Source organism: Humulus lupulus, chromosome 1 (genome assembly GCF_963169125.1).
Source record: "Humulus lupulus chromosome 1, drHumLupu1.1, whole genome shotgun sequence".
Taxonomy (NCBI): domain Eukaryota; kingdom Viridiplantae; phylum Streptophyta; class Magnoliopsida; order Rosales; family Cannabaceae; genus Humulus; species Humulus lupulus.
This window is the reverse complement of record NC_084793.1, coordinates 114273079-114345167: the sequence shown is the minus strand read 5'-3', so window position 1 is coordinate 114345167 and position 72089 is coordinate 114273079. Positions and strand designations below refer to the sequence as shown.

Sequence of the window (72089 nt, the reverse complement as noted above, 5' to 3'; positions counted from 1 at the left end):
TAGTTTACAAATACCAGGTCAAATGATGGACTCGATTTAGTAAGGTCCATCCCAATTAGACCCGAGCACCCCTGCAAATGGGTCTCGTGTGGCCAAAAACACGCATCTGAGCACCAACTCTCCTAATCCAAATTACCCATCTCGAACCATCTTGTTGAAATATCTTGTAGCCCTCTGCTAGTATGAAACATTTCTTAGCCAAGCTTCATCTCATCTTTCTTTAATTAGGTCTAAACTTTCTTCAAGCTGGGATTGGTTCGAGGTCTGGTCGTACACCTCGAGCCTTATTGTTGGGATTTTGACCTCAATAGGCAACATAGCCTCGCAAACATAAGCCGGGGAGAAGGTGGTATATCATGTTGAGGTCCGTGCTGTCACTTCGTACGCCCATAGGACTTGTGGTAGTTCCTCTAGCCATATTCCTTTAGCTTCTTCTAGCCTTTTTTTGATAGAACTCGTTAGAGTTTTATTTACTGCTTCGACCTGGCCATTTTCCTGTTGATGGGCCACAGAGGAGAAGCTTTTAATTATTCTATTCTCTTCACAAAAATGTGTGAACAGGTCGCTGTCGAATTGGGTCCCGTTATCTAATACGATCTTTTTGGACATCCCGTACCTATAGATTATATTATTCACCACGAAATCCAGAGCTTTTTTTGAGGTGATAGTAGCTAGAGGTTCAGCTTCGGTCCACTTTGTGAAATAATCAACAACATCTACAACATATTTTACTCCTCATTTTCTGGTTTGCAAAGAACCTATCAGGTCGATTCCCCATACCGCGAATGGCCACGGAGAGCTCATCATGGTAAGCTCGGTGGGTGGAGCTCGCGGTATTGAAGCGAACCGTTGACATTTGTCACACTGCTTAACGTATTCGAACGAGTCTACTTTAACTGTAGGACCAAAGTATCCTTGCCTAAACAGACTATGCCCCCAGTGTGGTCTCCGCAAAATCCTTCTTGGATTTCTCCTAAAATCTTCCTTTCCTCGGGCGCAGTTACACATCTTAGTAATGGCATGGAATACCCTCTTTTGTACATCCTTCCTTCCAAGATGGTGTATCTTGGTATTTTGTACATAAGTTTCCTGGCCTTATTTTGATCTGCTGGGAGACTTCTGGTTTTGAGATAGTCAATTATGGGGGTCATCCAGGTAGGTTGTGAGTCAATCATGTTTACATCTTCTTCCTCGGGCTCAGTTATACATGGGACTGGTAAGAATTCAACCGGCACCACGTTGAGTGTGTCAGACTCTTTGTTCATGGTGAGCCTAGCTAGTGCATCTGCGTTTGAGTTTTGCTCCCGCAGAAATTGTTCTATGGCCTAGAATTCAAATTTCGTGAATGTCGCCTTAGCTTTCCCCAGACAGCCTGCCATTTTAATGCCATGAGCCTGATATTCACCTAGGACCTGGTTAATGACTAATTGGGAATCACTATAGCAGTGAATGGCCTTTTCCTTGAGTTCGAAAGCTATCCAAAGGACGATGCCTCCTTTTACTGGGTCTAGTCGGGGTAGTGGCCCTAGTGAGCATAAGAGAGAGGCCCCATACTTTATTTTTCCTCCTTGTTCAGATAGGAGGGTACAGGGTGCTTTCAGTGGCCGTCAGGGCGAGGGAGACAACAGGAAGAGTTTCCCAGTGTGTCCTCGGTGCAGACGATGACATCAAGGAAAGTGCAGGATTAGGGCTTGCTTTACTTGTGGGAACATCAGTCATTTGAGGAAAGACTGCCCACAACCCAGGAAGGAAGTGCCGAAACAAAGCGACAGTCTCACTCTTTCCAGAGTATTTACCTTAACCCATATTGAGGCTGAGGCTAGCCCCTCGGTCGTGACAGGTCATATTTCTAGTGCTAGTTCTTCTTTTATTGCATTGATTGACTCAAGGGCGACTCATTCATTTGTTTCTGGTAGAGTGATAGATCAACTGTATAGGCCTAGTGATTTGTATGCTAGGGGATTTTGGACCTTGTTGCCGACAGGGGAACTAGTAGTCTCTAGGAGATGGGTTAGAGCATTGCCAGTAAAGATAGAAAGTGGGGTGTTGTCTGTGGTTCTAATTGAGCTAGTAATGGATGACTTTGATATGATCCTAGGGATGGATTGGTTATCGAAGTATGTGGCAACGATTGACTGCAAGCGCATAATGGTGACATTTTAACTGAAAGGGGAGGTACCCTTTGTATTTGTGGGGACAGTGAGTGGACCACGAGTACCCATGATTTTGGCCTTGAAGGCCAGAGACCTGATGCAGGAGGGTTGCAAAGGATTCCTAGCAAACATTGCAGATACTACTAGATTTGTTTCGGTTGGACCGGAGGAGACCAGACTGGTATGTGAGTTTCCTGATTTGTTCCCCGCAGACTTGTCAGGGTTGTCGCCACACCGAGAGATTGAGATTGTCATAGAGTAGGCACCAAGGGTGGAGCCAGTATCTAATACACCTTATAGAATGGCTCCGATAGAGTTGAAGGAACTGAAGATTCAGTTGCAAGAGTTACTGGATTTGGGATTTATCAGACCAAGTTTTTTGCCATGGGGTGCTCCTGTGTTCTTCGTCAAGAAGAAGGATGGATCCTTAAGGATGTGTATTGACTACAGAGAGCTAAACAAGTTGACCATTAAGAACAAGTACCCACTACCTAGGATCGACGACTTGTTTAACAAACTATAGGGGAAGAAAGTTTTTTCTAAGATTGATCTTCGGTCAGACTACCCCCAGTTAAAGATTAAAGATGAGGACATACCAAAGACCCCTTTCCGCACGAGATATGGACACTATGAATTTTTTGTTATGTCCTTTGGATTAACCAATGCCCCAACAACCTTTATGGACTTGATGAATAGGGTCTTCAAGGATTATCTAGACAAGTTTTTTATTATATTCATTGATGACATACTGGTGTAATCACAGTCAGAGACATCACACAATCATCATCTATGCCTGGTATTACAGCAGTTGAGAGAGCATAGGTTATATGCTAAGTTTAGCAAGTGTGAGTTTTAGCTACCTCAAGTAACATTTCTGGGTCATATTGTCAGTAAGGAGGGGATTCTTGTTTACCCAAGTAAGATTGATGTGGTGAGGGATTGGCCAAGGCCGAGTACTGGACTAAAGGTTAGGAGCATTTTGGGATTGGTATGGTACTATCGGCGGTTCGTCGAGGGATTCTATTGAATAGCCACACCATTGGCCGAATTGATGTGTAAGAAGACTAAGTATGTATGGACAGACATGTGTGAGAACAATTTCAAGGAATCAAAGCGATGATTGATCATTGCTCCAGTACTGAGTCTGCCATCAGATAATGAGAAGTTTGTAGTCTATTGTGATGCTTCCAGACAAGGTTTGGGATGTGTTTTGATGCAAGCTAGAAAGGTAATAGCCTACGCGTCGAGACAGTTGAAGGAATACGAGCAGAGGTATCCCACACATGATTTGGAATTATCGGCGGTGGTATTTCCACTTAAGGTTTGGATACATTATCTATATGGTGAGAAGTTCGAAATATGCATCGACCATAAGAGTTTGAAGTACTTCTTTACTCAGAAGGATCTGAATATGCGCCAGAGACGTTTCCTGGAATTAGTAAAGGATTACGATTATGATATTCTATATCATTCTGGGAAGGCCAATGTGGTGGCCAATGCGTTGATTCGGAAGGGCCCAGGACAATTGTTCAGTTTGAGGCAGATATCAGATAAGTTAGTTGAAGAGATGACTAGAGCAGGTATAGAGTTGGTGGTTGGTCAATTAGCCAACATCACTCTTTAGTCTACGCTCCTTGAGAGGATCAAGGATGCACAGGGGGAGGATCCCTAGTTGATAGAGTACAAAGAGAGCGTCTTAGCCAGGGCGGATAAAGACTTCTCTATTTCAGAGATGGGATTACTGAAGTACAAAGGTCAGATTAGTGTTCTGATGGATTCCGGTATCCGACGAGAGATTTTAGATGAGTATCATACCATTCCTTATTCTTTACATCTGAGTATGATGAAGATGTACCAAGATTTGAGAACTTTGTATTGGTGGCCGGGAATAGAGAGGGATGTGTTGGGTTATGTGGCAATGAGTTTGACTTGTCAGTAAGTAAAGACTGAACATCAGAGGCTAGTGGGGTTGTTGTAGCCTCTAGGGATTCCAGAGTAGAAATGGGAGGATATCACCATGGACTTCATGGTTGGATTGCCGAAGACCTTGGGACAACATGATTCAGTGTGGGTGATTGTGGACAGGTACAACAAGTCCGCCCACTTTTTTCCTGTTAGGACAACTTCTACTGTGGAGCAGTATGGTGAATTGTATGTGAAGGAAATCGTGCGACTACATGGGGCTCCGAGGTCGATAGTATCCGACAGAGACCCCACCTTCACCTCCATGTTTTGGGAGAGCCTATAAAAGGCTATGGGCACACAGTTGCAGTTTAGTACCACTTATTATCCTTAGACAGATGGATAGTCTGAGTGGACAAATTAGATACTAGAGGATATGCTACGAGCCTGTGTGCTAGATTTTGGGGGATCTTGGAGTAAGTATCTCCCTTTGATTGAATTTTCGTACAATAACAGCTATCAGGCGACTATCGGAGTGGCTCTGTATGAGATGTTATATGGGAGGAAGTGCAGATCACCTATCCATTGGGATGAAACGAGTGAAAGGAGATGTAACGACCCAAATTTTCAAGACTCGATAATGCGGAAATATAAATGTTTTCATTTGACAAAATGTATCGAAAACCCGTATAATTTTTTTAAAAAAAAAGTCATATGGCCATACTTAACATTTAATTACAACATATTTTATAAAGAGTAGAGTAAGCCTAGTTTAGGAAAATTACGCAACATTTCCAAAAATAAAACGGCTTCCCAAGAGGTCGGTCCACATGTACATTTGCAAGGTAGACTCCAGCGCTCACTGCTCTACCTTGCCCTTGTTCTTACCTACAATAGGAAACAACTAAGTAAGCGAAAACGCTTAGTAAGTTCAACTTTAAAACAAAAGCATGCAGGGAATTAGGGTTCCGGATCCATCCGGACCCTACACAATCAATTTCAAGAATGCAAAGCTTCCTGGCAAACTTATGGTCATGCCTGATAACCAATGACAAATTATTTCATATAATCAGATAAATTCCTACACTCAGAAAATCCCAGAACAAGTAGATATATTATATCACAACTATATCTTATCAACAAATATATCCTTGCACTCAGAAAATCCCAGAGCAAGCAGATATAATATATCACAATATAATTCAAGACCGACGCTCGACAATTTCCAACAATTCGGGCGTAACACGCCCTCCAGCATAAATGCTAATCTGTAAGAGAGAACCGAGTCTCAACACTAAGATCTAGCCAATAAATATTCCCATTAAGGATAACAATAGTTTTATCTTGGGCATCACTACTTATCCAAGAGTGTAATCGAAGTTACATGGTTTTACATAGACTTCTATGTTAATTAGTGGTGCTGGTGAGCAGTTACCCCTAGGGTGTTAAGCCTCACTCAAACTTGGCAATCCCTAGTATCTCTAGGCACTCTCATTGAATGGCCAATATTCACAACTACTATCTGGGAATAACTTATCAGAGAACTTGCTCGGATTCTAACCTTTCATTGATTAAGTAAGCATGAGGGCCCCTAGGTCCCATTCATTTTGGCAACCCTAGGTTTAACCAGCAATCCTCACCTCTTGGCCACTCGTCGCGGTAATGAACTGGACATAATAAAATCAAGCAGTGTGACGGGGATCAGCTGTCTAGGATATGACAGATATCTACCATTCATATTTTCTAAATCAGCACTCACTAGACTAACGTCTCTATGCAACTTTATATGATAGTGTATATACGTGCATGTGTCCCTATACTAACATACAATACAATAGTCGTTTCATGTTGCAGCCACACAATATAAGTTGACTTACTTGGAGTCCTTAGCACTTAGCAGGTTTTCACCCTCCAACGTTCAGTCCAGTTACGCTAGCCAATGTTGTAGTTATCCATACAATATACTCGGATTAATTATGACACTCATAATTCATCATTATTATTTTGGGCAATTTGGTCATTTTAATAAAAATCATTCGTAAGGATTAATGATCCTTATTTGTTTTTAAACCCATTAAGGAAATTCATACAAAAATATTTGAGAATAAAACCTAAGTCTCGAGGAGAGCTATCTATGGTCTCGATGCCTAGGCTCTGGTATCACAATAGTATTTTCCCACATTCCGCTAAAAATCTTGTTCTTTAAACGCATCGCTATTAACCCATACTTTCAACAAGTCAGTTAAATATATGGAAGATTTTAGCCAGTATTATATCCATAAAATACTAATTAATTCTTTAATTATTTTTAAAGAAAATAAATTCTTAATTTTCCTTTTATTTTTCTTAAGGTTTTAATCGTTAAAAATTTCCCATCTTGACTAGTTAATCTTTCTGAAGTCAATTAATTAAGTTTACTTACTAGAAAAATAATTCACTCAATTATTTTATCAAAAGATAGGGTTTTAAAGACTCTTTTAATTTATTAACTTATTAATAAATAAATTCTTTTATTTTTTGAAAGAATAAAAATTCTTTAATAAAAAATAATTCCCACTAAACTCAAAGTGGTATTTCAGGTCAAAATATGTTTTCAAGACTTGCCAAGTTTTTATCTTCCAATAAGCAAAATTTTACTTTTTTCCTTAAGTTCCAAAATCTCATTTTTGCACTAAGGGTGAAAACCCTATTTTTCACATTTTTAACTACATATTTTGTTAGTTCATAACTTGAAATTTACTTACCGAATTGTTACCAAAATTTCTCAATTCAATTTTTTGTATGCCTTTTAGGTATTTGTAAATTCTTAGGTCAAAAGGAGCATTTTTTATTGGTGAAATTATTTTCCAACAATGAGGTAAAAATGACCTCATTTTCAAGTCCTTATTTTTTCCAAACTTTGGCACTTAATAACTTTCAAACCGTTCAGTATTTTCTTACCAAATTTTACAGTGGAATATTAGGTTATTCCAATAATATGTCCACCAAATTTTAGAAAAAAACTGGGTTCATTTTCCCTATACAGTGGCTGTCCAAACTTGGTCCCGAAATTAAGAATACGAAAAAACAGTTTTTTACCTAAACTTTGAAATAGCATAACTCACTCATTTTTAAACATTTTTAAGTGTTTCAAAAGCTCAATTTTATGTACTCAATCTCAAAAACATCACAGTACAATTAAATTTTAAAAAATCAATATACAGTGGATTCTTGACCCCTTGGAAGTCACAGCTCAAAACATGTATTTTGTTTTAGGGTTTCCTACAAAACCCTTGGGGGTTTTGGTCCCTATTTTCAAAAATCAATACACAAGCATCATAAAAATTATAAAACAACTACCATAACCTTATTAAATTACCAATAAGAAACTTTAAGCATTAACTATACAGAATAATGCTTAAAACTAAAAACCCTAAAACAAAAATCATAAAATGTAAACTTCTTACCTCTTTGGTGTTCTTACTTAAGGTGTGGATATTCCTACTAGATTTGGCTCCTTCAAAACATTTTAAAAACCCTAACCAACTCCCCCCAACAACATAGATAATTAGCTAGTTTAAAACTTTACAAAAGTCTAGTTTATTGAAACTTTACCTTAGAGAAAACCCTTCCTAGACCAAGGCTTAGCTTCCAAGTATCCTTAGTGTGTTCTTGAGGTTGAAGATGGAGAGAAAAGTTGAGAGAGTTTTCAAAAATATGATAGTGAAAGTGAGAGAGTGAGTGGTCAGTGAGAGATTGAAACCATACAATAACAACCATAAAAGTAAACTTTTGACCTCTTGTTATTCTTGCTTAAGGTTTTGATCTTTCTATTAGCTTTGGCTCCTTCAAAACCCTTTCAAAACCTCAACGAACTCCCCCAACAACATATATAATCAGCTATTGAATAATCTATGGTTAAAACTTTACAAGGGTCTAGTTTTTTGAAACTTTACCTTAGGGAAACCCTTTCTAGACCAAGACTTAACTTCCAAGCCTTCGTAGTGTTCTTGAGGTTGAAGATGGAGAGAAAACTTGATAAAGAGTTTTCAAATAAGATGAGAGTGATTGTGAGAGAGAGAGGGTCGGATTTATGGTTGGGGGGGGGGGGGGTAGAAGGGTTTAGACTACTCTAAAATATCCTAAAACACTTGAGTATTTTTACTATCCACTTACCCTTATCCCTAATATTTAAAATGGGATTTATAACTTAATTAATTTTTTTCACACCATTTAAATCCCCACATGGCCGACCACCTCTTCCTATACATGCATTTATATTATTTTTTTATTTTTTTTATAAAGGTGAATCAATATTTCCTAAGAAGAAAAATCTAAATTGACATTCTATAACTTTTTTCACTCTTATTAAGTTTTAAAAACAAAACTTAACACATAATAATTAAATTAAATGTCTCTCACATTTAATTTAATTAATCACACAATAAAATTTAACCTAAGGTCCATTCATGGAATAAAATTCCCTTTTTCGGTAAAATTAAGCATTTAACACAAAATGCCCTAAAATTTCCATTTTCTCTTAGGTTTAATATTTTTGAACAAACTTTAATTTTTATGAATGTATTTTATGCCCAAAATATATTTTCCATAGTTTTTCATTTTATTTTCTGAGATTTTTACCCGATCAGGGTTTTTGTGTCGGTCCAAGACCGAAAGTCTTTTCTTGTCTTTTAAATAAAAAATTCATAATTTGGCTAGCAATAAATCATAGAAATAAATTCCAAAAAAATATAATATTATTTAAAATAATATTCTTAACTCGGGGAAAACAATCCCGACCCGAGTCGTTTAAAGGTACCTGAAACGCAGGACGTTACAAGAGATATATAGATCCTGAGGTTGTTCAGAGGACCAATGAGGTGATTGAGAAGATTAGAGCTTGAATGGTCGACTCCCAGAGTCAACAGAAGAGCTACTCAGACTTGAGATGGAAGAGCGTAGAGTTTCAAGTCGGTGACCATGTATTTCTCACAGTTTCTCCCTTGAGAGGGGTGAAACGGTTTGGTGTACGGGGTAAGCTGAGCCCTAGGTTTGTTGTCCCCTTTGAGATCCTAGAATTGATTGGAGAGGCAACTTACAGATTGGTGATGCCTCCAGCTCTATCGGGGGTTCACAATGTGTTTCACGTATCCATGCTCCGAAAGTATGTATCAGATTCTACGCATGTGCTGAGTTATGAGAACTTGGAGCTAGATCAGGATTTATCGTATGAAGAGAAGCCAGTTCAGATTCTCGACCAAAAGGATAAAGTCTTGTGGAGCAAGACCATCACCTTAGTGAAAGTGCTGTGGAGGAACAACAAAGTGGAAGAGGCAACTTGGGAACTTGAGACAGATATGCGGGATCGGTATCCTGAGTTATTCAGGTAATTTCGAGGATGAAATTTCTATAAGGAGGGGGTAGTTGTAGTGTCTCAAATTTGCTAATAAGGCTGAGGGCCTTGATAAGCATGCCAAGAGGGAAATAATTGATTTAATTACGTTAATATATGAATTTTATAATTATGTGATTAGAAATGCATGTTTAGGTGAATTAAATATGTACGTGGGCCCCATTTGGCTATTAGGGGCATATTTGTATGAATTTTATAATTATGTGATTAGAAATGCATGTTTAGGTGAATTAAATATGTACGTGGGCCCCATTTGGCTATTAGCCCATTGAAGGCATAAATGCAATATTTGTGTATATTGTCATTGATACCACGAGTGAGTGGTGATATATTTGTGATGCACAATCCGAGACGGTCCTAGGGAGCAGTTTAGCTAGATAGTCACAACAGGGTCGAATACCCAGCTCTGGAGGAGCCTAGGGGTATTTTGGGAATGTTATATGTGTTCGGGAATCACCGAGTAATGGGTAGTAATTTAGTAATGATTTGGACATGTCAGGATTAAACGGGGATTTATAGGAATACTCGAGGAGTTAGCTGGATATGGAAAATGACGGAATTGCCCTTGGTAGCATTTGAAGATTTAGATAAGCTTAAGGGGTATTTTGGACTTTTGACTAGGGAGGGGTTTGATCACTTAGACAGCTGAGGTTCTAGGTTCATTTAGAAAGAAATAGAAGGAATCCCAGCTCTCTCTCTCTCTATCTCACAGCTCTATCCCCTTGTCATGGTGCTGGAGGAATTTGAAGAAACTTTGAGGGTTTAGGCTAAAGGATTGGTGGATTGGAAGCTTGAAAACTCAGGGAATCAGTTCAGGGACTGAATTAAGTGCAGAGGTAACCTCCTTAATTGAATCTTACTGTTGAATTTTGTTGGATTGTGTTAGAACCTTATGCTTGAATGAAAATGGATTATAAATTTAATTATGGTTGTTTGTTGGAATGTTTATGGATTTGTTGTGTTATTTAGGGTATGTGAATAAGAAATCCAATCTTAGTTTTGGGTTTAGTTGGTGTTTGGGGTGAGAATTTAAGGGTTAGGTTTGGAGAAAAATACTGAGAAAATGGTGATTTTCTGGCTTTGGAGGCTCGAGCCGCGACCCTATTCTTTAGGTGCTGCGGCCCATGTGTGTGTCGAAGAGGTTGGGAGCCTCTATCTACCTAGGCACGCCGCGACGCAAATTATAATGCGCTGCAGCTCGTGTCCCTTAGCAGAGAGGCATTTTTCCTCTAACTTGAGCATGTCCTGGGCCTTAAGGGGCTGGGCCACGACTCAAATGCAAAATAATGGTTGTTTGAAGGTGTTTAGATCGGGAACTCAAATGTTAAGGCTCAGGAAGGATTTTACTACCCGGATTGGTAGAATCCAAGGTCCCGAAGGCTAGATTAATATTCTGAAGTTATTTATTGCTTTAGAACATGATAGATTGTTATTATGAATGTGTTGTGACTAGGTTTTCAATGAGGTTGGGTTAGGGGACTATGCTCGGGATTGCATTCCTCAAATAGCTCGGGACACAGGTAAGAAAACTGCTATACCCGTAGAGTAGGGTGTGGCCCTATTTTTTGTATTGCGGGGCATAGCCCTATTGATTGTATTGCAGGGCGTGGCCCTAATGTTTATATTCAGTATGTGTTTAAATATTTGAAGATATTGTGCTATGTGAATAGGGAAGGCCGGGAACAACGAAGACCAGGAATGGCGAAGGCCGAGAACCCCAGGAAGCTGAATACAACAAGGGGCCAGGAATGGCGTTGAGCATGCTGAGTGGTGGCCGTTAGGGCGAGACCCTCCTAGGATGCTAGAGTCATCCTCTCAGTGAAGACCGCGAACCCAGGGCCTGGTAAAGCGCCTAGGACGGCATTGGCTGTTATGTGTTTAGGATGTTGTCTATTTTGCTATATATTGTGGATCGCTATGCATATGATATATATTTTGTAGTTGAATTTTCTTGCTGGGCTTCGGCTCACGGGTTCTCTATGGTGCAGGTAAGGGTAAAGGAAAGATCGACAAACCATGAGTACAGAGAGCGTGGAGCGACGGGTACATGTTCGGCCTACTTGGCTGCCACGACTAGGGTTATTTTGGGAAGATGTAATGTATTGGTAGATTTTTTTCCTAAGTTGACCTTAAATGTATTTTGAGATGTAAAGTATTTGCTAAACAGTATTTTGGGATCCCAAATGTATAACTCTTTACGTTTTCAATGAATGACCACATTTTTATACTTATTGTCTTCCAACAACTTTTATTATAGTTTATCTACACTTTTAACCTAAAACCTTGATTAGCGAGCTAATGACACATTTTTTTAACTCACTTAGTAATGACTCTAAGGAAGTAGGGCATTACATATAGTGTTGTCATTAACATCATTTAGTCAGACACTTTTCTTCTTTCAAATTCAACTTGGATCAAGTCCTACCCTCACGTCCTTGAGAACCATAGTGACATGAGTTGTCCCTCGTTTCTTGTAATTAGAAATTCTTGGAACTTTCCTCCTCTCATATAACAATTAGATCCTTTTACTAAAGAACCTTTTTAATCGATGATGCCCCTTTGGCATTCCAGTTTTAACTATGGATCTTTTCTTAGAGATTTCCAACTTGTTCTCTCCTTGGTTTACTACTTCAACTCTACAACACGTTGGAATTTCTGTTGCCGCAAAAACATTAAATATTACTTCCTCTTTCTGTATTTGCAGCTTTAACTCACCCTTTTGTACATCAATTAAAGCCCTACCAGTAGCCAAGAATGGCCTTCCAAGTATTATTGGAATATTTTCATCTTCCTCCACATCTAGAATAATAAAGTCGGCAGGAAAGATGAATCCACCTACTTTTACCAATACGTCCTCAATCACTCCACGAGGATGATTAACTGATCTACCTTCCATCTGCAAAGACATAGTAGTTGGCCGAACTTCTCCAAAATTCAACCTTCGAAAGATTGATAGAGGCATTAGATTCACACTAGCCCCTAAATCACATAAAGCCTTTGTTTCTACCAAACCCCCTACAGGACATGGGATATTTGAACTACCAGGATCTTTAAGCTTTGGAGGTAGTTTCTTGTGAAGTATTGCACTGCACTCCTCAGTAAGTGCCATTGTCTCATAATCCTCAGCTTCCTTTTTTTCGACAAAATTTCTTTCATAAGCTTCACATAACTTGGCATTTGTTTAAGTGCCTTAGCAAACGGGATATTAATGTGTAGTTTTTGAAAGATATCCAAAAAACTTGAGAATTGTTTGTCAAGATTTTCCTTTCAGAACCGTTGAGGATATGGAATCCTTGGTCTAGGCTCGATGTATTTTGGCTACTCTATCTTTGGAAGGTCTTCAGTAGCCTCCTCTTATGCTGGACTAGTAACATGTTGATCCCTTGTCTTCTTCCTCTTGTCATCCACTGTAGGTCCATCATACTTAGTCCGACTCCTCAAGGATATTGCATTACACTACTCTTTAGGATTTACCTCTGTGGAACTAGGCAAATTCCCTTGCTGTCTACTAGAAAACATTTTAGCCAATTGACCTATTTGTCTCTCCAAATTCTTGATAGATGCCCTAGTTTCAGTCATGAACTGGTTCAGTACGTTGGACTGTACTTCAGGTTGTGTTGGAGGATGTGGTGGTGGATGAGATGGGCGTGGGTTTGGATCATAATACGATCTAGAATGTAGTCCATAAGTCGATTGAGGGGTTTGTTGAGGTGAGTACTGTGGATATTGTGGTTGTAACCCTTGATTATATTTCCAAGACAAATTAGGATGATTTTTCCAAGCAGGAGTATAGGAATTGGAGTAAGTGTTGGGTGCAGGTCTTGAAAAGTTACAAATAACCTGTGCTTGTTCCAAAGGCATATTATTCACATCAGTTGAGCAACTAGCTATGCTCGGGCATTGTTCATAAGAATGTGGTCCCCCACAAATCTCACAGCTCACGACATGTTTTTTTTTTTTATGAATAAGAATCAATGTATTACTCAACAGCCAAAGATTACAACCAACCAATACAAAACCAACCAATCCAACCACAAATACAACTAATTTTTACTGAGCTTTGAGACCCAATCTCTATCTATGGTTTGATCCTCTTTAGGCATTACAAGAGTGATCCTAACCTGAAGCTCCCTAATTACTCTTTGTACAGTATTATCTACAAGCCATAACTTGTTGTTCCAGAACACATCATTTCGAACTCTCCAAAGGTGATAAACAAGAGCTGCAAGCGCAGCATACAAAAAGCTCTTCCAAAAAACACTCATCTTCTTAGCTTTATGAATCCAACAAATTAAATGCACCAGGTTTAAAGAGGCCGAATTCCAACTCAACCTCTGCTTAAGCTTCTTCAAACAGACACTACTATAATGACAGTGAAAAAAGAGATGACCAATGCTCTCAATACCATCACCACATAGCAGACAAGACTGATCCATTAGAGGCTGAAACTTATGCAACTGATCTCTAGTACGCAGCCTTTGCAACATAACCAGCAAAAGCACAAACCTATGCTTCGGAATGCTCAGCCTATCCCAAACAATTTTGCTCCAGCTAACAGCAAGAGGTTGCTCAAACAAAAGGTCATGGCCAGCTTTAATGCTATACCTCAAAGCTGCAAATTTAGACAGATCAACCTTAGCTTTGAAAGCATCTTTGACAACAACTAACCTCTTCCAATACCAGCTGCAATCCATAGGCGCCTGGTAATCCCACCAGTTTCTGTCCATCAAGTAGACACTATTAATCCATTTCACAAACAAGTTATCTTTTTTGGTGGCAATTGCCCAAACATACTTCCCCATTGCAGCCATATTCCAATCAATAACCTTCCTAAAGCCTAAACCCCCAGCTTTCTTGGGAAAACACACATGATGCCAAGCTACTAAACCCGAGCTATTACTGCCAGCCAGACCCTTCCAAAGAAAAGCTCTGCAAACAGCTTCAACATCCCTTAATAATCTTTTAGGAAGAATCATTATTTGAGCCCAATAAGAGTGAATAGTAATTAAAACAGAGTTGATTAAAGTAGCTCTTCCCATATAAGACAAGTTCCTTGTGCTCCAAACTTTGATCCTAGCAACCATTTTCTCAAGAATACCATTACACTCAGATGCTGAATTTTTTTTTGAGCAAACAGGGATGCCAAGATACCTGAAAGGAAGATAAGCTCGAGTAAATCCTGACATTTCCAGCACTCGGGACACCTCTGCCTCTTGCATGCCACTACAATAAACTGCCGATTTTTCTTCATTAGGCAGCATACCAGAAGTCAATGAAAAAAGTTTCAGGCCCTTCAATAACAAAAGGATGGAACGGAAATCTCCATGACAGAATAACAACAAATCATCTACAAAACACATATGATTCAATTTTAAAGAATCACATCTGTCATGGTATTTAAAACCATGCCGAGAACCCACCTCTCTCATTATTCTAGACAAATACTCCATGCCAAGCACAAATAGGAGCGGGGACATCGGATCACCTTGTCTCAAACCCCTCTTGGACTCAAAAAAACCATGCATTTCACCATTAAGTAATAAGGAAAATCTTGGGGTTTTGATACACACCATCATGAGATCAATGAACTTCCGAGGAAATTGAAAAGCAACAAGCATTTCTTCAATAAATCCCCATTCAATAGTGTCATAAGCTTTCCTCAAATCAATTTTAATCATACAACTCGGTTTGCAATTCTTCCTTCCATAATGCCTAACAATATCTTGACAGACCATAATATTATAAGCTATATATCTCCCATGGACAAAACCACCTTGGTTTTCAGCTATTAACTCAGGGAGAATTTGCCTTAACCGCGAGCAAATTATTTTGGTAGCTGCCTTGTAAATCACATTATAGCAAGATATAGGCCTGAAATCTTGGACACTATTCGGACATTTGATTTTAGGAATGAGTGTAATGGTTGTTGTATTTATCTCTTTAAGAAGCATGCCAGTGTTTAAAAAATTAATCACAGCAGCACCTACCTCATCTCCCACCAAATCCCAGTTATCCGGATAGAAAGAACTCCCAAACCCATCCGGACCAGGAGCCTTCCTCCCTGGTATGGCAAACATGGCATCTTTAACCTCTTGAATGGAGAAAGGTTTCTGAATAATTCGAAGATGCTCCTCTGAAAGTAATGGACCAGCAGCGACCACTGAATGAAAAACCTTCCTTCTGTTGCTCATTGAGGTCCCTAATAAGTGCTGATAATAGCTCATAAAAGCTTGTTGAATATCCCCTGGTTTATCCATCCAAATACCACTCTCAGTCCGGATTGAATTTATTCTATTACTGGCTCTCCGGGCTTTCAAAGAAGCATGGAAAATAGCTGTATTCTCGTCACCATTTTGAACCCAATCAATTTTAGCCTTTTGAGCTAGAAAAGAATTGTGAGCTTGTTGGTAATAAGAGTATCTGTCTCTGGCCGTTTGCTCTTGTTCCATTAAATCAGTATTCCTAGGATCCATATTCAGAGCTTCCTGAGTAGCTAGCATCACTTGTTTAGCTTGCAAAACAGCCTTGTGAATCTCATTAAATCTCTCCCTGTTAATAGTTCTAAACACACTCTTAAGCCTCTTCAATTTACCCACCAATTGATACATAGGAGTACCAGTGCTAGGAGTCTGCCAACTTTGCCGAACCTCTGTCTTATAATTCTGAGCTGTTTTCCACATGCTAAAGTATCTAAAAGGCTTCTTCCCAGTACTAACATCTTGATAGAACGAGATCAAAATTAACTAAAGATGAAAATCACTATTTAAAAGACCTAGGGTGTTAATTTCATCAACTTTTCATTATACTAATTTTATTAATCAATTCTAAATTTCTTTCCTTCTATTCTAATAGTAGGTTAACATAAATCGATTCCTATTCTTTTTCAAGATATAAGATCTTAACCTATATGCAGGTTTTCTACATCTTTGTGATAAACTTAAGCATATAGCAGGCATTAAGCATGGAAACCTAATTACTACACAAGTCATACAGGTACTTTCGCCCAATATGCAACCTATGTTTATATAATGATATCATATTCAATTCTCATCTTTCAAATTTTGAATCAAAATCATAAATCAAGCAAATATTGATAAAGTATTTACTAGCATTAAACACACACTATATAGATTAGAATAGAGAATAAAAATCAATAGAACATCATAATTAAATTAGATAGAAATCCAAGTGACTACATTAAACCCTAGATAAAGTTGTTTAGTTCATATCATTCATGACTAAATCAATAAAATAATAATTCATAAACACAAGAATCACAAACTTAAAGAAGAAAGAAAAATATAAAAAATGCAGAACACTAGTCTAAGAATCAAAATTGGTCTCTAAAAAACGTAATTAAAAACTGACCTAATTAAACCTAAAGTATGAACTTATAGTAAAAAAATTACAAAAGCTCTGTTTTTCATATGCGGGCCACGACTTGGCCTTCTCTGGGTCGCGACCCGTGTCTATTTTAGAAGCATTCTGAATCTGCATAGGCGTCGCGACTCAAGCATATCAAGTCGCGACTCGTTTCAAGGATTTCCCCTTACTTAGCCTCTGACTTTGCGTTGCGCTGCGACTTATAAGGTCAAGTCGCGGCACTTATTGCCTCCAGCAAGCATATGTTTCTGACTTGCCTAGAGTCGCGATTTATAAGCTCAAGTCGCGACTCTAATTCAATTTTTTCTTAAAGTAGTTCTTTCAACTCATCTCTTCATCAAAAACCAACTTTTAATCATCCTTAGAATCAATTTGAGTCCAACAACCACCAAGAGCATCATTTTTCCACCATTTTCCATTCTTTTTAAAATTTTCTCATGATTCACCGCACCAACCTAAAACAAAGACAAACAAAAGTGTAATCTTGCACAAAACACACATAAAGACTCAAGATTACCACAAAAACACATTCTAAAATGACATGAATTCTTTTATCAATTATTGGGCGCAGGCTTGACTATGTCATGAATTCTTTTATGGTTGAATGTCTGCTGTGTTTGATCCTATGCTGATATACTTGTTTGTACTGATTGTTTGGTAGAGAGATCGTTATCAGCCCGGAGGTTGTTATCGGCCCTGAGGTCATTACTGGCACTACATGCATAATGTAGGCCGTAGTGGCGGGGTCTTATCGGCCTGGAGGTTGTTATCGACACTACATGTATAATGTAGGTCGTTGTGGCAGGGCCAACCGTAGTGGTGGGACCATTATAGGGAAGCGATGTGCATCTATTCAGGATGAGTCATTATACTTGTTGAATTATCCACGTATATATGGTTATGATTTAGAAAGCATGTATTTGATAGGACTGCTTATCTGAATGCCTGTCTTATTTGGTTAAGTTTTCTTGTTGGGCCTTGGCTCATGGGTGCTTTAGGGTGCAGATAAGGGCAAAGAGTAAGTTGGACCAGCCATGAGTTGGAGGGCTTTAGAGGCGGTGTGTACATATGCAGCCTGCTCGATTGCCACGATTATAATTGCTTGGGAGGAAATAGGGTTGAACCCTGTTTTGCCACTTAGGACAACTAGTTTGTATTTTTTTTTCTTTTGTCTTTTATTAGTCTTTATACACTTTTTAGGATCCCATATATAAACTAAACACTTTTAATGGATAATGATTACTTCATTGACCAAATTTTTTAATACATAACCCTGGTTTAGTTTAATTATACATTTAAGTCCAAATGACTCACTTAGCGGAATAAGCACTATTTAAAATACATGGTGTAACAGTCTTGACTAACGAGGGCGTTACAATTTGGTATCAGAGCAGTCTAGGTTTAAGGGTTCCTGAAGATTGGCTAGGCATGTAAACTGGCTGCTAAAGATAAGCTAAACTCACGATTTGGTATCCACTAATGTGATTATGTGCTTAATTTATTTATTAAACATAGGTGCCTTATATGCATGTTAGAATAGAAAGCATGATATATATGTTGTTAGAGCAGGCCCTATTGATTGATGTGTGAATGCTATGGACATGTGTTTAAGCATTATTGTTGTATGTGGTTGTTGTGATGTTTGATTATCATGCCTGATAGGTTAAGTAATTGAATGCAAACATATTTGGAAGTTATGTATCCAAGGCAGTCAATTGGCTCAAACAGTGTTAATATCGAGGCTGTAGATGATAGTCAGAGTCAGAACCTTGCATCTGCCCTCTGGAATTGGCAATAGATGTTTACTGGCATGCAAGCAAGATTGCAAAGGCAAGAGGAAGAAATTGAGTGGCTGAGATAGCGGATTCCACCAGGGAACATTGCTCCGTTTGTTTTGCCAACAGTGGCACTATTTTTGGCTTAACCTGAGGGCGAGAACAGATGGGAACTATTGTATAAAGGATTCCAGAAACATTATCCTCCAGTTTTTTAGGTAGGCCTAGACCCGTTCAAAGCTGAACAGTCGTTGGGCATTACATGCTCTATCCTAGACTATATGGGAGTGGTAGGCGATGATAAAGTGGCTTGTGCCACGTACATGTTGTGAGAAGATGCCCGAACGTGGTGGGAAGTGGTATACCAAACCCGGAATGTTGTCACAATGGGTTGGGAAGAATTCAGACAATTGTTCAATGAGAGGTATTACTGTGACGTGGTTCGAATTTCGAAGACCAACAAGTTTATGAACTTGGTTTAGGGTAGTAAGACAGTGACAGAATATGTCAATGAATTTGATGGGTTCTCCAAATTTGCTTTTGATTTGCTACCAATAGATGTGGCCCAGAAGGAGCGATTCATTCGAGGATTGAACTCTAGGGTAGCCAAGAGCATTAGGATTGCTCCAGTACATGAGATTTCTACCTACGCTCAGGCGTTAGGGAGGGCCCTAGTTATCGAGGACGCATGGGATGAGATATGGAGTGAGAGTGTCACAGGGCAAGAATCTCAGACAATGGTACCCCCATTCGCGATATCTGGTAGGGGCAAAGGTCCTAGTAACCAGAAGAGAAAGACCTTTGATATTTCTACTAGTCCTGGTCCTAACAAGAGGGGTCATGGTACTCAGAGTGGCCGCCAGGCATCAACGTGGCCTGGAGAAGTTATCCAGTATGCGCAAGGTGCATGAGACTCCATCTGGGAGAATGCAGATTGAAGGCATGTTTTCTATGTGGAATAGTTGGGAACTTCAAGAAGGATTGCGCGAGATTGAAGAAGGAAGAACCAAGGAGTACAGATAGCTTGACTTTAGCTCGAGTTTCCGTCTCGACATAGTTAATGCCTATGTTGTTCCCTCAGTGGCGACAAGTTGGCTTTCTAGTTCTCGATCTTTTAGACTTTGATGATTGATTCTGGTACTACATGTCTCTTAGTAGAGGCATGGATATGTTGTGCATATTATGTGATTATTATGCTGTGAGGTTTGAGATTTAAGTGCCTGCTGGGGGAAATGGGTAATTTCCAGGAGATGGGTTAGAGTCCTACTAGTAGACTATTAGCAGAAAATTGATTGAGCCGGTTGCAGGAGACTTTGGTATGAATTTGAGTATAGCCTAGTTTGCCAAGAAAGGAACAACCATGGACTGAAAGAAAAGATGGTGACTTGTGAGTTTTAAAGGAAAAGACTTGTTCGCATTCACAAGATTTCCTAGCTATTATGGTGGGAACCATCAGGGTCATATCAGCTAGACCAAAGGGAAACTAGATTAGCCAGTGAGGTTTTAGATGGGTGTCTCGAGGATTTGCTAGGATTGCTGTCGCCTTTAGGGATTGAGTGTGCTATGAGACCAATGCAGGGATAGCACCGATATCCGAGACATCATCCAAAATGGCACCAGTTGAGTGGAAAGAGTTAAAGGTTCAACTGAAGGAGTTACTCGACTAAAGGATTGATTAGACGAATGAGTCTGCGAGAATGTGTACTATATATGGATAGCCGAATAAAGTAATGGTTAAAAATAGGTATCCATTGCTAATGTTGGATGAATCATTTGTCCAATTGCAAGGTAAGACATTACTCTTAAGACTTGACCCTTGATCTAGTTATCACCAGCTGACGATCAAGGAAACAGACATTTCAAGAATTACCTCTCGCACATAGGGGTTGAACATGAGATAAAGGAATTGGTGAGAACAGGGGAAGGACTGACAGTGAAATCCTTTATTACTCAAGGAAAACTAATGTGGAGCTGATACCTTGAGTTGGAAAGGTCCATGCCAGTTGTATGATTCACAACGGATTACAGAGTTAGTATGGGTGGATATAATTATGGACCATATGGATGGATCACCTTAGGTTTCTAGTAAGATGATTTGGTATGAGAAGTTGTGACTCGACATATTAAGTTAACACACTTTTGTTTGTGTGGGTGAGTTATCATAAGAATGAGTATATGTTAAAGGAGATCGTACGTCTTCGTGGGGTACCAGAGTCGATAATGTCAGATTGAAACCCTTTATTTATTTCCCTAAGTTCTCAAAAGGGGCATAGAGGGTGATGAGTATAATAGTGGGATTTTGAATTATTGGTCACCTTCAGAAAAATTGACAACCTGAGGGAACAACTCAGAATTTAAGCATTATACTTTGAGTATGTAAGTTTTAGGGACATTGACATAAGTATGGTCCCTTGATTGGACTATCACAGTGATGAATACAGATCGACAACGAGAGTGACTCTGGATAAGATATTGTGAGAAAGGTTACAAGAATTACCCATTCTAGGAAAATGAAATGAGAGACAGCAAGTATTTTGATTCTGAACCGGTCTAGAGGAGCAATAAAGGTGTTAAGGATTGTTAGAACAGAAGTATCTGCTTTATTGAAGACATAAAAGTTCACAAATTTAAATATGGGAACGTGGAGTTTTGGGATAGGAGACATTGTGCCTCTCTGAGTATTGTTTATTAAAAGATAAGATAATTTCGAAAGAAAGAGAAGATTTGACTCTAGGTTTGTTTGACTTTTGAGATCCTAACAAGAATTACGCCAGAGGCCTACCGATTAGCCTTACCCGAGCATGGTGGAGGTTCAAAGGATGTTGCAGGTGTCGATGCTAAGGAAAGATGTATTGAGCGCTATACTCGTTGGGTTAAGCGACCATGTAATTTCAGTGAGAAATATCATGTGAAGAAAAGCCAGTAAAGATTCTGAATGGAAAGGATAACGTCTTAAGGAATAAGACTGTCACCTTAGTAAGAACATTATAAAGAAATAACAAGGTAAAGAAATTGACTATGAAGTTAGAGTCAGATGCACATGATCACTATCCTGAGATGTTTGAATAAACTTCGAGGACGAAATTTTGAAAAGGAGGGGATAGTTATAACATCCCAAATTTACTAATAAGGCTTAATGCCTTGATTAGCGTACTAGGAGTGCATAAATGGATTAATATGTGAACTTAATTGAATATGTGTGTGACTATGTGAAATATATGAGTCGTATGATAATATGACTATTTATGCATGCTTATGCGCATCAAATGTGATTGTGGGTCTGTTTTGGTGAAAAAATGCATTTTCATAATTTTGACCCGTCAAGGGAATAAATATAAATTATATGTGCTTTGTGAGTGAGACCACATTTTTATGTGAATATATTTGAGATGTGTGGCACAAGATGATCCTAGTGAGACATTTGGTGGAAAATCCACATTGGGGATTATACCGGGCTCGGGGTGAGCCTAGGGGTATTTTAGTAATTTGTTGATTTACCGGAGATATTAGAGTATGAATTATTATTGGGGGAAAAATATTAGAGTTTGGAAGATTAGTGGGATTAATTGAGAATCTTAAGTGGAATTTGAGGTTTATTGGGAAATGTGACAAAAGACTAACTTGCCCTTAAAGGCGTAAGAGAACAAGGCTTAGGCAAAGGGGAATTTTGGTCTTTGTGCCAATATAGTGAATTAAGCACTAGGTTCCTTCAGATGTAGGAAAACCAAAAGAAGCACCTCCCACACACTCTCTCTTTCTCTCTCTCTCGGTTCTCACTTTCTCTCTAAGCAAAGTTGGGGTTTTGCGATTTTGGGAGTAGAATTCTTGAGGTTACGGTTTGGAGGCTTGGAGTTGGTGCTATGAATTCATTAACAATTAGCCTAGGGTCAGTCTTATCAGTTGAGGTAATGTCTTCCACCTTTTAAATTATGATTTTTTTTGAAGTTTTAGAGCGTGCTTGAGTTCTATAACTCAAGGGTTGAATTTTGGGCTTATGATTGAGTTTTGATGTGTTTTAAAAGTTGTTTACAATTTTTCTGAGCTGCTGATTCTGCTTCTGGGGTTTGTTTGGGTCAAATCTTTGTTTTGGAGAGAATTTGGGAGACTTGCGATTTTTGAAAATCGCTGTTTTTTTAGTTCATAGGGTCACACTGCGGCCCTGCTCTTTGGGCGTCATGGTCCTCATGAACTCAGAGACTAGGGTAGTTCCCTGAACTGCCATGGCATCGCGACGCTTGGTGGGCAGGGCCACGACCCATGTCCAAGAAAAATGAGGGTTGGGCTTTCTGACTTGAGAAGGCCTGTGACGCCTATGAGGGGTGCTGCGACTCGGATTGGAGATATTAGCAAAATATGGTTTTTTAGTATGGGAACTCAAACCTATAGGTTCGGGAAGGATTATACTACTCGATTTAGTAGAATTAGAGGTCTCAGAGGCTAGGAATCAATCTTGAAGCTTTTAACTGGTTTAGTTCTTGATGGTTATTCGCTATTGTATCGTGACTAGGGGTACCACAAGGATTGGGAAGGAAAGGATCGTGCTCTTTGTCGGCTTACCCTATCACAGAGGACTTTAGGTAAGAAAACTGTCTCATGAACCGAGTGTAGGGCTTAAGCCCTTGATTATTGTGCACGGACTTGACTCTGTCATGAATTCGTTGAAGGTTGAATGTCTCCTGTGTTTGAAACTATGCTGATATTTTTGTTTGTATTGATTTTTTGGCCAGGAGATCGTTATCGGCTTGGAGGTCATTACCGGCACTACATGCGTAATGTAGGCTATAGTGGTGGGACCTTATCGGCCTTAAGGTCGTTATCAGCACTAGATGCGTAATGTAGGCCGTTGTGGCAGGGCAAGTCGTAGTGGTGGGACCATTATAGGGAAGTGGTGTGCATCTATTCGGCATAAGTCGTTATACTTGTTGAATTATCCACGCATATATGGTTATGATATAGAAAGCATATATTTGATAGGACTGCGTATCCGAATGCATGTCTTATTTGGTTAAGTTTTCTTACTGGGCCTTGGCTCATGGGTGCTTTGTGGTGCAGGTAAGGGCAAAGAGTAAGCTGACAGCCATTAGTGGGAGGGCTTCAGGGGCGTTGTGTACATATGCAGCCTGCTCGACTGCCACAGCCGGGATTGCTTCGGAGGAAATATGGTTGAACCCTGTTTTGCTACTTAGAATGGCTATTTTGTGTTTTATTTGTATTTTATCAGTTTTTAAACACTTTTTGGGATCCCATGTATAAAATAAACACTTTTAATGGAAAATGATTACTTCATTAACCAAAAATTTTAATACCTAACCCTTGTTTGGTTTAATTACACATTTAAGTAAAAATGACTCACTTAGCGGGCTAAGCATTATTTTAAATACATAGTGTAACAGTCATGGCTAACTAGGGTGTTACAATAGTTGCATGCATGGATTATGAGATATGACAAATGGATAATAAGACAACTTTTTTGAATGGCTATCTTGATGAAACTATTTATATGTCTTAACTAGAAGGGTTTATAGTAAAAGGTCAAGAGAAGAATGTTTGCAAGATTCTTAGGTCCATTTAAGGATTCAAACAAGCTTCAAGATCTTGGAATCTAAGATTTGAGGACACAATCAAAACGATGGCTTCGAACAAAACATTGATGAGCCTTATGTCTACAAATAAATCTGAAATGACATTGTGGTATTTATGGTTCTTTACGTCGATGATATCCTACTGATTGGTATTGACGTGGGAACATTGAGAAAAGTAAATAAATGGCTAGCCGAGCAATTCCAAATGAAAGATTTGGGAGATGCAAACTATGTTCTAGGCATAAAGATCCTTCAGGATCGCTAGAACAAAGTTTTGGCTCTGTCTCAAGCTACTTATATAGATAAGGTACTGGAGAGATTCTGTTTGCAAAACTCCAAGAAGGGTGATATACCAACCCGTTGTGGAATTATCCTTTCTAAAGAGAAGTGTCCTAAAACACCTCAAGAAGATGAGGATATGAGACAATATCCCTATACCTTTGTGGTAGGCACTCTAATGTATGCTATGTTGTGTACAAGACTTGACATTTGTTATGCAGTAGAGATAGTCAGTTATTATCAATCCAATCCTTGATTGAGTCATTAGATTGCAGTAAAGAATATTCTCAAGTATCTTCGAAAAACTAGAGAATGTATGCTTGTATATTCAGGTGGTGACTTGAACCCCACTGGATACACTAATTCTGATTTTCAATAAGACAAAGATAGTCGGAAATCAACTTGGTGGACGAGCTGTGGTCTGGCGTACTATCAAACAAACTAGTATTGCAGATTCTACCATGGAAGCTGAGTACATAGAGGCTTGTGAAGGAGCTGAGGAGGCTGTGTGGCTAAAGAAGTTCTATTCCGATCTGGAAATTATTCCAGATATGAATAAGCCACTTGTCCTATACTGTGACAACAGTGGGGCAGTAGCTAACTCAAAGGAATCGAGGGGTCACAAGAGGGGAAAGGATATTGAAAGGATATACCACCTGATTTGGGATATTGTTCACATAGTAGACGTAGCAGTTATGAAGATAGCCTCAGAACATAACCTTGCTGATCCTTTTACTAAGTCTTTGTCTACCAAGTCCATTAAAGACCATGTTAGCAATATGGGTTTGAGATAGATGCCTCATTTGCTTTAGGGCAAGTGGGAGATTGTTGGGAATAGTGCCCTTTAAAGCATATGTTTTGAACAATGTTTTATGAAATAAATATTTAAAATGAATTTTTGCATATATGGTTTGTTTATTATTATTATTAGAATAATATTATATGAATATTAGAAAATTCCTAAATTTGTTATTGTGACTACAATCTTGTATTAGTATGATAGGATTAAGATTGTAGGGAACTAATTTAAAAAGTTCGTAGTAAAACAAAGTTATATAGAATATTTGGATTAAATATTGTAAGTAAGGTTCACTAGTATTATGAATACATGTAATCTAGATTTGGATTACTAATGTAGTAGGACATCTTAATGGGGGTACTTTGTATAAAGTAGTTATACATGAACGAGACTCGATATGTTATTAATACTTAATAATATTGTTTACTTTATAAGTATTAATTAAATATATCAATAATATGATCATATACAAATTGATCCTAATCCTGAAGTTATTATGAACTCCTGTTTATGTCATATGAGTTCTTTGAATCACTCGTTACGGTTTGTCAGAATGATCGGCTGAAAACTTTGGTTTTGGGAACTCATTGATGTAAATGGTCGAGGACATAATATGCAGATATAGAATCTATACATTTTCAAGATGAATTGAATAATTGTTATCTTAAGGGTTGACTTTTGGAACTGAAAGGTTATTGAGCTTAAATTCATAAATTAGTTTATGAATTAACCTTCAATAGTAAAGTTAATGGTACTTAAGGAAACAAGATATAATTAAAGAGGTTAAACGGTGATTAATTCCAACTTTAATTATGAACCATTAATAGAGGATTGAATTGTATGTTGTGATTAAATTGATGGACACTTTATATGTTTAAAATCAATCAATAAATAAATTTCTATAATTACAATAGTGCAAACTCATATTTTTAGTGGAATAATATTGATATTAATAAATTACGGTTATTATATTAAAGAATATTGGAGCTTGAAATTATAGGTCCATAGGTCCCTGAGATGGCTCTATCAATACTATTCAAGGTAAGAGTTGAAATTGGAAAGAATCAAGAAAATGACATATTTGGAATAAATTTGTTCTTTAGGGTCAAATATGTAACTGAGACAAATTAATTTATGAATAAAGTCATTTTCGAAATTAATTATATTTTTTCAAAAATTAATTTTAAAAAAAAATGGTATATCGAAAATAGCATTTAAATAATTAAAATAAATAATTTTGAATTAATTAGTTTTATTTATTAAAATAATGTGAAAATATATTTCTGATAATTCAAATTGGATTTGAATTTGAAATGATATTTATTTTTTAATTAATTTGATAAGATAAGTTTTCAAGTTTAGATGTTTTTGAATAAATAATAATTAAAAGAAAATTGTTGGAATACACCCCTGAAATCAGGGATGTGTTACACGCCAACTACAATGCATGTTGGCATGTAATAAGGTCCAAGAATGGGTCTTGGATATTTATTTTATTTAATAATTGATTTATAATTTGAATTTTGAATTTTGAATTTTAAAATTTAATTAATTCTTTTATAAATCTATTAGATGGAAATAATTTGATAAGACTTTTCAGATAGACAAAAAGTATATTGTATTTTTTTCTCTCTATCCCTAAAAGCTGTCTCATACCTAATATTCCAAGATGTCATGTGTTGAGAATATCTTGTGAATAAGAAATATTTTCCTACCATTACTGTACGTGCCCACACATGTCTTGAGGTGCAGAGATACATCTTGGAAGATCTTGGTCTGAGTATTTTAAAGAACTGATTTTGTAACGTCCCAATTTCCCTAATAAGGCTTAGTGCCTTGATTAGAGGGTCAGGAGGGAAATAATTGAATCATTATGTGATTATATGCATGATTACATGAATTATGTGAGTTATATTATAATATGACTGGATTTGCATGTTTAGGTGTATTAAGCATGCATGTGAGCCCGTTTCTTATTAGAATGACATTTTCGTTATTTTGGCTCGTTGAGGGCATATTTGAATATATATGTGTTATATGATTGAGACCACATTATTATGTGGATATATTTGGGTTATTTGGCACGAGACAATCCTAGGGAGCAGGTTAGTGGTTTATTCATAACAGGGTCCAAATACTTGGCTCGGGGTGAGCCTAGGGGTATTTTGATAATTTAGTACATTACCAGGATTTATCGGGTAATGGGGAATTATTTAGTGTTTATTTGAGGATATTGGAAGTAACGACAATTATGAGGCGTTAATTGAGATTAGTGAGAAATGTGGCAAATGACGATATTTCCCTTGGGGGCATTAAATGAGTTAGGCTTCATGAAGGGGCATTTTGGTCCTTTCCTTACTAGTAGTGACTTAGTCACAGGGTTCCTTCAGAGGTAGGATACAAAGAAATAACACTCAGCTTACTCACTCTCTCTCGTTCCTCTCTCTATCTCTTGAAGCTCTTGAGGAGTTTTGATCTTTTTTAAGGATGAAAAGCTTGGAATTGAAGGGAGTTGAAGCTAGGATTGAAATGGAAACACCTCAGGGGTTGTAATTCTCAGTAGAGGTAAGATTGTGCTCTGGATTTTCGGCAAAATTCTGATGTGGTTTAAGTTTGGTTAAGTTTTTAAACTTGGTTGGGTTTTAATTTGGGTTAAGGAATTGACTTGGTTTTTGGGGTTTTTGTGTTGCTTATAATGAGTTAATGAGAGTCTTAGACTCATTTAGGACCTTGGTATAATTTTGGGAGGATATTTTGTGCGTTTTGGCTCAAAGAATGAGAACGTTATTTATAGGTTGTGACTAGGTTACCGCTAGGGCTTGGGAGAGGATCGTTCACGGGAGTCGTGCTTGCTTGCTTGCCTGCTTGTTTTTGCTTGGATCAAAGGTAAGAAAATTGTACCCAATACGTGATGTATGTGATTAGGGCTTGGCCTAGTTGTTAAATATAGTTATGATTAGGGCTTGCGCCCCTGTAAATGAGCATGATTATTATTTTGCCTATGATTGTTTGGTTAAGCATGTTTGAATGCTCTGTATCTAGATAATTGTTAATTGATGTTTACTTGTTTGCATTATCTGATTGAAAAGGCTTGACTTATAATTCAAGAACGACAATAGCACGCTGAGTGCTGGTCGATATGGTTAGGCCTAATCAGGAGCGTGATATACACTTGATTGACCCTATGGTCATTGGAAAATTAAAGCGCCAAGTACGCTGGGCCAATTCTAAGGCTGGTTATACAGAGGATAGGGCAGTGGGCCCCGGGGTGACTCTGTAGTCCCATATCCTAGGGCAATGTGCCCCAGTATGACTTATTAGTCATTTATTCAGGGCAGCGGCCCTGGGGTGACTCTATGGTCACGTATTTAGGGCAACGGGCCCCGGTGTGACACTGTAGTCACTTATCTGAATAGAGTGTATGCATGAGTAGGGTTATTACTGCTAGGCATGCTTATTATGATTATGTAATATGCTATTAACTACTTATGAGCATGTTTCAGTTTTCTTGCTGAGCCTTGGCTCACGGGTGCTATGTGGTGCAGCGTGTACAAATGCGACTGCTCGACTAGCACACCCGAGGTTTCTTAGAGGAACTAGGGTCAAACCCTATTTTCCCGCTTAGGTCAGCTGGTTATAACTTTTGAATTGTAATTAGCCTTTTAAACATTATTTTGGGATCTCACGTATGAACGTAAAAATTTAGTGAAATTGTTATTCATTTTGACCAAAAATTTTAACCCTAAACCATTAATCACGTTTAGTTACATGTTTATGGCCAAGAGACTTGTTTAGAGAGTCTACCACTATTTAAAACACATAGTGTAACTGTCTTGGCTATCCAGGGCGTTACAGATTTGGATTGGATGTTCGTTGGAGATACAAAAAGATAGCGAGGATTCTTGATAGTTTTTCAACTGGTAAATCCTCATCTTTAATTTCTCTATGATTAATGATTTGAATTTTAATGGATCTCATTATTTAAAGTTTGTTTAAATAACTTTTTTTTTTAAATCTCTGGGCCCAACATCTCGTGCTTTCTACTGTGCACTTGGTAAACTAGTTACAAACAAGAAGGACCTGAGTTACGATGAACAGCCCGAGCGTATCATTAAAGAGGGATTCAAGGAATTGAGGTTCAAGAAGATTCCATTAGATAAGGTCCCGTGGAAGAATAGTAGAAAGAAAGAGGCAACATGGGAGTTGGAGGAAGACATGAGAGAAAGATACCATGAGTTGTAGTAAGAAAAAATTTCGGGAAGAAATTCCTTTTAAGGAGGGTATATTGTAGCACACCATTTTTTTATTTATTATTTGTTCACGCATTTGGATTATTTTTTGTTTTATTTATTTATTTAAGTGTTAAGTGTATAACGGTTTGAATTGAATTGTTGTGATTGTGTGCATGTGTGTGCATGGTTAGTAGTGATATGCTTGCTTGATTGTGTGTGTGCAAGTACATGGCATGCACGGTGAGCATGCAGGAGAGTGCCATGAACCTAGACTAAATAGTGGGAATGTGAGTGATTCCCTATTTTTTAGAAAGACTATCATTGGAGAATTCTAGAAGACTTGTGTTCACACAAGTCAGAAATCGAGACAAATTCTGAGAAAAAGAGAAAGAGAAAGGGTGGCGTAAGTTGAAGAAGCAAGGAAATGAGATCCTTCCTTATTTAATCTTCTTCATCATTTCTTGAATTAAAATAAGAGAAAATAGAATATTGGTAAGAAAATTTTATTAGTTTTCATTGGTTATTGTTGAGTATGTAGAATTGGGAATTAAAGGGAGAATGTTCTAGTAATGCATGTGTTCATATTATGAAAAACAAACAAAGAGAGAAGTGGTGAGCAAGGAAGAGAGTTTCCATTTTTGGAGTTCTCGTAACTCTGGATCCAGCCTCAATAAAACAGTCATTACTTAAGGTGTAGGTGTCCGATTTAAACAAAATCTAAACTGTTGGAAAGATCATTTTATAACCTACAAGTTTGCAAAAGGAGCAGAACCCTAGTTCATAAGTTATCATTGTCAAAATTGAGTCCCAAAGTGACAGGATCTTAGGGCTACAAAAATTAGACATTTCTTTATTAGTGTGGTGCGCCAAGGAAGGAAAGAGAAAAGTTATTGTGCTGTCAATTGCCAATGGAATTTGATTGGCTGAATACAATCATTATTTGATTTTATTTTTGATTTATTGTTTATAGGAAATAAAGAATTATTAGAAATTAGGTTACCTTTTTCTTTATATTTGAAAACCTAGTACACCATAAATAGAACCTTAGAACCCGAGAGAGCATTTTGCTCATATTTTCTCTATGCCACAGCCACCCACCTAGGGAGAAAGATAGAGAGTGAGTTCAAAAGAAAGAGAAATAAGAAGAGGAAGAAGGAGGTTTTGAAATTCTAGGGTAAGTGTTCTAACTTTGGTGTTCTTCAATCTCCTAAGTCTATATTCTCCTCTTCTTAATTTTAAGGGTTTTTCTTTTGTATTTGGTATTGTTTGAACCTATGTATCAAGAGCTTAACCATTGTTAGTGTGTTTTTGAACACTACCAAGGAGGTAATGGAGATTCTATTGCCATTATATTTTGCCTGATGTTGTTGTTGTCTTCTTTTGATTTGAGTTGTCTTCATGAAAAAAGCATGTTGGTTTGTAATAGCAGTTTTTGTATTATGGAAATGTGTTGTTGATACTCTTTTCTTGGAAAATGAATCAATGATTTTTATGGGATATATGTTGAAGAGTATATTTGTGTTATATGGTCATGTGGTTTCAGCCAAGAGATGAGAATTTGGTCTTTGTTCATTATTTCTATTTATTTACTCTCTTGATGTATCCATGAGCATGATATGATTTTTGTTGAATCCATGATTCCATGCGAGTTGTTTTGAGTCAAACATAGATAAAATATGCTATGTTAAATTCAATTGAAATTTTAATGCCTTAGTGGTGTAGGGTTTTGGCCTTGGGATCTAATTTCATGTTTTACCATTTTGTGTAATTTATGCTATTTAAATGGGAGTGGGTAGAAACATGATTAAGGTTATTTCAAATTGTATTTTATTGTCTCTCAAGAATGTGATTTCGTCCACCCTTGTAAAAAGAAAGTTAATTTTTTTTATGACATGAAACATGAGAATTACAATTTGTAAGGTTCTAGGAAGTGTGATAGTTTTCAAAATTTTGGTTTTGCTTCTTGTATTGATAAGAGAAAGCCATGCATATATGTTTAGGGGTGTTTGATATTGATATTGTTATTGTTAGTTTTGCATGTTTAAATATGATATTGAGGTGTTTAAAGTGTGGAAACATGTTAGGATAAATTGTTAAAAGAATTATAAACATTGGTTAAGCATCTTTTATGATTTTATATGCTTGCTAATTTTAAAGAAAGTAATTTTGCCATGAGTTCATGCTATATTTTAAAATAAAAAGGTATAAATTTTGTACATGCATTCTTGTATTCTTTTTGTGACATGTTCTGAAATTTCATTATTAAAAGTTATAAAATTTGGAACTCAAAAAAATGCTTAAGATTTATTTTATTAAAAATGTACATGTTGTGAGTTCTTTTGTAAAGTTTGAATAATTGTGAATAATTTGATTTTATGACTTAACGATTTCTATAAAAAGAATATAAATAGGTCACATTTTATTAGTCTAGAGAAAAATGTTATTTTCTTAATTTTGCCAAATTGAAAAAGGAACTTTAAATAAAGTTAAATAATTATTTTGAAAAATGGTTTTCCAAAATAAATTATTGAATAATAAACAACTTTAAGTTTTGTACAACTTAAGTTGTGATCATTATGAGTAAAATAAATTTTGGAATAAAATTTATGTATGATTTTGGTATGCTTTAAGAGAATAAATAATAGGAACTAACATGGTAATATATTTTGAGATTTGAAATGCTTGCTGATTTTTTGTAAAATTAACAAGAAAATAAAGAAGTTAATATTTCAAACTTTAAACGAAATTTTTTAAAAATGGTCTCATGTATGCATGTTACATGGAAGAGTACTTTTACGTGCAATTATATGTTATTTGATTAAATTCATGATTTTTGTTTAAAAATCATTTAGGATTTACTAGTAGAAACGACATTATTCCTTTTGTAACTTTATATGAGGCTTGATGTATGATTTCTGTTAGAGTTAAGTTGCAGTGCAACTTGTGAGTTAGGTGCCACGTGTGCATGTCCCATGCACACGTAGGGTATGCTTGTATGTTACACATGATTTTACATGATATTAAGACAAGTGTTTGATTGAATATTCTAGGTCTGTTGTGATGTTGTCTCGCAATTTTAATTGCTTGGACCTGAGGTAAGGAAGTTAGATAGATTTTTATGCAATATGTTGGGATGTTTGAGAATAGATCTGTTATAATGAGATGAATTGTATGTTATTGATATATTGAATGGTTGCATTCAAAGAGCAGAGTGTTGTTAGCGTACTGAACGCGACACAACAATAGGAGTTACTCAGGTATGACGTAACTCAGAGGGCGGACGCGCCAAGAGGCCCAAGGGTAAGCAGAGGTTATTCTGGGACCTGAGTTCCTGGTTACCCTAGAGAGATATAGCTATGTTTATGTTGTTTGTCATAAGAAGATTATGCTTATTATTGAATTGTCTATGTTATTTCAGTTTAAAGTTATGATGCAAAGACTAGTTTGTATTGTGATTATTTGTTGTATTTTATGCTTGTTCTTATTTAGTGGCCTTTTAACTCACCCCTTACTTTCGATTCAAGTAGATGATAGAATTTCTGTTTGTATGCAAGATGATCTGGGTAGTTTCAAAATCAAGTTTGTATGCCATGGGGAGCTATGAACGAAAACGATTTAGGAACACCAATAGACTTATGTTCTATCACGTTTATTTAAATTCCAGAGATACTTTAGTTATTTTTCTCTTATGAGCTGCATGCAAGAATTTTTTTTTTTTTTTGGAACTAATGGGCCCATATTGCATGTTTTTAATAAGGTCATACTGAATCTTTTGGATAATTGTTGGAAATTTTCTAAATAATTATAAAATGGTATTCTTGCAAAGATATTTGAGATAAGGCAATTTACACCATTGCCAAAAATCTAGTGAAACCCAAATGCATTTAAAGAAAGAAAGCCAAAAAGTTCAAAACAAGAAATGATGATTCAAATTCTCTTGAGGTTCTAGGAAGAAAAATGTTCCATTTTTCCTATATATATATATATTCTATTTTTCCTTCCTAATGACGATTACATGTTCTTTTTCTTCATCACCTTCTCCTGCTGCAAAATTACTTGAAAATTATCAAATTCTGGCTGAGAACTTTCAGCAATGGGTAAGAAAGTCATTAAGAACTTTTCATTTGTTAATGCATTTTATTTGATTAATATGTTTTTTATTTGAAAAAAGAGAAATGTAAGTATTTTTATTTCAATTTTTTTTTTTTTTTTGTTTTAATTTTTATGTCACTGCACAAAATACCCCTTTCCATAACATATAAATATAATAGTATTGAAAAAGTATTATGGTATATCAAATAATAAAATAATTGGTGGGAAAAAAAAATGGCGGTACAAAATTTGGGAGCCCGCGTTTTAGTAAACCTCTACACACTTCTGACCATCCTGTTACCGTCTTCCTCTTCTTCTTCTAATCAATTTTCTAAAACCTAGTTGAAAAAATTGGTAAAGACCAAACCTTGAACACCACCACCTCTTTCCAACGCAACCTCCTACAAGAGCCTCAACGAATGGAAGGAGCCTCTCAGTCGCCGAAAGAGCGAAGTCGGAGACCGAGTGATAACGGTCGTGCGATGATGAGGTGCTCCGACCATTCTAGTTACGGAGGCTCTCCGACCATTCCAGTGACCCAGTGATAATGGTCACCAGAATCGCCGACTCAGTCGAGGATGCTCTATTAACTCGCTCAGGACCGAATTCGTCTCTAGGCTTCCCGACAAGGTCCGTTCTGGTCTTGACGTTGAGTCCAGTCCCTACGATATCGACCTAACTCGGACCAGTGGCTTGAGTGGAGGTTTGTTTCAACTTCAATTAAAGAAAACTCTATTTTGTTACTGAGAAAATGCGCTCAAGGTATATGTCAGAGGAGGTTTGTTTGAAAATTCTAGAGAATTGTTAGCTAAACTGCAAGCTAAGGGCTACGCCGAAGATGAGGTAAACTTGTACAGTTGTACTGTTACAACTATCATTTAGTTTCATAGTCCTAGGTTTTCTAGTTTGTAATTACTATGAGATTTTCTCTTTGAGAGCATTTGTTTAACCTCAAATGTGTTGGATTTAAGTTGCATCATCGTTAAAGTTCAGTGTGGACGCCAATCCGCCACCGCACTCCAAACCCATACCCACGGTGGCGCCACTGTAGGTAAACCCACCTCACCTCTCTCTCTCTCTCTCTCTCAGACTCACTTCGGCACCTCTCTCACCTTAATTGATGTCACAGCTCACTCACGACAACCTCCCTCCCTTTCTCTCACTCTCATGGAGTCTTGGTGCCTCTTTTTTTCTCCATATCTCTTAGTGCTATAAATGTTCATATATGGAATCATTTGAGAATCTGTAGATTATAAGATTTTATATTATATATAATGGGATCTTTGGATTGTGTTGTCTTGGTATTGAAATGATACATGATCATTTTCAATTTCAACATAGAAATAATAATGATCCATGGTGTGTGCAATTGTGAAATTAAATAGGCCTTTGATGTTTTTTTTTATATGGGAAAGTAGGTTTCGGGTGCAATATGTTATTGTGTAGTTGGCATATGTATTGTTTGATGAAATGATCGTGTGAATAATTTGTTTATATAGTTGAATAGTCATCAAAATACTTTATGAACATTCATGGATATGCATTATGGGTCATTAGAGAATTATGTTTTATATTGTTAATGCTTTCTATTTTAGTTTTTTTTATTTATGTGATTATTTATGTATTTTGCTCATAACTCGTGTTTGTGAATTGATCAATTGAGCTATTGTTAGTTGTTGATTTTGATCACATCCTTTTATGCTTCTCGCCCATTGAAGCATGTTCCACTTTGGATATTAAGAGTTAAAATGCCTTCGCATACTGTGTTTTTCCTCCTTGTAATGTTTGTGTCATAAGCATCCTACATATAACATATTTGACTTATAGGATATGATTACTTTCTTACGATTTTCTAATAAAAGAGATTCAAATTGCTGCTTACTTTGTGAGAAATAAGTGCTTCTAAGTAGTTTCGTTATTCTGGGAGAATGTTCTCAAGAGAAATGTTGTATTAAAATTATGTATGTGTTGATGTTGATGAAGAAAAAAACTTGGGTGATTTAAAATTCAAAAGGAATACAGCTTCTCAATGGCGAACCAATCAAACCCTTAAGTACCAAAACATTCTTCTTGAATTAAGAGATTGTTGCATTTTTTATTTTTATTATTTTTAGAATCTGAAGAAGCTATTATCCCTACTAGAATAAGAAAAGCATACACCTATTGGTACTAACTAAAAATTAAGGATTTTTTTTAATTGTGCACATCAGCAAAGGAGAGTGAAGCACATATCCAAAAATGGAGGTATCGATACTTGGTGCTAGAATATAACATATCATGCCTTGCTCCTTCCCATTACCATATTCCTTCTCTCCTTCCAACTCAACTACACCAAATAATTCTTATCTCATTTATGCTAAAGCTTCACCAACAACGACAACAACTTTTGTTAAAGGAGAAAACATAGAACAACCTAACAATGGCGAAGTGAAACGTAACAGGACTCTTTCAAAATCTTACTCAGCCAAAAAGTCTGCTATTCTTGAAATTCAACTATCCCCTGATTTGGATTCTACTCTTACAAGGTGACCCTCTTCATTTTTTGTTTTGGAACTATATTTCTTTGTTAATTTGTTTGTTTTTTTTTTTTGTATCAGTGTCAGTTTATTTTATTCTTGTTAAATTTTGTTGGTGAGCCATGAAATGAAATTTGTGGGTTCGATTGGCATGTTGGGTTGTGAAATTTATTGCAAAATTTTAATGTTATGTTATTTTTTTTAGATTTGAGAAATGAAACCCTGTCTGGGATTTGTAATATCTTTGTTCTGAAATGGTTTGTATTCTTAGTTATCAAGAAAGTTTGCTGGGTCAAAGTCATCTTTAAGAGTTGAAGTTCAGTTGCAATTTTATCATGGACCATGATTTTACACTTGTATATTGTATGGATCATGAACTAATATCAACTTGAAACCCAGACATTAAATTTTTTAATCTTGTTTTGTATCAAATAAGAAAAAAACACCTATATCTGTAAAGTTCGAAAGGGGTCTCTTTTTTAGTGGAACATGATACAATAAAACATCAAAATTTGAACCTAACTCAACTAACTGAGAGGGGTTTCTCTTAAAATTGTAGTTCATTGATTATATGGTCTTTCCTGTATCAAGCCAATGTTCAGTAATCTATTTACTTATAAATATGAAGAATTTTCAATGTGGAATTTTGCCTTCTAGTATATAGATATTTTTTCTTCTCTTTTGATACTCTTATTATAAGAATCATGTGCATCCCTTGATTTTTTACATATGTGATTGCTTAGTCTTAATGTAGTTCTCTCAAATTGACAAGATAAAATGGTAACCTAACCAATAAGTTGTAACTTAAACGAGACCTTATTTTGCAGCTATGGAAATATTTTAAAAGTTCAGGACTTGAATGCAATATTACATCATTTTGGAATGCGAAAGAGATGGCACAAGCTTTCCCAGGTGCTACATCTTGCAAATTATTTAACTGAACACTCCATTGTTACATCTGTTGAACATACAAAGTTGGCTATGTATGCATTACTAAGTGTCGCATATATATGTATATATATTCCTAACGGTCTCTCATATAGCTCATTTAATTTGCCTAAAGTCATATGTAGTTTCTGTGTGTGTCTTTGTCCACATAAATGTTAGTGAACATGCATGCTTCTCTTTTGTTTTTTTGAATTTATCTAATAAAATGATTCAAGTGCGACTTTTAGGAATTAAAACTTAGAGATTATATGTTATGTTTGGCAACTTAATGATCTGCTTTTCCTTTGTTTTAATGGAGAAGTAGAAAATGTGTTTGTGGTTACTATATTATCGTACATTTGTTAGATGAATTTTATATGAGAGCTTTTGTACCTAATTTAGTTTTCTCGGAAACATATTGAACTTAATCTTAATTAGGTTCTTTTATCTCATCAATAAGAAATCATTAGAAGAGCAATCGTCCCTTTTAACTATTCTTCTGCTCGGATTGTATATTATCCTGCTACTTCATGGCTTGTCTGCCTTATGTTGGATTTTTTTTCTAGTAATCTTTGATAGGGATGTACACTCACAACAGACACAAAATGATATAGCAGAGAGAATGACAGGAGAAAATCTGCTATTATTTTATCGAATTTGACAGAAAATTAGTACAAGAACCTTTAAAGTGTTCGAGAGCCTGGTCTCTCCACAATCAACGTCCATTTATCCAAATCATCCTTATTAAGCTCAGCACCTTCCTATTTAAATTCCTGCCACATGGACAGTAGGCTTCCGTGTCATCTCCTCTTTTCCTATGTGTAACGTAGGTATTTTCAATAGGAGGCCTAACTTTTATTCTTTTTTTTTTAAAATTAAATCATCGTATATATATTTATAGTATATATAAATATATATATATATAGATGTATATATATACACACATTATAATGGGAAAAGGAATTTAACTTGAGACCTCCTCTATTAAGAGGAGATGTGTGGTTCCACGCATTCTAATCCTATGACTACTAATAGGAGGCCTATCAATCTTTAAGTAGGAACCACCTCATTTTTGTTCAGTTAAAGAGAAGTATTTGAGTGGCCTCTCTCTCTCTCTCTCTCTCTCTCTTACCCTATACATGTATTAATTTGACGGATGTATACCTGTTTTTATACATATTTCTTCCTGCATATAAGTAAATAAAATAGTGTGTTTTTGTCATTTTTATTTTCATCTTTAAGCATTCTCATTTAAATGAATTGAAGATGGTGTAATAATGTTGATTTAATTTCATTAATTTTTTAATAAGAGCTTCAGTTATTGTTGTTAAAATTTGTATATGATTCTTTTTGCTTTTATTGCAATGCTTCAATTGGATGCAACAAAATGTGAAGATTTGTCCTGCATCATATAACAACTATATAAAGTTCACGGGAGAGACTCACAATCCTATGGGTGCACTAGAAGTTTGTAATAGCATTCAGGATGAATCAACCAAAAAGAATATCGTCATCTGCAATTCTGTTCTTGGGAGTTTGGTTAGGAATGGAAAGTTTGATCATAGCATTAAGTTTTTTGGTCAGATGAAGCAGGATGGTTTAATACCAGATGTTGTTCCATATAGTATAGTAAGCCTTTTACTCATCTCTATAATTTGTTTCTTTTGCATTTATATTCAGAATCCAGGTTTTTGCTAATTAGTGTATTAAGTAGTAGTGGTAAAGTGTGCCGTGTAAGATGAATGAATTTTATCTAGAACATTGGTAAGGAATTAATTGATGTCCTCTCATACATTTCATCCTTTTATGGTTTTGTGAGGCAGGAATAAAAGGGGAAAAAATGATTAGATGGAGTGAGAAATTGGTTTTGATAACTTCATATTGAATTGATCTTATAACCCACTGATTCGCTTTGAACATCCTCAAAAAATTTCTTGTCTTTGTGGGTTTTACTATTCAATTTATGATTGTGTTTTTCCTTTCTTAGTTGTCAGATATTAGTGCAGTTGTCTTATCTGTAATCTGCGTGATGTTGTGGAGCCTTAAATATATGTTGATACGTAAAATACTTGGCATAGTAACTGCAGTTCTATTGAATTATACCTTACATAATAATTTTTGGTTTTCTTTAGTTACTTTTAGGTTGTATCAAAGCTAAACAAGGCTATCCAATAGCAATGGAACTTGTTCAGGAGTTGCAGCAAAATGATGTGCAAATGGACAATGTAATTTATGGGACTCTTCTGGCCATATGTGCTTCACATAATAAATTGAGTGAAGCAGAAAGCTATTTTAACTGGATGAAAGAAGAAGGCCATTCGCCAAACATTTTTCATTATAGCTCTTTGCTCAATGCATACTCTATATGTGGAGACTATAAAAAGGCCGACATTTTGATTCAAGATATGGAGTCGACTGGGTTACCTCCAAACAAGGTTTTGCTTATAATGGAAATGGTGTTTTTTTTTCAATTTATATTTGTTTCCATGATTCTGTTTAGTTTGTGTCTAGCTTTCTGTACTTTCACTATCAAAAAGTGGCTTATTTAACTTTGCATACATACTTGAGCATATTTGAAGTACGAAGCCTGAAGGAAATTATCTACCATAAAGGCCACATTGCTGTCTAAATAAGAAGGGCAAGTAATTTCAAATGCAAAAATAGGGAGACATTGTTTACGTATATTTGTAACTATGTTGCGATTTCTGGTTGGCTTGGTGTAATAATCTTTCCTACATTGCTTTTCATTTTCTTCACAGATTGATGTTTACTTTTTCATAGTTTAAATACACTGTTTCTTCATTTCAGTACTCTACATTGCTTTCAGGTGATATTAACAACTTTACTCAAGGTATATGTCAGAGGAGGTTTGTTTGAAAAGTCTAGAGAATTGTTAGCTGAACTGCAAACTAAGGGCTACGCCGAAGATGAGGTAAACTTGTACAGTTGTACTGTTACAACTATCATTTAGTTTCATAGTCCAAGGTTTTCTAGTTTGTAATTACTATGAGATTTTCTCTTTGAGAGCATTTGTTTAACCTCAAATGTGTTGGATTTAAGTTGCATCTTTTTGCTACAACTACTGGTAATGTTTGTCTTTGTGTTGTGAAACTTTCAACTTGCTTTTTACTTATTTGTTCTTCTTTGTGAGATGATATGACTAATTATCTTAATTCCAAAACAACAAAATTTCCTTTCGTCATTCAATTTAATATCAAATCTGTCAAGTAAGCATAGCCATTATGTTGATTGATTGATTAATTTTTTAAAAATGTTTTGGAACTAACAATATATGCTCGTCTCTTGTCAAACATTTGGTTATGATTCATGGCAACTTAGAGTTCTTTGTAATTTTACTAAAAATCTATATTCATTTCCTTTTGGCCCCTGGGGGAATGCTACCTACACTTTTTATTAGCTCCAGTTTTTTTTTTTCGTTTTGTGATTGTATGTTTGTCACTCATCATCAATCTATTTTCAGATGCCATACTGTTTATTGATGAATGCACTTGCTAAGACTTTCTGATTAGCATGATTAGTGATACTGTAGTGTACTGTGCATGATTAGCATGCTATGAGACTATATTATATTTTATGTACTTGTATAAATGTATATATTTCCATGCTTAAGACAACCATGTCAATCCTTTAGGCTTTCTTCAAGCGTTTGGATTTGTGCTTATCTCATTATTAGTTTTTATTTCTTTCAAATTTGTGATTAGTTTCTGATGGGTGCATTGTGTAACTATCAGATTTTGCTTAATTTTATTTTCTGATGGAATTTACAATTGCTGATAAATTTTTGGGACCAAGGACTAGTTCTTTCGTTAATCTTTGAAGATGCTTTATTTTCCATCTTTTATATTCAATGTGACAGTATACACACACACACATGCATCACATAGTTTTGACTAGTGGCCATCATTTTAATCAGTTTCTTCATTTATCCTTGTTCACTTCATGAAGACCTTAAAATAATAATACAAACAGATAAGTATTTATCTTAGTTTTCCATATGGATTCATGGGTTATTATTTTTTTGTTATAACTGTGTTGGAAGTAAAATCATTTGGATTACATGTTTGCATTTGGTTATGTTGTTGCTGTCATTGGCCTATGCTCCATCATAATTAGTGGAATCTTGTCATTTTTTGCTTATTATTTTTTTTTCATTTGCTTAAAGTAATTTTCTACACCAATTGCCAATTTTTTGTTTGAATTCTCCCCTTTTCATTGTATATATAGTCCAAATCCAATAAATCTATAAATTGGACTTACTACTGATATATGCCCTTACCATTGTTATTTACATGAATTCTAGTTTTACTCCAGTCATTGGTTCATAAACGAGAAATTAATTCCACAAATCTATGTTGACCAGTAGTTTGGTTTAGAGAAAAGTTTTGCATTTAATCAACTAGACTATGTTTTTACTTGTTCTGGTTCATCAACTTGGCTAATGGCATATCCACTAATTAAATATCTATGAGCTGAGTACTCAAGTCTCAGAGCATCTTATTAATTTAAGTATTACTAGTAAATAGTTGTTTAAATATGATTTCAATTTGGCTGGTGCCTTGTTACTTAATGAAATTCTTTGATGATATTTCTTATGAAGAGTCTAAACATGTGCTCTAACTATCTTTGGTAGACAATGCTCTATTGAGGTTAGGTTTCTTCATTCATGTTTTGTCTAGTGCAACTTAAGCAGTTTATTCATTTTAGGCTTGTTGTTCAGAAACTTTAACCCAAGGATCCTGCACTAGCAATTAAAATCATTGAAGAGAAACCATTCGTTTGAGCAGCTTTTATTTACACTTTAATTGTAAACATGTTTAATTTATTAAGTATGTTTGACCGTGGTTATTGTAATCCTAGTGATGACTAAGTGATTATAATGCATTTATATAGTAAATACAAGAGGTGCACAAGAAAGCAAGGTAATCCTAGTGATGACTAAGCTTCGACTCTGCTGTATGAACTTACTTGTGTCAATATGATCTTCTGCTTTAGTGGTAGCTATGATTATGGCAGTGAAAACATTTGATAACTACTGAATTTAAATTGGATTTTTTTTTGTCAATAATAGATACTTGTGACAGACTTTGAATTCTTTAGTTTGGACTATTAGAAACTGGTGTAATGCTATGAATGTATGGCCTGCCCTTATTGTTGAGACAAGCAATGCTTTCAGGGCTTTATACAGGGCATTCTAACATCATCTGAACAGGTGGGCTTTTTATTTCCCTTGTGCACACTATAAATGATTAATGGAAAGATTGTAGTACTTTTATTACTACAAATTTTATCTATTAAGTGGTAGCTGCTAGATCTGTTATGGTTTTCTATGAATCTGTTAGTCTTACTCTAATTTTTAGCTCATTATAAGTGATGTATTCTCTTTTTCTATTTAACACTTCAATATATTTCAATAAAGTTCAGTTCATTCATTCTTTATCCTCTCTGATTTTCTCATTCACTTTCATTTCTGAATTTAACTGTTTGTTTTGTGGGAAATTCATATGCTTAGATTTTTCTTTCTTAATAGGCTGATATGACCATGTTAGAAGACAAACTACCAACAAAAAGATGACTTTCATCAGCCCTTGTCAAGGTATAAAGAAGAAAGTCTTCTGTTGTGCTTTAGAATTATGCTGCTGAATGTTTCTTTCATTTTCATTAAGTTTTAGGTATTGATAGAGTACTCTGTTTGGCAGTGGAATTTTCTCTTCGTTCATCTCTTAGCTTATTGTTTTAAGTTGCATGTTTCGTTGCTTCAGTCGTTTTGCATGGTAGTACATCTTGCTATACCCTACTGTTTCGTGAAGTTTTGGAGTTATTACAAATTTAATTTAAACTTTATATGCTTACAGGTGGAAACTAGCTTAAGTCTTATGTTCTTAATAATAAAAGGACTTTTTTTTTACAATGTGCAGGTATATTGAGATGATTTCTTTGGAGCAATTCTTGACAACATTTGTAGTTGAGGCCTTTAGAATGGAAGAATGTATTTCACTAATTTTTGTATACATTTCTTGTTTTGTATTTAGTGATAAAGGAATTTGAATTGGGCATAAATTATGTTGTAATATGATTTCTTAAGCCTAGACTAGTAGACTAAATATTTTAATTACATTTGAGTAATTAATAAAAATCTATTTATGTTACCTTATTTGGCTTCAACTTTCATATTTGTTTTCCTAGTTTTGTGTAAGTAAAAAAAGATTATGTTTCTCTAAGCTAATATAACACATGTGTTATACTAAAGTGTAGTATAACACAAATAATGTGTTATACTAAAGTGTAGTATAACACAAAAAATGTGTTATACTAAAGTATAGTATGTTGACGGTCAGAACTCGTCAACTAAGTTAAGTTGGAAAGAATTGCAAAATAAAGATTATCAATAGAAAAGCCTTAGAAATTTAAGTATCAACTCAAGAACAACTGCAGGAGAACAATGGTGAAATCAATTTTCATTCACTATGGTGCACTTGCTACAGTAAATTTTCCAACCCCCTTCCATGTGGAAATGGGGTTCATTTTATAGTAGGCTCTAATGGCCTTGGATACATGGTGGTCCAGGGGACCAGGTGGTATACAAGTACTCTGTCAGGAGAGTGGTCTCAGGGGTAGTGGTGTTGGTTCCAGTACATGGCCAGGTACCATGAGGATGTCTCCATTACTTAATCTGTACGTATGTCAAAGGAGTGGTGGACATAGTGGCGCAGGTGGTGGTGGTATCGACTCTGACACCTGGCCATAGACACACAGGCCCTAGCCCTTCTCCCAGAACTCCCACAACCGTACTGGTACGGGTGTCCGTACTCAACATACAGGGTCTTAAAGGACGTACCCAGTACTAGATTGACAAGTATGTTCCATTTGAATCATACTTGGGCTTTTACCTCCAACTGCTGGGGCCTCGATAGGCCTTCGTAATAGAGACCACATCGAGGTTTAGGGAGTGAGACACTTTATGTATTGAACGGTCGTGGCGCGAGGTAAGGCTCTTGGATCCTTAGCGCGAGGCGCCCGGAGCACCTCAAGGTCACCCCCAGACATAGGTGATAAGTGTGCAAGACGGTCTTGGGGGCTTGAGACAACGTGGCCTCGCTAGAGGCTTGGGTGTGCGAGTCGAGCTGCATCCCTTGCAAGGCCAACTTTAGGATGTGGCTGTGGCGAGGGTGTCCTCCGCGAGGCATGGAGCGCTCGGGGCGCGGAACCGAAGGCGCACGGGGCGCAAGGCCATGGGCGCGGGACAGTGCCGCACAGGGGCGCGAGACCGAGGGCTCTCGGGCGCGAGGTTGTGGGCGTAGGGGCGCGAGGCTGTGCCGCGTAGAGGCGCGAGGCCATGGTGAGGGGCACGCAAGGCCGTGTCGCATAGGGCACGCGAGGCCGAGGGCGCACGGGTGCGAGGCCATGGGCGCACAGGCCGTGGGCGCAGGGGAGCGAGGCTGTGGGGCGCGTGCACGTGTGGCCATGGCGCGGGGCACGCGAGGCCAAGGGGCACGCGGACACACGAGGCCACGGTGCAGGGGCATACGAGGCCGTGGCATGCAGGGTGCGAGACGGGGCCCTTAAATATTTGGTGCGATATGCCCGTAGCATATCAGGCGTACCCACGAGGCGCTTATGGGAGCCTATCTTGTGCTTTTGGCCTTTTTATAGCTGTTGAATTTCGAGCATCCATACTTGCCCCCAAGTCTAGGAGAGGACCTTTAGGTGCTTTGGTAGACTATTCTCTTTAATTCTTATAAATAGGCCTACATGCAAGGCTCATTATTTTCACCTCACTTCTTTGGCTGAGTGGTTTTGAGAATCCTTCCTCTTTCAAGAGGTAAGCGGTTCAATCCCCTACATCCTCATTTTTTCCATAGTTTCCTTCATTTTATTTTTTCATTTCATTTTATTTTTTTTTACATATGAGCTAATTTTTCGGTATGTCTATTTGGAGGCTAACACATCCTTTTTGTCTATTTTTGCAGATGTGTATTTTCGACCATTTGGTGCTTTTGTCCCTCGACCACTTCTTTGGCCTCGACAACCTCTAATTTCTACATCTTGAGGTATATTCTCTTTTTCCCTTGTTTTCATTGGGTCCAAATTAGCGTTACTCGGGATGGGGTACCATGGCCTGAGTTTGCAGTGAGTTTGCCCAGTTGCATGCCCCTCTTTTTTATACCCTGTAGTGGGTCATGTAGGGCGTTTGCATCTAGAGGTATTAAGCCTATTCCTTTGTGTTTTGTAGCCATCCCCTCATTTATACGTGAACCCCTTTTTGCTTTCAGGACGAGGTTTCATGGCCAGTGACGGCCCGTCCGACATACCTCCGGGGGTTGAGTTTATTGACCTGTCCTCAGACCCAGAGTCCCCTGAGGAAAACCCTTACCAGGACTATGACTCCTTAAGGCAGGCCCGTATTCACCATCTTGAGTACATGGCTGAACTTAGGCGTAAAATTTGGGTGCTGGAGAGCGAAATTGACTCGGTGTCTAGAGGAGACGGAGCACCTTTCCCCCCAGACCTTAGTGACCATGTAGCGAGCCTTAGGGTGACCCTTTTAGAGTTGCAGAGGGAGTTAGAGTTTATGGAGGGACACCTTCTGCCTGAGCCCTCCAACCCATCCTCGCCTGATGACTGTCGTGGGGCTGCCTCCGCTTCTCCTCAACCCCTAGTCTCGGTTTTTCCTAGCTCAGCACTTCCGCAGTCGCTCCCTCGATGGAAGACTCTTGCTAGGAAGAAAAAATGGAGGGTCAAGTGTTCTATCTCTTCCTCACATTTTTCTTTTGATTTTGCAGATATGCCAAGGGCATGACGACAAGTATCTACCCATGAACAGGACAACGCTCCTTTACTGGCGTCCGAGCTGGTGTCGCATGTGTCAGAGAATAAATGGAAAGAAATTGTGAAGCACTATCGTGTTCCCCCAGAATACACCTTATACGCTCCTCTGGAGACATGCCGAGCTGACCGCCCTAGGACTGGCCTCGTGGCTCTGAGCGAGCACATTTTGAAGGCAGGTGGCACCATCCCCTTACACCCGTTTTTCGTAGCGGTCCTTAACTATTTCGACCTGGCGCCCCTTCAGCTGTCACCCAACAATTGGTTGACCTTGAGCTGCCTTTTTGTGGTGTTCAAGGAACTGGCTAAACGTGCTCCTATGGCGCAAGAGGTGCACTTCCTGTACAACCTCATGCCCTCTCCCATGTCCAAGGGCTTCTACTATTTGCAAAAGGCCAATAACGAGCTCCCCTTGATAGACGGCTCAGTGTCCAATACGGGGTCTTGGAAACAGGAATTTTTCTTTGTAGAGGGCCCTCTTTCTGTCCGCGAGCACTTCCACGCCACCCCCAGTAAGTACCCTGGGCCTCATTTTCTTTTTGTTGGAACTTATTGTTTTGTGCTTATGTTTGCATTGACAATGGCGTGGATCATGTAGAGCAATTTGCCGTTCCCGCGGTCCTTGGGTTGGAGGCGGACGCCGTGAAGGACCTCATTAATGCTGACCCCGCCACGAAGAAGGCGACATTCTTATTCACCATGGAAAATCTTAACCTCCACCAGTTGTCCCCGGTTTCGGACCCCAAGTTCCTGTGGTCGATTTTTGGGTAAAAGAAGACAATGGTTGTAACGCCCTACTACCTTAGAGCCGTTACTAAGTGAGTTTAAAACAGAAATTGTGCGTTTAATTGACTCAAAGTGGTTCCTAAAACCAAAAGTGTGATTAAACCAGAGTTTAAGGCTGTATTCTTTTAAAATGGTCAACTTCATTGAAAACGTTAAATATAAAACATCTGGGATCCCAAAATAAGGTTTACAAAATGTTTACAACCCAAAATAGATTTACACTTGATCATCTATCAAAAGAATGGTTAAATACAGCCATATACAAAATGCCCCCAACCAAAGCAGTCGGGCAGGCCGAACATGTACGCGCCGCCCCCACGCTCTCCATACTCATGGCCGGTTGACTGACTCCTTGCTTTTACCTGCCACACGGAGCACCTGTGAGCCGAAGCCCAGCAAGAAAACCCAAAATAACACATATCATAAGCAAAACAAATAGCTGGCAATAATTCACTGATACATAGGAAAACCACCATAATAAACAAGTACGGCCATGCCGCTCCCAAGGCCTTACCAAAGCCTGGAGTTTCGGTTCTCACCGCGAGGATAACTCATGTATCCCTTGGGTCCCACCCTGAATATAAGCATCCCATGTGCTGTGTTACTTTCGGCCCACGGCCGCCCCGGCCTATGCCGTACCCGGCCTCTGCTGCTCGTTTCAACATAATAACACATATAGTACATTCAAAATAAACATTCACACACATCATGGTTCATTTAAGGTTAAGCATTTGCACGTAATACAATCCGGGCCACGCCCTACAATCACACAGTGGGGCCATGCCCTAAACTCGAGTGTTATGGTTTTCTTACCTTTAGATTAAGTAGCCTTGATCAACCTGACTCCTTGAGCACGATCTTACCCGAGCCCTAGCGCTTACCTAAGCAAAATCCACAAGTCAAAGTCATCACCAATCCTCAAGTCCAAAACCTAGCCTCGGGACTAATCCCGAGCCCCCCCCGGGAAGTCCTAAATCCCCAAAACAAAGTGGCGGAATCGAGCCCCGAACCCTAGGTCAAAATCCCTTCACAAAAGCCCAAAAATCCCCTCTGTGAATAGTGCAGCGCTACAGCGCTCAAAAGTTAGCGCTGTAGCGCTACAAGCAGAACCACCCTCACCAGACAGGGGCTAGCGCTACAGCGCCCCCTGCCTAGCGCTGTAGCGCTAGTTGCAGCACAGCAAAACCAAAAATCGCATCTTGCGATTTTCTTCCTCCATTTCGAACCCAAACTTGTCCAACTCTTTCCCAAGCCCAAAAACAAACATATATACACCACACACTCATCCCAAGCACCCCAAGAACTCAATCCCAAGCTCAAGCAACCCACAACTCAAAATCTAACCCAATGAACCCCAAAACCAGAAAAATCAATCAAACAACAAGGATAGGGTCATAGAAATCATACCGTGGGTGGAATTTCGACCTTGAACTACACCCTAGACCTCCTTGGCTTGCACCTTTACAACCTTGACCTGTTTTCCCCAAAAACCCCATCCATTTAGCTCAAAAACACAGTTCAAAACCAGCAAAACCCTAAAACCGAAAACCTCAAGAACTTACCTCAAATCTCTGATTTGATCTTGCTAATCTCTTGCAAATCCACAAACCTAGCTTACCACTGAGCTTCACCTCAAGAAAATCAAAGAAAAAGGGTGGGAGAACCACAAACCAAACCTTCAAAGCCAACCCTTCAGCTTTCCCTCTCTTCTTTTCTCTTCTTTCTTTTCAGCCTAAAGTTTTCTCTACTAAATCCACTAAGTATAAAGGCCTCCTTTATTTTATCTCTTGCAAGCCTAATGACCAAAATACCCTCTCTTATTAATTCTAAGCCTTTATGTCCATAAAGGGCATTTTAGTCATAATACCCAAATTCCCACTAATTCCTCAAGTGTTCCTAATAATTCCCGCTCGCTACCCAAAGCCTAATAAATCACCAAATACATTCCCAAATTCTCGATTAACTCCCCAGGCTTAACCCAAGCCTGGTACAGGTTCCCGCTTTGACTTCCCGCTAACCCGCTCGTTCTAGGATCGTCTCGAGTCATAGATCACAGGTATCAACATAGTCATGCCCAACATGGCCAAATTACAAATATGCTCAATTAGGTCTACATGCATATTAATTCACATTATCGTGCACCACAATAAATCACATAATCATAAAACGTGCACTAAATCATAAGCATGCATAAAACCCATTAAAGACCCACACAGAATTCCATTATGCCCTCCAGGCACGCTATCTCAGGCCCTAAGCCTTAACACCGAATTTGGGGTCGTTACAATGGTTGTGCCGGCTGAGCCTTTCCCAGACGAAGGTGAGGCTGAGGATGAGCCGGGGGAAGCCCTCCTTGAACGCGGGGGACCTCACCAGCGATCCTCGTCCCCCGGGGGGTGCCCCCCTTATGTCTCTTATGACCAGGGCATAGCCTTCCAATCTCAAGACCAGCATGTTGTACCGGGGTGCTTTGTTTGCCCTAACCCTGAGGGCTATGATGCCTTCACTCAGGCTCCTCTCGACCCTGGACCATCGGGGACTTATTTCGCTGATCTTCCGGAGCCTCCCTCTGATCTACCGGGGCCTCACTTTTCCATTTTCACCGCGCCCCCTCCCGTTTCGGCGAGCGGGTCGTCTGTCCTCACCCAGCCAGGTGCCCCTGGTGCGGATGGGGAGCCCTGGGTGACTCAGATGGCGATGTCTTATGGGCAGTGATACATCCAACTTGCCTCAGGCCTCCCCGTATCTGACTGGAACGGTCTTGGGAATGTTGCTCAGTTGGACCTTGGGGAAAACCTAAGGCGCACCATGACTTGGGTGAGTTCCTACACCTCGCGTCGGCCCTATTATGTATAGATGTACATGCATATATATATATATATTTTGTTACTTATTGTTGCTGTTGTTAACTTTCTTGCGTAGGCCTATACTGTGGCTTTGCGGTTTGCCGACTCGGCTGGCAATCTCTCCGCGTTGTGCACCGAGAAGGACCGTCTCGCAGCACGGGCTCAGGAGCTTGAGAGAGAGCTTAATGAAACCAAGGATAAATTGACAAGGGTTCGGACCAAACTTGCCAACTCGTTAATAAAGAGGAAGAAAGCGGTTGCCAAGGCCTCAAAGCTGCAGGACACGCTTACCAAGCTAGAGAGCGAGCTCCAGGGTACCCAGGCTACCGCAGCTGCTGCACAGGCGAGGGTCTCTTCCCTAGAGATCGATCTTGAAGCTGCTAGAGCTGAGGTTGCTGCGTTGCAGGAGAGGGTTACCTCTTTAGAAGCAGAGAGGGCGACTACTGAGCATAGGTCTATAGAGCGCGCCCTTTATGGCGTATGGAGGCAGGACCCCAATTTTGACTTCTCCTCCTTTGGCGAGTATGCCGTGACCCGGGTGGCTGGGTGGAGCGCCCGGGGCAGGAGGCCCTGAGGTTGCTATTTCATTACCTCTGCCAGCCCGTTGTAGATGTATGCTCGCTTGAGTCGTTGTAATATTATCGTTCTTACTATTTTTCTTTTGTAAATCTTATACTGTCTTCAAAACTTTCTTTTTCAATGTATATATACATGTGTTGCTATTTATCTCTTATTCTATTGCATTTGAGGTCCTTTTGAGCCTGTATGATGGGGTTTGGTTGGTTCCCCTCTTTTATTTACCAGACTGGAGGTCCTTTGGAGCCCATGTGAAAGGGTTCACTGGGACCTCTTTTGGTGCCTCTTGATTACTTTTATAAGGATATTTTGACCCGTTGGGTCCTAGCTATCCTTTTATATATTCTTGCGCGCGCTTATTATTTTTTTGCGAGAAGCGTCCTTCTCGTCGTTATTCATAGTACTATTTTTGCAAGGGTCTCTTTTAGGACCCTTTTTGGCTAGACGGCTTGGTGGCTGCTCTAGACTTATTAGTGTTGTTACTATATATATATATTTTCTTTTTTTTTGTAAGACCCTTTGGCCTCCTTGATGTTCACAAGGGTAGCTAATCCTTGTGAACCCAAGGGATGCCTTGCAAGGTCCTCTCCCTGTTTTCTATATATAAGGACTTTGCCTAAGGCCTCGATATAAGGGGTCCTTCTGGGACCTCCCGTTAAAGGGTCCTTTTTAGGGTCATGGTCCCTTTTGGGTCCTCCTGATGGAGGACCCTTTTAAGGATCCTCCTGGTGCATAGGGTCCTTTTTAGGATCCTGGTGCAAGGGGTCCTTCTTTGGATTCTCCTGCTTATTGCTTGCTTTATCTTCACGGGCCACTTCCTCTTGATGGCGGGCCCTTTTTAGGATCCTCCTGGTGCATAGGGTCCTTTTTAGGGTCCTCCTGATAGGGGGTCTTTTTTAGGGTCTTCCTAATAGAGGGCCCTTTTTAAGATCCCCTGTTAGAGGGTCCTTTTTAGGATCCTCTTAGTAGAGGGTCCTTTTTAGGAGCCTCCTTTTTAGGAAGGCAAGGGGTCCTTTTTAGGATCCTCCGTTAGAGGGTCCTTTTTAGGAGCCCTTTTTAGGTTCCCCTTGCTTGCTGCATGTTTTTGCCTCCTGTCCTGTCCCCCAAGTGTTTGGTGAAATTTATTTCGGCAGGCACTTTGGCTGAAGCCCGCGTAGCGAAGAAAAGTAACACATGAAGTTGCAAACAGTTCCATTCATAGCATGCGGTTTACAACCAACCTTGTAAATAAAAGGGTTACATCTAACTAGGAGGTTACCTAGGTAGCCTCTTTGATTCTTACTTACTTAAGCTAAAACAACAAGGAACAAACTAAACATAGGTTCTTTTTGCACTGAGTGCCGAAGCCTCGCTGGTAGCACTTTTCGAGATGATCCGTAACTCGTGGGTCCAACTTGTGTGGGTCTAACTTGTGTGGGTCGCTCCTTCATACACAACCATTGCCATCGGTATAGATGGTTTCGTGGCTGTGCAGAGGGACATGTTATAGCATTCCCTCGCTTCCTTCTGCTCCCCTTTCACGCATGTTACTCCCCCAGGGGTTGGGAATTTCATAGCCAGGTGATACACAGAAGTTATCGCCTTCAATTTTCTCAGAGAGGGTCTCCCTAATATCGCATTGAAGGCTGAGGTGCAATCCACCACGACAAAGTTAGCCATTACGGTGGTTTTCCTGGGTTGCTCCCCCATGGTGAGGGCTAATTCAATTGCTCCCAGGGGCTGCATCTAATCTCCCGTAAACCCATACAAAGACGTAGTGCAAGGTTTTAGGTGACGGAGGCTCAATCCCATCTTTTCCAGCGTCGGTTGATACAAGATGTCCACAGAGCTCCCGTTATCCACCAAGACCCGATGTACCCTCATGTTAGCAAGCTGGGCAGTTAGCACCAGGGGGTCATTATGAGGGAAATGCACCCCCTGCGCATCTTCTTCAGTGAAAGTTATCTAGTCATTCTCGTCCTTGAAGCTCTTCGGGGGGCGTTGCTCCAAACTTAAAACGCAAGGTGGTGGACTTCGTCTGGCCTCCTTGGCGTACTTTTCTCGCCCCTTCCTTGAATCGCCTCTGAATCCTGGTCCTCCAAATATGGTCCTGACCTCTCCCTGTATTTCTGGGGCCACCTCCCGCGCCCGTGGCGGGGATGCTCCTTCTTCTGGCCTCTGGCTCTCCTTGCGCACGTACCTGCCCAAATGTCCCCTGCGAATGAGCTCCTCGATTTCCACCTTCAAATGGTTGCATTCCGCAGTGGTGTGGCCGACATCCTTGTGATATTGGCAATACCTGCTGGGGTCTCTTTTGGACCGGTCTTTTTTCATTGGCGAGGGCCTTTTGAAAGGGACCTGGTTTTTGTTCGCAACGAAAATATGCTCCCTCGCATGGGTGAGGTCAGTGTAAAAGGTGTAGGGGCCCTGTAGGCGCTCCTCAGAGCGTTGATGCTTCCAGGGTCGATCATCTCTTGTTCCCTCATAAACCCTGTTCTTCTTGGCACCGCTCAGGTCTTCTCGGGCTGAAGGTTTTGGGGGCGATGGGCCTTTTCCGGCTTTGAGGTTCTCGTGACCATCCTCCACGCGAATGTATTTTTGTGCCCGCTCGTAGAAATCATCCAAGTCTGTGACCTCCCTCTTGAGCATGTTATCCCATAACTTGCTTCCTGGGCGTACTCCAGCTGTGATGGCCATTTTCAACTCTCGGCGGGTCAAGCTCCCTACTTTAGCTGCCTCCATATTGAACCTATGAATATAGCTCTTCAGGCTCTCATTTTCTCCCTGCTTCACATTTGCGAGGCTGGTTCCGGTATCGTGTAGTCGCGCACGGCGTGGTGCTACTGGAGGAACTCATCAGAAAGCTATTGCCAAGACCTGATGGACCCCGGTCTAAGTCTTTTGAACCACTTTTACGCAGGTCCTTTTAAGGTGACGGCGAAGCAATGACATCTCGCCTTGCTGCCAATTCCCCTCAGCTTCATCAAGTCGTTAAATGTATCTAGATGGTATTTTGGATCCGTGCTTCCTTCGTAGGGGGTCATGTGGGGCTCTTTAAAGTTGGCAGGGAGCCTGATGGCCTAGATCTCCCTAACGAAGGGTGACTCATGGTCGAACTCCTCCTAAAAAAATTGACCTCCAGAGGTGGTGACAATCTTGCTTCGCAGGCTCCTCATTTCTATGTCCAAATCCAGCCTTCTCTTACTTACGGAGTCCTTTAAAGAGGATGGGTTAGGATCACCCCTTCCTTTGCCCTCTCGAGGCGCCATAGGGGGCGTGGTCCTTTTACCCGCCCTCTTTTTGTTGAGCTCCTCCCGTAAATCTGAGGGTGCTCTCTTAGAGGTGACCTCGTCTTTGTTGCGATGGGCCGCATTGGTCTTTGGTTCTGGTTTCTGGGCCTGCTTCAGTGGCTCAGGATGTTCGCGTGGCTTCGTTCGTGGGGTGTTGCTGGTGGAGTGTCGGGTCCTCCCATCGTCTACTGGAACTATGGTCTCTGCCCCCTCATGACCTTTCTCTATTCTCTTGGGCAAGGTCACGTTTGACTTACCTTGCAATAGGCCATTCAGCACCTCTTGCATATTCTCCAGGGTAGTCTCCAACCTTTGGTTCTTACGGTGCAACTCATGTATTTCTTCTTCATAGAATCGAGATTTAGAACTCGAGCTCACGGAATGGACCCGGGGATGCTTATCATGCCTATGCGTTGAGGGGCCCGGGTCCTGCCGGCCAGAGTTCGGTACCTGTGGTGGTTTAGGAGGCGGAACCTCGTTGGCATTTCCCGATGGTGCCCTTGGAAGACTCTCTCCAGGCGGGACGGCTAGTGACGTGACCTCTCTATCACCCTCGTGAACATCAGGGTCCCTTGGGGGCTCTACATCTCTCGGTGGCGGAGGGTCCTTCATGGAGGCCTTCAGCTGGACTCCGCTAAGGTGGACCTCCAGCTCTCGTGGCTCCCTGAGTTGCTTTAAGCGTCTCGGCATTTCTCCTTGCCGGAAATAATGGTAAAACAGTAGCTTGGTACTTGGATTCCCACAGACGGCGCCAAACTGTTGACGGTCAGAACTCGTCAACTAAGTTAAGTTGGAAAGAATTGCAAAATAAAGATTATCAATAGAAAAGCCTTAGAAATTTAAGTATCAACTCAAGAACAACTGTAGGAGAACAATGGTGAAATCAATTTTCATTCACTATGGTGCAGTTGCTACAGTAAATTTTCCAACCCCCTTCCATGTGGAAGTGGGGTTCATTTTATAGTAGGCTCTAATGGCCTTGGATACATGGTGGTCCAGGGGACCAGGTGGTACACAAGTACTCTGTCAGGAGAGTGGTCTCAGGAGTAGTGGTGTTGGTTCCAGTACATGGCCAGGTACCATGAGGATGTCTCCATTACTTGATCCGTACATATGTAAGAGGAGTGGTGACAGACATAGTGGCGCAGGTGGTGGTGGTATCGACTCTGACACCTGGCCATAGACACACAGGCCCTAGCCCTTCTCCCAGCACTCCCACAACCCTACTGGTACGGGTGTCCGTACTCGACATACAGGGTCTTAAAGGTCATACCCAGTACTGGATTGTACAAGTATGTTCCATTTGAATCATACTTGGGCTTTTACCTCCAACTGCTGGGGCCTCGATAGGCCTTCGTAATAGAGACCACATCGAGGTATAGGGAGTGAGACACTTTATGTATTGAAGGGTCGTGGCTCAAGGTAAGGCTCTTGGATCCTTAGCGCGAGACGCCTGGAGCACCTCGAGGTCACCCCCGAACATAGGTGATAGGTGTGCAAGATGGTCCCGGGGGCTTGAGACGATGTGGCCTCGCTAGAGGCCTGGGTGTGCGAGGCGAGCTTCATCCCTTGCAAGGCCCCCTTAGGATGTGGCTGTGGCGAGGGTGTCCTCCGCGAGGCATGGAGCGCTCGGCGCGCGGAACCGAAGGCACATGGGGCATGAGGCCATGGGCGCGGGACAGTGGCGCGTAGGGGCGCGAGACCGTGGGCGCAGGGGCGCGAGGCCGTGTCGCACAGAGGCGTGAGGCCGTGGGGCGCACGCATGCGAGGCCATGGCATGGAGCACGCGAGGCCGTGCCGCGTAGGGCACGCAAGGCCGAGGGCGCACGGGTGCAAGGCCATGGGCGCACGGGCGTGAGGCCGCGGGCGCAGGGGAGCGAGGTCGTGCGGCGTGCGCACGCAAGGCCATGGCGCGGGGTACGCGAGGCCGAGGGGCGCGCGGACACGCGAGGCCATGGTGCAGGGGCACGCGAGGCCGTGGCGAGCAGGGGCGCAAGGCCGTGGGGCGCGCGCACGCGAGGCCGAGGGGCGCGCAAACATGCGAGGCCGCGGTGCTGGGGCACGTGAGGCCGTGGCGTGTAGGGGTGCGAGACGGGGCCCTTAAATAGTTGGTGCGATATGCCCCTAGCATATCGGGCGTACCCACGAGGCTCTTATGGGAGCCTATCTCGTGCTTTTGGCCTTTTTATAACTGTTGAATTTCGAGCATCCACATAGTATAACACAAAAAATGTGTTATATAATCGACTATAAATAACATAATTCAACACTTATCTATATATTAAAATAACACAGAAATTGTGTTATCGTTGGCAGTACAATAACACATCTGTATAACACTAATACAGTGTTATGTAAATTACCCTGACCTACGATAACATAGTCGGTCTTAACACATCAGAAAGTGTTATTGTATGTTTTAATAACACATTTTCGGTGTTATTAAAAGCATTTTTTCTTGTAGTGTGTGTGTTACTTTTTTAGGATGTTGATGGGGAGAGTAAGTACGAAAACGATTTTTTGATTGAAGAGGATGATGATTTTGTTGCTAAACAATTGTTATTTAGCTGTTTTAATATTGCAGCATGTTGCAATGATATTGATGTTCTTGAGTAAAATATTGTTTACATCTTTATTATTATTCCAATTTGTTTATTTATTTCTTATTTATTACATTCTCACTCTGCTTATTTTACTACTACACTCTCTCCATTTGTTTCTTTTATCTAGTCACGCGTTACCCTCAATTATTATTATTGTAATAAGGGTAAATAACTATTTGGTACCTGTGTTTTATCGAAATACAGACTTGGTACCTTATATTTTCAATAATGCTCATCTTATACCCTGTAATTTGAAATCGTACATATTTGGTACCCTATACTCAAATTTGAACAATAAAATTTTCTCAATATTACCAAACTGCCCCCAATTATTTGTAATTAAGTAATTAAATTTGAATTTGAATCCCATATAATTAAGGGGAGTTTGGTCATAATGATAAAATTTTACTGATCAAATTTGAGTCCAGAATACCAAATATGTTCAATTTCAAATTACAGGGTACTAGATGAGCATTATTGAAAACATAGGGTGTCAAGTCTGTATTTTTGATAAAACACATAGTACCAAATGATTATTTATCCTTATATTAATAATAAAGTGCATGTTTAGGACACTTGGAGGTTAGAGCACCACATACTTATTATTATAGGATGTGTAGAATTGGTTAAGAACTAACGAGTGATATGACAAGCTACTGATTTCTTCTTTCAGCATCTTTTTATCACATTTTTCCTTTTCTTTTCTTTCAATCACTTTCTATTCATCTTCTTCATTTTTTTCTCAGATATCAATATGATACACCGCCCATTATCTCTTTTTTTGTTTTGTTTTGGATCCCAACACCTCTCTCTCCATATCTTCTTCTTCTTCTTCTTCTTCTTCTTCTTCTTCAAATATTCACGACAACATTTACTTGTTATTGCTTTCATGTTTTTCTTCCATTGACGATACATTTTTTTGGATTAGGCCATAGTTATTATGGTGATAATCCAAGATCAATCTTGTGTTATTTTTCATATTCATGAATTAATTCATTTTGTGTGTCATGTTATTGTGTCATTGTTGACTTGCTAGAGGTGAAAAATAGAATGATTGATTGTGTTGACTTATTTTCAATGGTGGATAACATTATTTCACTTGATACTATTGTTGAATGCTCATTGTTTCTGGGTTGCGGTGTTGTTGCTGATACAATTTCTCAACAAGGTCTTCATATTTGCAACCCTTTGGTATAAATTCTTCACTTGCTTCGAAATCGACATAATTATTTTTTATCATCCAATGTCCATTGCTTTGTACCAGAATCAATATTGGATGCTATTCTCTGAAAAGTAAGTAATCTCATTTTTTTTATATAAAAAAAATATTACAATGTTTTTAGTGGCAATTATATATTTGATATCCTAAGTTCAGTGATACAAACACAAAAAAAACTTGAAAAAAAATACCACATAAACGTTTGGATAAGTATAAATTTCAAAATATTCTTTCTGTTTTCACTATTTTCTATCCTACCTCGCTTATTTGATGTTGTTTTCTGATTTTTTTTTTCATCTTTTCTGTGAAATCTTACTGAAAAGTATTTTTTTCGGGTTGAATTTTTGTTGATAGCTTGATGGTGGCCGAAGATGGTGATTTTTTGTTGCTAATGGCCGAGGATTGTCAAGGTGATTGGATCAAGTTATTGCAGTGGTAGTTTTTTTTTTTTAACCGATCATCAACATCCATGTAGTTTTTTCATTGCTCGGAGCTCCTTGTTGTAGGTGATACGCAAAGGAGAAGCTCTTCCAAATGTGTTTATGACCAAGTCGTATTTTTTAAAGAAAAAGTTTGCTATTGTAGAAATGTAAAATTACATGTATAGCCATATAAAAGTAATTTTTGAGTTGTAATCATGCATACAAAAAAAAGGACCCATTTAATAATTAATGTACACAAATATGGCTTTACCATATCACTAACTTTTTATAACATAATTTTAAAAAAGCCAATTAACTTTTTTCTACCAATTAACTTTTAAATTTTCCAATAAAGCCTTAAAGTAAAATTTCTAAAAATTAATACTATATATAAACAATACTCGTATATACATATGTGTATATATATATGTGACACTTTTAATGGTTACTACTCATAAATAGTTACTTTAGTAACCATATAATTATTAATTAATATTTCTAAAAATAAATTTTGATTTATTCAAACTTTTGGAAGGGTTACCTCATGATATTGATGGACCCTAAACGGGTATGTTTAAAAATTTATATATCGCAAGCGCACGAATCGTCCATATAGAATAGTGATCGTAAGCAAGGATGTCGAACCCAAAGGAGTTGTCTAAAATCGAAAATGAAACTATTTTAAATCAAAAGTAATAAATTCTAACCTAGTTCCAAAGATTGATGAGTTTTAATAGTATGAACATAAAATGAAATATTGAAAAATAAAGCTTTTTAAGATAATGAAAATAAACCAATAATGAGTTGAAAATAAGTATTAAAAGAAAAGATTATTAAGATACTAGAATCCACAAAATGTAAGTTTAATAATATTTATTAGTATATTGATTCCCAAGTTTTAGTGATAGTTAAAATAATTTAAACTATCATTTTCCAAAAATATTTATAATTTTAAGCACAATTTTCTTATAAAAAGATAGGATTTTTCTTCACTTTTCAAAATTATAATTTCAAAGCATTTAGTGTAAATCAATCTAATGAAATAACAAATAAATCAATGAACATTATTTATAAGGCAAAACATAATATTTTTGTTCTAAGCATGGATGTGTACAATTTAATGACACATCTTACACAAAGAATATTATGTTTATGCACTAATGAAGAACAAAGTGTAAAAATGTTCTAACAATCTAAAATACAAGATATTTAAGATGAAAGAAATATATGAAGAAGAAAAATCCATAGACTTTGTTGCATTACAAGGGAAATCAACATACAACATAAATATTACCTAGTTACAAGTTGCTTCATCATGATCTTAATAATCTTATGAAAAAGATTAGAAGCACATAACTAGAATATAAATTACAAAATAAATGACATACATACTTGCAAAATGCTCTTGAAAAACCCAAATGGAAGAGAGAATGGTAGAGAGAAAATGAGAGAAAAAGATGGTAACCAAAAAATTAAGCACCCCAAAAATGGTCTTGAAAGTCCATATTTATAGCCAAAGTGAGTTTATTAAAATAATCAATTTAAATTAATTAAATTGATTAGATTAATTAAATAAAATAAATATGGTATGTAGAGGTAAATTATAGGGTGTAATGATGATGTTGTGGTGAAAATGTGTAGGAAAAAGGGTAAAAAGTTGGCATTTTTGTCATAGGGGACAAAGGGACAAATTGCATTTTTGTTGGGCTCAATAAGGGAAATGGCAGCAATGTGGTGGTTGGGTGTTGGAGGGGGGGCCACGGGTTGGGCCTAGAGTGGGCCTCACGTGGTTGGGCTTTTGGAGAAACACCATTTTTCTTGTTACTTTCTTTCAAAATTATCATCTTTCCTTTGATTTTCTTGCTTTTCAAGGGCAATAATTTTCCTACACAATAAATTATAAACTAAATTAAAATTAAATATTTTCATTAATAAAATATATCATATAACTCCCATGAAAACATTAATTAAAATTTAATTTACATAACATTTAATTTCAATAAAATCATATTTTTAGCATTCAAACTAACAATACTAATTTTAAATAATTAAACTACAACATATTATAATAACATATCTATAAAAACATATAAAAATCTAGAAAACTACAATAAGACTAATAAATTAAAAATTACATAAAAACTTAATAAGTTAATTAAAAACTCATGAACTAAGCAACAATTAGCATGTAAAACATGGTAAAATAACTCTATTTTGTAGAGTTATCAGATATAACTGCCACATATTTATTAATTAAAAAATAAAAAAAATCTTGTTTAATATTCATTCTTCATTCTTATTCATTCATTTTTATCCATTTCATAAGAAAAAAAATCATTTTAGAATTAATGGGAATAATTAATGTGACTATTATCTTTCCAACCAATGTTTATTGACTATTATCTTTCGAAATTATTGATTTTATTTATTTAATTTCATCATCATTATAATCATTGCCCAATAAAAATTTGTTTAGTAATTTATGGTAACATCCATGAGTAATAACCATTTAAAAGTACTCTATATATATATATACATATAATTATATCATTTATGTATAAATATAGATATTGAATTAGATATACAAATTAACGTGCATACATGAGCTTTTTCACGGTGATCATTATTAATTCATTCAGGAAGAATTAATTAATTGAAATTATGCAATGAATTAATAATTTTACAAACAAAGCAAATAGATAACTCATCTCTAAATATGATATTTAATAGTTAGACTTCAATTAAGTTCCACGCAATGCTTTCTTTTTTATTCATAATAAAAATTTAGCAGGGAAAAAATAGAAGCTATTTGTTTCGTATGGACTTATGAACAGTTTTAATTTATATGTAAACAAAACCCTATTAATATTTTCTTTACTCAAAATTAAAAAATATGAATAAAATATTTTAAAAAATCCATTTTTATTTTATTTTCATTTCCAAAAAAAAAAAAACAAATGTTACTGTTAAATGTTGTAAAAATAAAAAGATTTTTCTAGAAAGTTATACAATATTATATATATATATAGAGAGAGAAAGACTATGGTGTTGGCATTTGTTGACCCTCGATTTAGCAACGATACGGAGTCAAGAATACGACAGGATATGCAAAGACACTTGAAAAAATAATCTAATGGAAATGAAAAAACACTAAAAAATTATAGTGGTTCGGCCCCAGTGATTAGTAATGACCTACGTCCACTTAGTGTATTGTTATTATTGAACTTCAAAGTTGTGATAAAAAAACTAGGGTTCTTTGAGTTTCACAAACATTGAAAGGATTACAATAGAATGATGAACAATCACTATAGCTCTTTCTCTCTTGATATCAAGCAAAAAAGCTAATGAATCCAAAAGTCCCTTCCTTGAGCAATTTCATGCATATTTATAGGCTCAAGGAGGGTTACACCTGCTAACGTGTCCTATCATTCCTTAACAATCGCGTATCAAGGATAGTTATGAAGAAATATTCAAATACAGTTAATATTAGATTACAACTTAAGAAGGAAATAAATCGGGCTTCACGACCAGCCTGGTCGTACCAAAAATTAACACTGATGATGAGGCGTGCTTCTGGTCGATAGTTGAACAGCACCTTTGCCCTTTAATTCCGCCACGTGTCAATCCACGTGTAAATAATCTTTGCCACGTCATCAAAACCATTTTTGGGTAAACAACATTGTTTTGTCAACATCAGTGTTGACAAAAGTTGGTTTTGGCATGATGATAGTTATACATTCTAATTTTTCACTATCATAGTGTATATTGTAGTCTTTTAAAACATCACACAAATTTTCAATAAATTATGAATAATTAACGATGTCGAAACAAGGTTCAAATAGTTGAATTTTACGTGTATGCCTATTTTTTAGTGCATATGTGCAACACTTTGTTTGAACCTTGTTTTTCAGCACCGTAAATTATTCGGAATTTCTTGAAACTTTGCGGGATGTTCTAAATGACTACAATATACATTGTCAGAATGAAAAATTAGAATTTATAACTATCTACATGCCGAAACTAACTTTTGTCAACACCGGTGTTGACAAAACATTGTCAACACCGTAGTCGCTCCATATATATAAAGTATATTTTTATGAGAAGTTTCAAAGAGAATAACACCCATGTGCTTCGGACAAAATCAATGACTAATTTGCAAGCACAAGGAACGGTGCAAACAAGAAGACATACAAGCTCACTTCCGACGCCAAATCGACGAGGTCGAGGAAAGAAAAAGGAAGAGACTCTGAGTCAAAGTCTATCCCAACTTGAATCTCGAGATTAGACCTATTCCATAAGACCCTAAACTTCAAGTCACTGTAGCCTCCCCACCTAGTGAGGTTTTATTCACCCTAATGGAGGATACTTCAACACGTCCAACCACCTCCCAGGCTCTCTCAGTCCCTACCTTGAAGGAGGAATTTTTCGAGGTTGAGCACTACTGGAGCTCAGTTACTTCCACCAGTCATATTTCTAAGCTGCTGGCCTATCATGGCCTTAAGCTTTTTGGTACGCTGATGTGTCATCCTGCAACCTCCAACAAAAGGAGTTGGTATGCCTCGGGAGATGGCAATCTCGGTCGTAAGGTCAAACTCGTCGCCTGGAGCCGCGAGCATATGAGGGTCGGGTCCCTGTTGCCCCTAAAGAGTTACTTTAAAATTTTCTTGGATTATGCCGGCCGCGCCCCCTTCCAACTCCAGACCAATTCTTTCAGAGTTTTGTCATCCCTAAGGTCGTTGTACCACGAAATGAAGTGGGACTGGCCTTCAGCACAAGAGATATTATATCTATTTTGCCTTAAGATCAACCCTTCTCAAGTTCACGGAGGAGACAGGTTCTACTACCTATCAAGCTACCCGAAGGAGAAGTGGTTATTTGAGGACATTCCAAACCATCTTCAAAATTTCAAAATGTTCTTCTTCTGGACAGATGGCCTCGATCTTCCCAATTCTACTCCTTCCAATGCATTCGTAAGTAATTCAACGTCTTTTCTATTTTCCTCTGAACTGTTGAGCTCAAAATATTTAAACCATTCTTGCCTGCAACCACCTATCACTGGCCTACTCCAATAAAGGCCATGAACGAACATAGGGCAGCGATTCTCTAGCTCCCCTACTGTCGAAGGTCCCTCACCTATCGACAAGCTTCGAGCTTGTGGCCTCTTAGGCAAAGGCGAGTCCATAGATGATTTGGGGATTCATAAGTAGTCGAGGTGGGAAGATGTGCCAATCCCCACAGCTAAACTTCCCCCCAAAAGGAGGCCTTCGGGCTTGCAACCCCGTGCCACTGCCTCCCGTCTACATGAGCGACCAGTCTCGAACAATGAAGCCAATGACGAGGCCTCAACGAGCTTGGCAGATGGAGGTAAAGTAGTGTTGGATCACTCTATGTGGTCTCCGTCATTATTTAAGCACGAGCCTGATGTAATGATCCTCTTCGAGGGCCCTAGGATAACTTCTTAGCATGGTCAAGGGTTGACCTTAGAGTCCGTAGGTTCGATAGCTGGCTAGGAAAATACCAAACCATGTATAGTTTAAATGAGGTCTGGGATGGGTAGCTATACAGTATGGGACCAACATATATAGGGACCTTTCGAGACTATCCCCGATCTATAGAGAGGGGACTCCCTTAGAGTCATCATAAGACAGGGAGATTTCTTGGTCTCCGAGTTCAAGTTCACCAGAAAGTACCAGTTAGGTTTCTTTTATCTTGGAGTCTTATTTCTTATAATAACCTTGTTTGATTGCTTACATACAATCTTCTATTTCTCAGGTGACATGGATTTGGACTTGGACGTTGTTCTTAACAAGCCTGTGGCCTCGAGGATGAATAAACACCAAAGAGTATCCCAAAATGGAGGTCGCCCCTCTAAGCTATCCAAGAAGACTGAGGTGGTCCCTCCGACCCAGGTGCTATTAGACTCAAGCCATGCCATTGAGCCCACAACACCTTTCGAGGTCATGCCGATCCATGCCGCTAAGCCCACAGCACCTTTCGAGGTCGTGCCTCGCCCTGTAGCCCAAGCGATTCGAGATCAAGCTCCCATCTGAAACAGTCTCCTGTTAATGTCAACTTATGTGCTCGAGTTTGTGGTCGACAGTGCTGCTGGAACCCCTGGAGTCAATCTCGATTATGATGTTTTAACCCGTGTAGGTTAAAGTTTCAGCAACCACGGGGCCCCCAATGGGAATTCCTAACCTCCTATCAAGATGCCAACACTCTTTTCGACAAGAGTGGCGAACTGTTCTCCTTGGTTATTCATTTTTCCTAGCCCCCTTCTTCTGTGCTAATTCTGACTTGTACTTTGCTAACCTTGACCCTTTTTTGTGTGTGTATGCATTCATACCCTTTGTTTAGCACAACTTCTTGCTAAATAGGAAGGTTACAACGAGCAAAGCACTTGCTCAAGAGGCCTGAGATGCCTAGTTGAGGCTCAAGGACAACCTCAAGAAAGCCCAGCTAGAAATTATAGCAAGGGATGTAGAGGCCAAAAGGATTCTCAAGCTTGAGTTAAAGTAGGAAGTGACCTTGAAGGAGGTCCAAAGGATTTCCGAGCTTGAGTCAAAGCTAGAAGTGACCTTGAAGGAGGTTAAGGCTAGGGAATCCGTGATTAAGCAGATTCAGGAACTCAACGCCAAGTTGGAAGAGGAGAAGAAGATAACCTTTGAGGTTATCGAGGGCTAGAAGACTCGTCTTCTTGAGGAGTTTAAGATAAAAAAAAAAGGATCGCGCCGTAGACATGGCGATGTATTGGATTTGGGCTAACAACCCCGATCTCCATACCAACTTCCTTGCTAGCCTAAAGATTGAATTCGTTGCTAAATGGCAGGCTCGACTTGAGGAGGAAGAGGCTAGGCTCGAGACTGAGGAGACGGTGAAGGCTTCCGGGAATGCGGCTGAGGAGGCAGCCAACCCTTGAAATCCTAATCATGGCCTGCAACCCATTATAATTTTTGTAATTATATTTTTTGTGCCCTTGGGGCAAAGACAATATACAGCTCGATTCTGAGCTATTTTAATTATCTTATGACTTTTTATATTTTAATAGTATTTTTTATGCTTTCAATTTTTTGGCTAGAAAGCCTTTTTCCACATTGTATACAATAAGCTTTTTGCCTCAATAATGCATCATATTTCTAGGTCGAAATATTTTGAGCATGTTATGATTAAGGACCTGCTTTTATACTTGTTTATTCATACAAATACACGTTGGGTTTAAGTTCAAATTTCAATACATTCATGGATAGTTTATTTGAAATGCCCATGTTCGACTTCGTTATTATCAAGGTCTAACCTTACATTTACCATGTATTTAAAAAAATACTCAAATGGTATGTCACCTAGTTATCTTTTACTTTTCTAGTTACTTTTCCTCATCCTCGAGTATGGCCTCGAGGTTGCAAGGTCGAAAGTTATTTGCAAAAAATTTCAGCCCTAGTTTCGACTTATGGTTTTTAGTTGGTTTATCTAGAATTCCAACTTTTAACTGTGTCAATTAGGTCTTGCTGGTTTATTCCAGACTTATTTAGTTCACGTCTTTGGTTAATGATCCATACACTTATTGTTTTCTTCACATATGGTTTATAATCCAAACATTGCTATTGTTTTCTTCATGTCGGGTTAATAATCCAAACATTGCTACTGTTTTCTTCATGTCGGGTTAATAATTCAAACATTGCTATTATAGTTAATTTTTATTTATGTTATATTTTTTCGAGCCTATGGTATGATTGTATACCACTTATGCCCCCTTAGTATCCTAAGATTGTGATCTTAGGTTATTGAATTTTGAGAGTTTGCAAAAAAGTATAACAATAAAAATACAACATATGAATGAAATTTAGAACTTTATTGATAAAAAGCAAAAATCAAATACACACTTGGTTAAAAAGAATAAACATCATTCCTGCATTACTGATAAAAAGGTCGTAGATGTTCACCATTCCAAGCTCATGGAACCAATCCTCCATTTAGCCTCGCTAGCTTATAAACTCTAGGGCAAATAATGGACTCGATCTGATAGGGTCCCTCCAAATTAGGTCCAAGTACCCCAGCGGATGGGTCTCGTGTGGCCAAAAACACGGGCCTTAACACCAAGTCTCCCAATCCAAATTTCCTTTCTCGGACCCTCTTGTTAAAATATTTCGTAGCTCTTTGTTGGTATGCGACATTTTTAAACTAGGCTTCGTCTCGTCTTTCTTCGATGAGGTCCAAAATTTCTTTGAGCTGGGATTGGTTCAAGGATTGGTCATATGCGCTGCGCCTTATGGTTGGGATTTTGACCTCGATGGGCAACATGGCCTCGCACCCATAAGCCAGGGAGAAAGGGGTATGCCCCGTCGAGGTTCTCGTCGTTGTTCTATATGCCCACAGGACTTGAGGAAGCTCCTCTAGCCATCTCCCCTTTGCTTCTTCTAGCCTTTTCTTCATAGAACATTTTAAAGTCTTGTTCACTGCTTCGACCTGATCATTTGCATGGGGATGGGCCATGGAGGAAAAACATTTTATTATCGCATTCTTTTCACAAAAGTGAGTAAACAAATCACTGTCGAACTGGGTCCCATTATCCGACACAATCTTCCTGGGCATCCCATATCTACAGATGATGTTTTTCACTACGAAATCTAGGACTTTCTTCGAGGTGATGGTTGGTAAGGGTTCGATTTCAATCCATTTTTTGAATTATTCGACAGCGACTACAACATATCTTAATCCACCCTTTCTAGTTGGCAAGGAGCCTATAAGGTCGATTCCCCATATCGCGAATGGCCATGGGGATCTCACCATGGAAGCTCGGTGGGTGGAGCTCGCGGTATCGAAGAAAACTATTGACACTTATCACAATGTTGACGTACTCGAATGAGTCTGCCTTGACCGTTGGCCAGAAGTATCCTTGCCTAATCATCTTTTTTGACAAGCTATGCCCCCCGGTGTGGTCTCTACAAAAACCTTCAAGGATTTCTTCCAAAATCTTCTTTTCCACGAGGGGAGTTACATACCTATGTAATGGCATAGAGTATCCCCTTCTGTACAATTTTCCTTCCAAAATGGTGTATCTTGGTATTTTGTACATAAGCTTCCTAGCCTCGTTCTGGCCTGCTGGGAGACTTCCGATTTCGAGGTAGTCAATTATCGGGGTCATTCAGGTGGGTTGCGAGTCAATCATGTTTACATCTTCTTCCCCAGGCTCGGTTATGCTTGGGGTCGGTAAGAATTCTACTAGAACCATGTTGAGTGTGTCAGCTTCATTGGTCGTGGTGAGCCTAGTCAATGCATCTACATTCGAATTTTGTTCCCGTGGAACTTGTTCTATAGCCTGGAACTCAAACCCCCCAAATGCTGCCTTAACTTTCTCCAGGTAAGCTACCATTTTTATGCCACGAGCTTGATATTCACCCAGGCCCTGGTTAACTACCAATTGTGAGTCACTGTAGCACTGGATGGCTTTTTCTTTGAGCTCGGCGTCTATTCGAAGACCCGCTAACAATGCCTCGTACTCTAAAAGCCAACCTTAGCGCCAAGTGGAAGCGATTTCCCGTCGGGGTGATTAGAATAATTCCTGCCCCCGATCCATTTTCATTAGAGGACCAATCAACGTAAAGTCTCCACAACTCACGGGCTGGGGTTATGACTTCCTCGTTGGAGATCCCTGTACACTTGACAATGAAATCTACCAAAGCCTGTCCTTTGATCATTTTTCTAGGATGATAGGTGATCTGGAACTGTCCGAGCTCGACAGCCAATTTTAACAATCTCCCGGATTCTTCGGGCTTGGATAATACTTGTCTTAACAGTTGATCAGTTAACACATGGATATGATGTGCTTGGAAATAGGGTCGGAGCTTTCAAGATGCATGCATTAGGCTCAAAACCAATTTCTCCATCAATGGGTATCTTGATTCTACCCCCAGTAACCTCTTGTTGACGTAGTATATGGGGTTTTGTATTTTCTTATCCTCCCGGACAAGTACTGCACTAATCGCATGCTTGGTTGTGGCGAGATATAAGTATAAGACTTCCCCTGCGATTGGTTTTGACAAGATCGATGGTTCAATGAGGTGTTTCTTAAGGTTATAAAACACAAGTTCCCACTTGTTCAACCATTCAAACTTCTTGCCCCCTCTCAAAAGATTAAAGAATGGAAGCCACCAGTTTGTAGATTTCGAGATAAACCTACTTAAGGCCATCATTCGTCTAGTTAGGCTATGGACATTTTTATGTTTCCAAAGTGAGGGCATGTCAATTAATGCTTTGATCTTGTCGGGATCAGCCTTTGTACCTCGAGCATTCACTATAAATCCCTGAAACTTACTCGAGGATACTCCAAATGAGCATTTCTGTGGGTTGAGTCTCATATCGTATTTTTGGAGCACCGTAAAACATTCGGCGAGATCATCTACATGGTTAGAGTTATGTTTGGACTTGACTAACATATTGTCCACATAAACTTCCATGTTATTCCTAATCTGCTCAACGAACATTCTATTCACCAACCTTTGGTATGTGGCTCCTGCATTCTTGAGCCTAAAAGGCATTATGTTGTAGTAGTACAAGCCCTTATCGGTCACGAAGCTCGTATGTTCTTGGTCGAGTGCATGCATGGCTATCTGGTTATATCCAGAATAAGCGTCCATGAATGACATGATGTCATAGCCTGCAGTGGCTTCTACGAGCTGGTTGATTCAAGGCAAGGAAAGCAATCCTTGGGGCATGCCTTATTGAGGTTCAAATAGTCGATGCAAGTTCAGCACATTCCATTGGGCTTTGGGACCAGCACAGGGTTGGCTATCCAATCATGATAGAAAGCATCTCAGATAAACCGATTGGCTATCCAGGAGCCTCCTTTTTTGTTGCTTTGGAGGGAAGCTTTTATTTATGTTGAGTGCATGGCTCATAATACTCGGACTAATCCTTACCATATCCAAGTGCGAACATGCAAACACATCCTGGTTTTCTCTCAAAAAGCAAGTTAATTGCTATTTTGCACTTTCAGAAAGATTTTTTCCTATTTTTACCACCCTCGCTGTATCTTTCTCATCGAGCTTCACTTCTTCAAGATCCTCCCAAATAACTATAAGTGCTTGTGCACTTGTTTGGTTATTCCATCTCATTGAAATGTTATAGCATTCCCGTGCCGTGAGCTGGTCTCCATTCAGCGTCTTGATGCCACTAGACGTCGGGAACTTGATGGCCAAATGCTTAACTGATGACACTGCCCCCAACCCAATCGGGGCTGGTCTCCTGAGCAATACGTTGTAGGTCAACGAGGTGTCCACTACTAGAAATCCATCGTCTTGGTCACCGAGACTGAATAGACTCCATACGTTATGAGGAGCTCGATGGATCCCGTGGTGGCAATCCTTTCTCTTGAAAATCCATACAACGATGTTACACAGGCTTTCAAATCTTGAAGCGTGAGTTCCATCTTTTTTAGAGTGGCCTTATAAAGGATATTGATAAAGCTCCCGTTATCTATCAAGACTCTACGCACCCTTTTATTCGCAAGCCGAAGTGTGATCACCGAGGGATTGTTATGGGGAAACTGGACATGTGAGGCATCTTCTTCTGTAAAAAGTAATGGGGATTAAACCCTTTGTTGCATTGGGGCTTGTGGTTCAGGCTCGTAGGGAGAACCGTCTTCAGTTTTCAGCTCGTTCACATATCTCTTCCGGGCATTTATGCCCAATCCAGCAAGGTGTGGTCCCCCCAGAGATGGTTACCATATCCTCCCCATCTATTGGGGGAGGTCAATCATCCTCCCTTGCTTGGGAATTGTTATTCTGTTGTGGAGGTTGCCCAGATGCTGCCCTCTATCTAGACGATGCTTGATTGGTATTCCGGTTTCTTACATACTGTCTGAAATATCCTCTCGAGATCAAGCCTTTGATCTCGTCTTTCAGTTGTCCGCACTCATCAGTGGTATGTCCGATGTCACAATGGAATTTGCAGTATTTGTTGGAGTCTCTCTTTGATTTCTGATTTCGCATTGGGTCAGGTCGTCTAAGTGGGACCTGATTCTCATTTGCAAGAAAGATATTTTCCCGAGTCTCATTGAGCTTGGTGTAAGTCATATAAATGGAGAAATACTTATCTCCCTTCTTCTTTTTCCCCCCGTCTGCCTCTGAGTAATTCCCTTCATTTTTCTTCCTTTTTGAAGGGTTATCTCTTGAGGGTCGAGACATTGATGGGGTAGCCGAGGTCAAAGTTGAGTTAACATTCGTCGTTGTAGTTATAGTGGGCTTAGGGGTAAGTTTTAATGCTGACCTCACCTCCTCTACATTAACAAAGCTCTGAGCCATTTTGTTGAACTCGGTTATTGTTCTTATTGGTTTTCTCTGCATATCATCCCAAAGAGGACTTCCTGGTAATATACCAACTCGAACAACCAGAAGATGACCACTGTCATCGACATTATGGGCTCGTGCCACCTATATGTTAAACCTCGCCAGGTAACTTTTTAACGACTCTCCCAGCTATTGTCTGACATTGGTCAAGGTTGAGGCCTCGGGCCTGACGCCTACCATGGCTTTGAACTATTTTTTAAATTCCTTCACTAATTGATCCCAAGAGGAGCTCAGATGTGTTCTGAATTTTTCGAACCTGTTTTTTGCTGGCCTTATCAAAGTAGTTGGAAATAACATGCACTTGAGCTCGTAACCAACGTTGTTGGATTGCATGATGGTATTAAATGTGCTTAGGTGGCTGTACGGGTCTGAGTTCTTGTCAAATGGAGCTACATGGGGTATCTTGAACCTATGAGGGAATGGCGTGTTTGAAATATGTGGAGTGAAAGGCTCGAGCTCCTCTTCAGAGTCATCGGCCTTGTCCTGTTCCTCTCATCTTGAAGGAGTCTGAACACTCTTTCGGGCTGATTAATTCTCTCCTAGACCAAATCCACTGGAGGTTGAACTTGTGCTTGGTGTAGCTGGTTATTGTTTATAAAAAATCCAGCTCCCTGTCTCGGCATAGGGTTATATTGGTTCCCATATACTGGTTGCTCAGGTTCCTTTCGGTTGTTCAAATGATTGTGTAAATCAAGGTTTGAAGGATTGGCTTGCCCCTAGTTCTGGTTCAGATAATCTCAAAGATCATGATTATTGCCATAATTCCTACTATTCCTAGGTTTTGTGTTATATACGCTTACAGATCTAGTGAGTTCTAAGCTCCCACACGTAAAATTAATGTTTTGTTCTGGTTGATGGGCTTGATGGTTACGAGGTGGATCTTCCACCGACCCTCTTGCTCCAGTTGTTTGTGATCTTGACATGTGGCTTCCTACTAGTTGTGCAACCCTATGTCCTCAGGTCGCCTCTCGCTCGCCCCCATGTCCAGGACAAGTTCGACGATTCCCTTCTCGGCTACCACTTCGAGACAGCCTTTGTGGTACATGCTCCCCTGCCTGGTTCCTATGATGAGCTGGCTGGGGTGCCTCTCGAAGCAGTGAGGGATGTCTTATAGGAGATGGTTGATGCCTTATAGTCGATGATGGTGGCCTCCCATTGTTGGGCCTGGAAAGCCTAGAATTGGCCCAGACTGGTTCCAGGTTATTCCTAACAGATTAAGGTTACAGCTCCGAGCTGCTGGGGGAGCTCGGTTATTCCCTGTTCCTACAGTTACCTCTAGAGTCGGGCTGCCAGCAAAATTGGATTAAGTATTCCTTCCAGGGCGTTCACCACCAGTGTTTGCCCTAGGCCTTGGCGTGGCCTGCTGAGCCCCTTGTTTGGCCCTCCTGGCAGTCGTGCTCCCATAGGGAAGTCCTCTAGGGCTTTGGGGTGGTGCCTGGACCTCAGCGGCCTGCCTGACCAATTCTTCATTGTGCCTTGTGGCCTTTGCCAAATGCTGATGCAGTTGGTGATTCTCCAGTTCCACGATGAGACTGTACCTCTTAGGATTATAATAGAGGTCCTCATCGGGCCTGGGAGCAGGCGGCCCCCTGGAGTCAGATGATGCACTCCCCTTGTCTAGACCATGGTCTATCATTGGTTGCTTCCCAGGGCTCTGTGGGTAATCTTCGGTGTGAGGAGTTTGCTCCTTAGGTATTTGGGGCAATGGTCGCCCACCAGCTCCTGGGTTGTTCGCAGTGGCCATTACTAATGCAAGAGGTTTCAGATTAAACAATCCAAAGATTTGCTTAATGCTCTCAATGAAAGCACCAAACTGCTGATGCCACTTTTCGTCAACTTAAACCTTAAGAGCACTAAACAAAGATTTAGAAAATAAGAAAAGAACAGTAGGATTTTTATGTGGTTCAATAGTTAAAATCTGCCTAGTCCACGAGTCAATATTATTGATTCGTAATACTCTCTCAAAGCTTTCACAGAGCAATTCATCAGAGTATTCTTAGTACAAGCTTGCGCGTGATTACAGATGAAACATAACAGGCTATTTATAGGCCTGTTTAAGAGAATCTCTTCCAATAATTTCGTGGAAGTTACAACTGCTTATTCTAATATGAAATAAATGTAATTAAATACATAATATCCCATGATAAT

General features: G+C 38.9%; 1 protein-coding gene across 9 annotated transcripts; it reads left to right on the top strand.

Annotated features, from left to right (window-relative positions):
* The first annotated feature begins 33818 nt into the window (after positions 1 to 33818).
* On the top strand, positions 33819 to 43199 carry LOC133796993 (pentatricopeptide repeat-containing protein At1g10910, chloroplastic-like). 9 transcript variants are annotated; one of them, XM_062234765.1, is made up of 10 exons: positions 33819 to 34432; positions 34561 to 34640; positions 35952 to 36114; positions 36933 to 37017; positions 38428 to 38661; positions 39165 to 39467; positions 39860 to 39964; positions 40514 to 42262; positions 42581 to 42646; positions 42969 to 43199. In XM_062234765.1, exons 1-8 carry the CDS (start codon positions 34428 to 34430, stop codon positions 40556 to 40558), a joined length of 1020 nt encoding a protein of 339 aa, XP_062090749.1. In that variant the 5' UTR covers positions 33819 to 34427; the 3' UTR covers positions 40559 to 42262; positions 42581 to 42646; positions 42969 to 43199. The 9 variants fall into 9 exon arrangements, with proteins under 9 accessions (XP_062090749.1, XP_062090733.1, XP_062090716.1 ...); XM_062234749.1 differs by having other exon boundaries at positions 35800 to 36114; XM_062234732.1 differs by having other exon boundaries at positions 33819 to 34640; positions 35800 to 36114.
* Positions 43200 to 72089: the final 28890 nt, after the last annotated feature.

What these genes read in the sequence shown, in the direction of transcription:
- LOC133796993 (XM_062234765.1), top strand. An exon ending in CCACGGTGGCGCCACTGTAG is followed by an intron (nt 34,641 to 35,951) that starts GTAAACCCACCT and finishes TTTATGCTAAAG; the next exon opens with CTTCACCAACAACGACAACA. An exon ending in CTGGGTTACCTCCAAACAAG is followed by an intron (nt 39,468 to 39,859) that starts GTTTTGCTTATA and finishes CATTGCTTTCAG; the next exon opens with GTGATATTAACAACTTTACT.